The following is a 72,089-nucleotide window of genomic DNA, read 5'->3' as shown; positions in this document are numbered from 1 at the left end:
AATTAACTCCCAATGCTTATGCTTGAACTTTCCCAAACCAAATGAGACACTATTACTAATGTAAAAAATGGGAAAGTTCATGCACAAGAATGCTATGCATGAAACTAAATTTGTCATTTTGGATTTTACATGGTGGGAACAAGAAAAGACACCTCAATGGGACCGAGGTGGGAGTCCTTTGAGTGTTGTAGGACTCAAACACATGATCAAGATAAAAATTTAAAAACAAGAGAAATGAACAAAGCTAAAGGAGGTGTAGGAAACTCACAATAGATTGTGGCATCCTCCAAAAAGCTTGCTAGTCCTCAATTATCGCCCATGGCGATATCACTTCCATCGTCATCATCATCATCTACTTCCTCACTAGTATCATCATCATCTACCTCCATAGACCCGGAGCCTTCACCATCATCACTTGAACTTTGATCCTCTTCTTCCTCATTTTCCTCTTCTTCTTCAACTTCTTCAACTTCTTCACTCTCAACAACAATATCCTCACCACCCATGCTAGCATCCCTAGGAGCATTAGGAAATAACACTTCCCTATCCGCCCAACTAGGCAAAGGACATGATGGGTCAAGAAGTCCTTGCCTAGTTAGGTGTAAGAGGGGCGGATATTGATCTCTATAGGCATTGACTCGGTCTTCATAAGCTTGTTTATGCATGTGTTGCATTAATTGAGTCAAGTAATCGTTACCTACCGCAATACCTTCAGGTCGGAATTCTTGGTAGGTGAACGGGTAGGGTGGAGTCACAATAGCAGAGGAGGAGGACTTGGCATTGAATTCCCTTTGTTGTTGTATGATCATCTCGGCTTCACCAGAGAGTGGAAGAAGATAGTTTGTGCTTCGTACATTGAGTCGGCAAATCTTGTTTTGTAGAATGAAGGACTTGGCATCTTTTGTAAGCCACTCAAATTTGTTGTCAAGGTTGTCATTCTTGACCCAATGGAATTTGTGAACCATAGTGGCTAGATCAATGAGGTGGCCTCCCTTAACCGGCTTGTAAGTCCCATCTTTGTTGAAATCCCGGTTGAAATGCTTTGCCAACCATGTTACCAATCCCCCATTTACTATAAAGGCCGCACCTTCTTTGCCATGGTCGATTGTAAGCCACCTTTCGATTAAGAGTTGAAGAATATTGTATTTCTGGGTAAACTTCTTATCGACATTCAAGGTTGACTCAAGATAGATGAAATCAAGTTCGGTGAAATGATTAGTCCCCTTCCTAGCAATAAGAGTATTTCCCACAACCTTGTGCCACCCCCTTATGCCCGGATGGTGAACATAAAGGGCACGACACTCATGGTATGATTCGAATTTTCTTTCGGTGATAGCTTTCCACAAAGGTGCGGGATCATATTTTGAAGGTTTCTTCACATAAGTCGAGTCATTATCAAGACCGAACACCTTGCCAAACTCATTAAAGGACATCTTTCTATCCACATTCTCAAGGCGGAATTCAATATTCCTTCGAGTCTCCACCTTTGTGACTTTCAATGAACTTAGAAATTCCAAGGTGAGGGAGGGGTAAGTCAATTATTTCATATCAAACGTAAGAAACCCCATAGACTCAAAGAAGTTTTTGGTCCTTTCAAGGACACCCAATTTAGTCAAAGCATCTTGGCAAATAAACTTGGTGGGCAAAATCGATTTCTTAGCAAGAGACATAAATTTTTTCCTATGAGAATCGGATGTGAAAGTTACCTCCGGATATTCATGTAATTGCTCAATAACCAGGATAGAAGTAGTAGCTTCCACCATAGAAAGAGGAATTTCTTGAATTTCTACTCTTGCTTGTTGAACCACCAAAGCTTTGGAAACTTGAAGAGCTTGTTGCCTCTTTGAAAGATTTGATTTTGTAGGTGCCTTGTTTCCACCTTTAGTCCTAGCCATTGTTCTTCTCCTTGTATGTATCAACAACCAATGATTTGCTTGAATTCTTCTAGTATCCTCAAGCTTCAATGAATCCCAAATCGATTTAGGATTTTCGAATTTTGCCTTTAATCCTAGAAAATCGATTCAATTTTTGAGGATTTGGATGTTTGAATGGCTTTTTGTTGATAAAGGAGTAATTTGTTTGAGTTTTGAGGAAGTTTGGAATTGATTTAGGTGAATTTGGTTGAGGAAATTGAGTTTTATGGATGGAGGGATTGAGGGTTTTGAGGGTTTTGAATGTGTGTTTGTGTTTTGAATGAATGAAATGAAATGGGAAAGGGGGTTTAAAATCCCGTGTTTTTGAATTTCAGCAGAGGGGGATGAGCGTCTTAGGCACGAGACGCTCGGATTATAGCTCAGTCAGCCTTAGAAAATGAAACTCGTGTTGAACGAGCGTCTTCAGGAGGAGACGAGCGGATTCTGGCTTGAGACGAGCGTCTTCTTCTGGGGAAGCTCGTATCTTTAGTCAGAGTGAAATCCCAAATTTTGATGTAACCAGGATAAGCGGATTCTCACTGAGACGAGCGTCTTTAGACTCAGACTAGCGGATTCTTGAGGAGACGCTCGGATTGTAGTTCAGTAGCAATATTTTCTTTTCAGCTCTACCAGGACTAGCGTCGTTATGTCAAGACGCTCAAATTTTTATCCTGGACGAGCGGGTTCTTCTTGAGACGCTCGGATCATCCTTGTACCTCACGGGTTCAGTTCCACCCGTGGGTATTTTCATATCTCAAGTCATTTCTTATTTATTCCTTTGGTCTTCATTATGGGTGCACTACGAAGGCTCGGATAGCCTATGCAATTGCTATCCCCACACTAAGTCAAAACACTACACATCAAGAAATATTTGAGTTCCTCCCTCACTTTCTCTAAAAATGATAATCTTGATCAAAATGTACAAATGTAAATCCAAAATTCGACAAAAATGCAATACAAGAATAAAATGCAAGTTAAGGGGTTAGAATATTTACAAATGGTGGTTTAGGGAGGACTCCACCAAACTCTCACTCTTGAGATGAGATGTCAAGGGGGCATAGCCAAGGTGTTGTTGATGTTGCTCAACACCTTGTAGAAATAGTTGAAGGCTTGCTCATTATCATTATAAAGATCTTCAATAGACCTTTGCACATTGTGTTCTTCATGGTGGTGACTTGAGTCAAGATGGTCACCAAAGCCTTGGTCTATAGCATTGTCAATGTAGGGATTGACTAACCAATCGAATTCGTCATCCCATAGACAGCATACTTCACTAGCTTGCTTCCCTATAGTATCATGAGTTGATGGAAATAACTCTTGTTTCTTGTTATCATGGCCAATGAGGCCTTCTTCATTACTTGTCATGAGTGGTGGTGATCTATTCAAGATCTCATTGTTGTTGAAACTTTCTTGCTCTTTGGATGGAGCGTCTTGAAGATTATCCTCTTTCTTCTTCCATATGGGTGGTGATTCTTTACCCATAGCTTGATCTTTGCATTGAGATGCCAACTTCTTCCTATCACTTTCTCGGCTATAATGATCGATCATGAAACATGGCTCATGTAAGCGGGGAGCTCTCATTGTCTTGTCAAGGTTAAAAGTGATTGTTTCATCTCCCACTTCAAGTGTGAACTCTCCATGTTTCACATCAATCACCACTCCCGCGGTATGTAAGAATGGTCTTCCTAAAATGATAGGAATGTTGGAGTCTTCCTCCATGTCAACAATAACAAAGTCCACCGGGATGAAGAACTTGCCAATTCTTACCGGCACATCCTCCCATACCCCTAAAGGTGTCTTCTTTGATCGATCCGCCATTTAAAGTGTGATATTAGTGCACTTGAGTTCTCCCATTCCTAGTCTTTTGCACACCGAGTATGGCATGACACTCACACTTTCCCCAAGGCCACATAAAGCTTTGCTGATTGTAGTGTCGCCAATGGTGCATGGAATAGAGAAACTTCCCGGATCTTTGAGTTTTGGAGGTGAACTTCCTTGTAGGATGGCACTACTCACTTTAGTGAATGTAATAGTCTCTAGATTCCGGATGGATTTCTTCTTTGTAAGAATATCTTTTATGTATTTTGCATAGGCCAGAACATGATTGATTAGTTCCGTGAATGGAATTGAGACTTGCAAGTTTTTTACAATCTCCATGAACTTTCCAAGTTGTTCATCGAACTTAGACTTAGCTTGACGACATGGAAATGGAAGTCTAATCACAATAGGCTCTTTCTCCATAGCCTTCTCTTCATTATTCTTCTTTGAAACTTCTTGGATGGTGGTGGGTTCTTCTTCTTTCTTAGATTTTTCAACAACTCTTTCCTTGTCACTAGCATTCACAACATCTTCATCAATGGGCCTCTTCGGCCCTTCATACCTTGTACCACTCATCAAATGGATGGCACTCACCGACTCATGTCTTGGGGGATTACCTTGAGGTGGTAATTGCCCCTTTTGTCTTTGAGAGCTAGAAGATGCTAATTGAGACATTTGTGTCTCCAACATCTTTGTGTGAGCTAGTATGTTGTTGATGGTGATATCTTTTGCTTGGCTATCTTTTTGCATTTGAGTGGAAAACTCTTGTTGATTCTTTTGCATTTGGAGGACCGCTTTTTGAACATCAAAGCCTTGGTCATTGGATTGATTGTAAGAGGGTTGATTTTTTTGATAACCTTGGCTTTGGTAAAAGGGTCTTTCAGCTTGATTTCTCATTGGAGGTGGAGTGTATGTTGGTTGAGGATTTTGAACATTTTGGCTTTTGTATGAAAGGTTGGGATGGAATTTGGTATTCTCATTGTAATAGTTGGAATAAGGGGTGCCACTCTTGTATGCTTAGAAAGCATTCACTTGTTCACTTGTTCCCCTACATTCACTTTGGTCATGTCCCAAAGTTCCACAACTCTCACATACTCTACTTGGAATTGATGATGATGCCACCATAGCATTAACATGTTGCTTGGGTGATTTGGAGGCCTCTTCAAGTTTAGCCATGGCCTTCTCAAACTTCAAATTAATGGTGTCAATGTGAGCACTTAGTTGAGCACCCAATTGAGTAATGGAATCCACCTCATGCTTTCCTCTTCTAGTAGCCTTCTGAGATCTACTATATTGCGAGTTATGGACCGCCATTTCTTCAATTTTGTTCCATGTTCGATTGTCATCAACTTTGGTGAACATACCATTGGATCCTATATTGAGAATGTTTCGGGAGTCTTCATATAGACCATTCCAAAATTGTTGTACAAGGAACCACTCGCTAAGTCCATGGTGTGAACAAGAACGACAAGTGTCCTTGTATCTCTCCCATGCTTCGTACAAAGATTCCTTATCCCTTTGTTTGAACCCGGTGATTTGGGCTTTCAACATGTTAGTCTTTTCCGGAGGATAGAATTTCTTGTAGAAAGCAAGTGCCAATTTCTTCCAAGAATCAATACCAAGAGTAGCCTTGTCTAGGCTTTTCAACCATTGTTTCGCGGTACCAATTAAATAAAAAGGAAATAACACCCATCGGATTTGGTCTTGAGTAACTCCGGTTTGAGAAATCGCATCACAATAGTCACAAAAAGTCTTCATATGTGAGTGAGGGTCTTCACTAGGCATCCCTCCAAATTGACTTCTCTCAACTAATTGTATGAATGCGGATTTGGCAATGAAATTACCGGTTAAATGTTGTGGTGTAGGAGTATCATTTGGTAGGCTCTCCTCGGTTGGTACGGAATGTGATGAGAATTTATGCATTGTGGGTTGATTTTGTGGTGGGTTTTGTATTGGGTTATCCTCTCCTTCTCTTATAAAAGGGTTGGTAAACTCAATGTTATTTTGTTGAATGTTCACAATTTCTCCAATACCTCTCAAAGTACCTCTAGCAAGTCTTCTATTCTTGGTCAAAGTTTTTTCAATTGCAAGATCAATGGGTAACAAGTTATCTTGTGATCTCCTAAACATGCAAAATATCAAACAACTCGAAAATAATTAGAACAACCTTGAGGAGATTGACTTCCCCAAGGTAAAGAAAGACACAACTAAAAACAATAAATGAAAATCAAATCAAGTTAACACCGTCCCCGACAACGGCACATTTTTTGGTGTCGGGTTAAAAATCGTCGTCAAAAGCTTCCTAACCAAAACAATATTTATAACTTCACAAACTACTCTTAGTAAAGAGGTAAGTAAAGGTCGGATCCCAAGGGACAGGTATTGATGTAGGATTTTCAATTGCAAATGGTTGTGTCTTAGGGTGTCACAATTTGGGTTGAGATAGGAGTTCAACTAAACTAATTAATAATATAAAAGCAAAGTAATAAAAACAAGCAAGGTGATTAAATTGAGATGTAAACAATTGATTAAAAGCACTAGGGTGTCATGGGTTCATAAGGGATTCATGGGAGTTGATCATACAAACATATTCTCAAGTTATAAGCAAGCAATTATTGTTGTGATGGGATCGAGTTGGTGTATAAGCTTACAATCCCTAAGAAGGTTTGAGTCCCGGAGCCGAATCGATTAGATTGTACAACACCTACAAGTCAACTTAATCCTTCCTATCCAACTATATGCATGGTCTAATGAGACTCGAGTTGGTGTATAAGCTCACAAGTCTCATTGAAAAGATAGGTTATGGGTAAAAAATGCAAGGATTCATAGGCTCGCATTTCATCAAACATAACATGTGCAGAAGATGAAATCACAACAAGAAAGCAAATTAATTAAGAAAACATACTAAATTAAGCATGAATCAATCCCCATGTTGGTTTCCTCTAATTTCTCATTAACCCTAGTTAAGGAAACTACTCACTCATTATCACGTTTAACATGCTAACAAGGTTGTCAATCATACTAGCAAGGCAAAACATGATGAATAAATTATTAACAATAATTAAATAAGGTTAAGAGAGAATTATACATACGAAGATGATTCCAAATAATAATGCAAAGAATAATAGAAGTACTTGATGATTGATGGAAGGTTGTCAATCCTCCAAATAAACCCAAATAATCTTCTAATTACCCAAAATAAATGAAGAACAATAGAGAAATTAAGAAAAGATTAAGTATTAAGATTTGTATTAAGACTATATTAAAAGTTGATTACAAGATTAAGGAATGATTAGAACTTGATTAAGAAAGTATTAAGAGAGCATGCTAATCTAAGTAGTACATGGGGTATTTATACTAAAGATTAGGTACAAGGATTAGAGTTACTAAGGGCTTAAATGACTATAAAGACCCTTAAGAAAAGTTGAGGAAATGCTCCTCTCCAAGGAAATGAGCATTTCCGTTTTGCCGGTCTCGTATGGATATGCTCGTCCCGAGCGGCTTGAGTCTTGGCACGGTGGGTTCTGTCCTGTGATCCGAGCGGATCATAAAGAGACGCTCGGATCCTTTGGCTTCAAGACGAGCTTCTTGACTGGAGGACGCTCGGATGGTGGTGCTGGGAGACGCTCGGATTCTGGGTCAGACAGCTTCTTTTCTCTTCGTTCCTCAATAATCCGCGGGGATCTTGTTGAGGATGCAAGGATCCTTTCATCATTGCCCAATCTACTTTATTATCTACATAGGCCATCTAGTGATGTCTTCTCTTTGATGCTTGGTCATTAGATGCGATCAATTTAGCTCCATTTCGCCATGTAAATGCAAGGTTAGTACTCCTTTCCTACCAAGGGGACAAAACCTCAAAGAATATGCAAAATGGGAAACTAAAGATAGTAAATGACAGAATTATGCACTATAAAGCTTAGGAACGAGGTTAATTCGGAGGCTAAATGTGCTCAAATATGAGTCACATCAGTTGCTTCTCTCTCTCTCTCTCTCTCTCTCTCTCTCTCTCTCTCTCTCTCTCTCTCTCTCTCTCTCTCTCATTGCTTTCAAATCCTAAGGGCTAGATTCATCGGATCATTGTGTTCTTTACGCCGCTGAGACCGTTGTATTGTGGGTAAGATCGTAGTATAGTTTTTATATTGTTTCATTAATTTTGGTTGAAACCCTAATTGGGTAAACTGGGGGTTTTGGGAGTATTGTGTTTATTAGATGGTGATTGTATGATTGTATGTTTGATAGGAGGTGAATTCGTAGAAGAACGCTTTTGATCAACTTCTTGTGATTGTAGATCGGTGATTTCATCTCATGTAGGGTTTCCCTACTCAGTTATTGTATAAATGATTATAAGATGGTTGTTTAGTTGATTGGCATGATGATTATATCGTAATTGGTATTGGCATTGTTTTACATTGATATTGTGATTGGTTGTTGTTGATTGTCTGTGATTCTCGAGGTGCGCCCTCGGCTGAGTGGAGTCACTTGCGGGAGTGGCTTTACGCCCTTGATTCGCCCCTTATGGTTCCCGTCACAAAGGGGATGTGCACATTAAGGAACATGGGTTATTCGCTCGATGGAGATGAACGGGGCTAAGGTGGGAATGGCTGCGGTCCCTCACTGGCAGTGAGGAATATCTGTTGCGATTGATATTCTGGCAGGGCTACACACTTTAGTATGTAGTAAGATGATTGGTGATGTGACGGTGTTGGATTTTGTGATTGTGTATTTGTTGTTGTTTATCTTATATTGTTTATGCAGTAACTGACCCCGTTTAAATGTTTTTAAAACTGTGGTGATCCATTCGAGGGTGGTGAGCAGTTGTTTAGCAGGTATATCTTTGATACGCGGGATCTAGCTGGGGATGGAGTCATCACATATCAGAGTCTTTAGTCTTCCGCTGTGTTTGTTAAGGCAGTTTCACTTAGTTGGTTTACAGTTTTGAGAACAGTTGTATTTTACTTTACCGTTTTGGGTTTTGGATATGTAATCAGTTAAACTTATTTATCTAAAGTATGTTTCTTTATGGTTAATTTGATATACATTGCCTCGGGTAACCGAGATGGTAGCACTTCCATGCATTAGGTGGTCCTGGTAAGGCACCTTGGTGTATGGAGGTGTTACAAAGTGGTATCAGAGCGACGATTTTGGAACCTGTAACTAACGAACCCAATGAATTTAGGGAGTTAAAATAAAATGAACCCGGGTAGGAATTATTAGGAGTTAATGCAAAGACTTGGGAGACGTCCTAAAGTCGCGAACTCGCCCTACAACTTTAAACCGGTCACTATGGGTTGTCATGGGATCGCTATGTGTTTACTAATGTTCTATTGCATATGTTGGATGAATATGTATATATATGAATTTGTTGGATGAATGGTATGTGGTTGAATGGAGGATGTGGTGGAAAGGATGAAAGTAATCGTATATGGTAATATGATTAGTGGTTAAGCTACTTGTTTACTGCTAGTTCATATGCATATGTTGGATAAAGTGTATGATGGATGATTTGGTGGAAAAGATGAACTAATTACTGCATAAGAATATGATTTATGATTAAGAGCATGTTATGTGATAAAAGGGAGAATTTATAATGTGGCTATACTAGTAACATGTGATTAGGGGATGTGATACGATTATACATGATTTATTTGCGTAAAGTTATATAATAAAGTTATATACTTGTTTACTGTTGTTTCATATGCACATGTTGGATGACGAATGTGGTTAAAATAGATGAATTGATTGGAAAAGATGGAGTGGCAATTGCATGAGAATATGAATTTCGTGATTAAGAATATGTTTAGGTGACGAAGTGGAGTTATAATATTGTTATATTAGTAACATGGGAATAGGAGTTGTAATGTATATGTATGTTTTGTTTTACGAAAAGTTATAAAGTTAAAGCATGCGGGCATTACATGAGTGGTAAGTTGAATATCATATGATCATGATGGAAATTTTTGTTTGGCTTTTGTAGATAGTAACATATGGTTAGAGATAGTGGTTTTATGAGTATTGAGTTGTTTTTGTTTACTTTGTTGTTGTTTAAGTTGTTTGGAAGAAAGAATCAAGTAGTTATGTTGTCCGAATACAAAGAAGTTGTCTTTAAACTGTTATAACTTGAGATTTATATATGATTTTGACGTGATTCTAATTGGAGGTGATAGCTTGTTGTTTTACGATTCTAACGATAGGTCACACGCCTAAAATGACCAAGAAACGAGTAAGATATGACGTTTTACGAAATTTGGACAGTGCTGAGAAATGCGTAGGGTACTCGATCGAGTCGCCCTTACTCGATCGAGTGCACCTCTTGTAACTCGATCGAGTAGCCCTGGTAATTTGTTATACGTGCTTCTGACCTTCACCTACTCGATCGAGTAGGCTGAACTCGATCTAGTGACCCCTGTTTTGGGTCATATACTTATCTTTTGACTTCGTCGCATATCATGTTTAATTGAAAGTTGTTCTTTTGCTTCTTTATGCATTGTTTTACATATGTGTTGGCCCTGATGCGTAAGTTACCCAATCTTATGCTGAGGGGAGTGTCACCTTATAATGAGTATGAGTTTGGTGGGGAGACATGAATTATATGTGGTTGTGATGGATAGTGGAAAAAGGAAAGGGAAGATTGATGAGCTTATCGAGGCAGGGAGCATGTTTTGTGAGATGTGGTGAGTGATATAGTCGCGTGTTGAGTAATGTAAAAGTAAGTGAATATGGGTAAGAGGGTGATGTAAGTTTATGGAACGTGAGAATGAAAAGATTGAAATGAGGGATGCAAATGGTGGTAACTTGGGATGTTTAAGGATTATGAAGGGAGATAGTTATAACTGTGTTGGTTAAGAATATATGTAATGGAAAGGTCGTTGTAGATAGATGGAAACGAATGGTGTATAAAGAGCTTAGATTGAGTTATGTCGTGATGTGAATTATAAATAGAGTTTGATTTTGGGAATTTGGATTATCAAGAGGTGAAACTAATGTGTGATTTCCTTGGGAAATTAACGGTATGAAATGAGTTTTGGTTTCTAGAGGCGAAAAAAAAAAGGTGAAGAGTGAACTTTGCTTGTGTGGACGGATTGGTGACAAGTGTGAGTGATAGCATGATGAGAGAAGATCCATGGTAAGAAAGAGTGAGATGATATTGATATGAAATAAAGGGATTTGAGTTTTGGGGCAATGAGAAGGTAACTGGAGCACTAAAGAGTTAAGTAGAAGGAATAAGGAGTTGAATCGTTAATTGATTTGGTCGAGTGTAAAAAGGAAAAGAATGAGGGGAGTAAACTAGGAGAATGTTGACCGGAGTATGTGATATAGAAGTAAGGAATCGTCGAGATGTATGGCACTATTATGAGGATGTGAGTTAATGGTTATATAGGAGTTTCAGGACAACATGTTAGTCATGAGTTTCGAGGAATTAAGGGAGTAAGAAGTTGGTAGAGTATCTACACGATATGAGATTTTGGTGGAGAATTAGGTGTCGATACAATTAAGGATAGAATTGGGAAGAATGTTGAGGTAAATTTTGTTCATGGATTTGATGTTCATTATTTGGAATGCTAACCAAAGATAGGAAAGGAACTGTTATATTTAGATGCAAGTCTAAGAGATTTGTTATACGAACAGTGGTGGTGTTGTGGTGTGTCACTAGTGGTTAAGGGTGATGATTAATAGGAAAGGTAGCCATCTTAAAGAGGTTGATTTTGTAGAGGCCGGATTAATATGTACGGTTGTGACTTGTGAGGAAGTATAAGATGTGGTTATAGGAGGCGGTTACTAGTAGTGGAGTATTAGCGGTATGGTTATATTTGGCAGGAAGTGACGGTTATGCGAATTGGAGAATGTGTTATGAGGGGCATACGAGTTAAGCTCGAGCGAGAGGTAACCTTTATCAAGTGGTAACTTACGTGATTAGGTTTGACTAGTTGGATGTGATTACGGGTCTATGATGTGTATAAATGTTTGTGTGAGGTTCTCGCTCACGAGAAGTGGTATGGCGTGATAATTATAAAGTTGTTATCTGAATGTTCTGTAATATATGTTGGGTTCGGTAACCTAATGGAATGATATTCAAAAGTGATAGTTTGGGTGATCTGGCATGGCTAGTTATACTTGTATGTGTATTCATAATATATGTTTATTCCGTGAAATAGTATGGATGATATTCATGAGGTTCTTATCTGTTTATCCCGTGTAATATGTTGCGTTGTGATCTAGTAAAGCGGTTTTGAGTAAGTTTTCTTGTCCGGGAAGTTATACTGAGTCAGTGTTTATAGGATTGTATGTGTTGTGATGACTGTCGAAGTGGTTGTTGTGCCTCGGGTGGTGATCCGGGCACGGTACTTCGTGTTGTAATGCGGGTATTTTCGCGCTGCGGTGCGGCTATTGGTGGCGGTGTTGCGATGTCGTCATCGGTTGTGGTGGAGTAGGAGGGATGTTTACGATACGAGTTTTCGAAAGTACATATCAGTTATGCATAGATTGTTGTTTTGTTTACTACTGTTTCCTGCGAATTTCGGTTTGGACAGATAGACGGTTGTTTTGTTTATTGGTGTTTCTTACCAGTTTCAGCTTGGGAGTGAGGGTAGAGTATGATATGGAAGAGAGTTGTGTATGTTTCCGTTGTTGTCATGGTATAGTGATATCTTGTTGATGGGACACAGTTACGAGAGGTTGTTGAAGTACTTGTGATCTTCTTTTAGAGGAGGCATTGGTTGACATAGTAATGGCGAGTGATTTATGGAACATGTGTTGTACAGATCTGGAAGCTGCAGGTGGTTCATTATCTTTTATTGGGATAGTGAGTATAGGGTGCTGGAAATTAGTATCATGTTAAGTTATGGATGAGTTTGGCGGTAATGAAAGAAAAGAACTTGAGGATCTAGTGTGAGTGTGTGTAACAAGTGTGGATCGTGAGTTATGATTATGGAGATAAGCGCATCTATAGAGGAGTATGTCATTCTGCGGTAATGTTGAAGAGTTGGTGTGGTGATTTTGCTGAGGATTTTATGGTATTGGTTAGATGGAGTGCATAATAACTTGAGGTAGGAGAACTGTTAGAGTAAGAGAGCCTTGAAAATAGGAATGGTTATAGGTGTTGAGGTTATAGGCGGTTACCTTTGACATGCCGCGGTGATGAGGATAATGAGAAGATATAGCTCAGGATCTAGTGTTAGTGAGTTACGAGGACGTAACATTTATCTTAAGAGGAGTAGGATGCGATAAAGAGAGTTTGACGGTTGTACATGTTGTAGTATATTTGGAAGTTTAAGTATTGGTGGAGAATAAAGGATGGATTTGTATTGTGGTTAATATTGTTAAGAGGTCATGGCCGTGCTTGTAGTAGTGCGATGTTTAGGAATGGGAGAATACTTCGATAGTGTTGACACAATACTGATGATGTTTATGAGTTCGATGGTGTTGACAGTTGGATGATGATGTTTATGAGTTCGATAGCATTGACAGTTGAATGATGATGTTTATGAGTGTGATCAGTGAACTTCGAGGACGAAGTTCTTTTTAAGGGTGGTAGAATGTAACATTCCGTTCGGTGGTTGATCTTGCTTGGTGGATTGTCTTGATATTGGATTCTCTAGTGGATAATATGTTAGTGAGACGGAGCTAGCGGCGTTTGTGGATGGTATTCGGTAGTGTATGGAGTTAATGTCGAGAGGCTATAATGTGGTGGATACGATATCGTGAGCCATGTTGTGGAGGTAGGCATAGTTGGTGGAGTTGGTGTTAAGAGTTCATGTTTTATAGATTGGGGTGTGAACTTCAAGGAATAAGTTCGTTTTAAGGAGGGAAGACTGTAATACTACGGTTTTCTATGTCTTTGGGTACTCTATCGAGTGGGGCTTACTCTGTCGAGTAAGTGTGTTTGGTTTACGAAACAGTGTTCTGTTGTAGGGTACGCGATCGAGTAAGTTGGGCACTCGATCGAGTAAGGGTCACTCGATCGAGTAAGTTACTTACTCAATCGAGTAAGTTGGTTTTACAGATTGTTTTTGACGGGTTTTGATAGCAACGTGAGGAAGATATATAAACTTAATCCGTCAGTTTCTTTTCATTTTTACACTTTTCTAAACTTCACAAAGATAAAACAAAGTTACGTTGCTTCTCTCTCTCTCGTTGCTATCAAATCCAAAGGGCTAGAGTCGTCGGATCGTTGTGTTCTTTATGCCGTTGAGACCGTCGTATTGTGGGTAAGATCGTAGTATAGTTTTTATATTGTTTCATTGATTTTGGTTGAAACCCTAATCGGGTAAATTGGGGGTTTTTGGAGTATTGTGTTTATTAGATGGTGATTGTATGATTGTATGTTTGATAGGAGGTGAATTCGTAGAAGAACGCTTTTGATCCGCTTCTTGTGATTGTTGATCGGTGATTTCATCTCAGGTAGGGTTTTCCTACTCAGTTATTGATGTGACCATAATTAGCGCATATTTAGCCCCCGAATTAGCCTTGTTCCCATGCTTTTTAGTGCCTATTTGGGTCATTTCTTATCTTTAGTTCTTTGTTTTGCATATTCTTTGAGATTTTGATCCCTTGGTAGGAAAGGAGTAAGAATCTTGCATTTTCATGGCAAAACGAGGCTAAATTGATTGTATTCAATGACCAAGCATCAAGAAGAGACAAGACTAGAAGGCCTTTGTACATATCATAGTAGAAGAACAATGTTGAGAAAGGATCCTTGCGTCCCCAAGGAAATCCCCAAGGAATTTATGAAGAAAAGGGAAGAAAAGTAGAAGAATTGACGCTGACCAACAATCCGAACGGATTGCAGACAATCCGCCCGTCCAGCCAGAACAATCCGAGCGTCCCTCCTTGGAATCCGCTCGGATTCCCCCTCAACAATCCGAGCGTCCCTCTCCTGAATCCGCTCGGATTGCACCGCCCAAATCCGGCCGTCCCGACTCTAATCCGCCCGGATTCCTGCACAGCACGGATTTCATTCTTCAAGCTACGAAAAGAGAAGCCCTTCTCTCAGAAAATACCGGGTCCTCCTTGCTCAACTTAAAAAGTGTAATTACTAGTTTAGCCCTTAGTTAACCCTAATGCATCCTCCCTAATTTTCACTATAAATACCCCATTAGGCTAATTAGAGGAGCATGTTCTTCTTATCAATAATTAGTGTAGTTAATATCAATCAAATCTCTTTTCAATATTGTAATCAAGTATTAATCAAGTTTTAATCCAAGTTTTAGTTCTTTAATCTCTCTCTTGTTCTTCCTTTATTTTGGGTAATTGAAGATTATTTGGGTTATTATTGGGAGATTGACAACCTCTCAATCTAGGATTCAAGTACTTCTATTATTCTTGCTTTATTATTGGAATCATTAGTAGGTATAATCTCTTAATCCCTTTTTAATTATTGTTAATTACTTTCATTTATTCATCATGTTTCATATTGTTGGTATGATTGACAACCTTGCTAGCATGATCAACATGATAATGAGTGAGTAGTCTCTTAGCTAGGGTTAATGGGTGATTAGGGGAAACCAACATGGGGAATGATTCATGCTTAAATCAATATGCTTTCATATATTATTTGCTTGCTTGTTTTGATCTTAATACATGCACATGTTATATTTGATGAAATGCTAAGCCTATGAATCCTTGCATTTACTATCATCTTCTATCTTTTCAATGAGACTTGTAAGACATAACCCAACTCGAGTCTCATTAGACCATGCATGTGTTGAGTAGGAAAGATTAAGTCGACTTGTAGGTGTTGTACAATCTAATCGATTCGGCTCCGGGACCCAAACTTTCCTAGGATTGTAAGATATAACCCAACTCAATCCATCATAACAATAATTGCTTGCTTATAATTTGAGAACATGTTTGTATGATCATATCCCATGATTCCCCTATGATCCCATGACACCCTAGTGCTTTTAATCAATTGTTTACACCCCTTATTTTTATTCATCTTGCTTGTTTATTTTCATTGTTATTCTAGTTTAGTAACCTTCTACACCAACCCAATTTGTGACACCCCTAGACACTACTAGCTACAATAGAATTCTCATTTCAATACCCGTCCCTTGGGATCCGACCTTTACTTGCCTCTTTACTAATTGTAGAGTTGTTTGTGAAGTATAAATTGTGTTTTGTATCGACCATTGACCAACGACCACATATACTTAATTGTGAACACGAAATGGCCTCGATCAAAAATGGCGCCGTTGCCGGGGACGGTGTTTAATTGATTTAAGATTTCTTTTTATTGTTATTAGTTGTGTCTTTCTTCACCTTGGGGAAGTAAAACTCCTCAAGGTTTGTTCTAATTGTTTTTGAGTTGTTTGATATTTTGCATGTCTAGAAGGTTACAAAGTGATTTGTTACCTTTTGACCGTGAAATTGAAAGAACTTTGACGAATAATAGGAGACTTGTTAGGAGGAATTTGAGAGGTGTTGGTGAAGTTGTTCAACCTACTAGTGAGTTTGTCAATCCTTTCGCAATAGAAGGAGAAGAGAACCCATTAAACAATACCACACAAAATCCACCTACAATGCCTAAATTCTCGTCACACTCTATACCCACCGAGGAGAATCTACCAAATGGTACTCCTACACCGCAACATCTCACCGGTAATTTTATTGCCAAGTCCGCCTTCATCCAACTAGTTGAGAGGAGCCAATTCGGGGGAATGCCTAGTGAGGACCCTCATTCTCATATGGAAACCTTTTGCGATTATTGTGATGCTATCTCTCAAACGGGCGTGACTCAAGACCAAATTAGATGGGTCTTATTTCCTTTTTCCTTAATCGGCACCGCAAAGCAATGGTTGAAGGGCCTTGATAAGGCCACCCTTGGAATAGATTCTTGGAAGAAGTTGGCTCTAGCTTTCTACAAAAAATTCTACCCACCGGAAAAGACCAACATGCTAAGAGCTCAAATTACGGGTTTTAAGCAAAGGGATGAAGAATCTTTGTATGAAGCTTGGGAGCGGTTCAAAGGTATTTGTCGCTCATGTCCTCACCATGGACTTAGCGAATGGTTTTTGGTACAACAATTTTGGAACGGTTTATATGAAGATTCTAGGAACATTCTCAATATGGGATCAAATGGAATGTTCACCGAAGTTGATGACAATCAAACATGGAACAAGATTGAGGAAATGGCGGTCCATAATTCACAATATAGTAGACCTCGCAAGGCTACTAGAGGAGGAAAGCATGAAGTGGACTCCGTTACTCAATTGGGTGCTCAACTTAGTGCTCACATCGACACAATCAACTTGAAGTTTGAACAAGCTATGGCTAGACTTGAGGAAAACTCAAAATCATCAAAGCATCATGTCAATGCCATGACGGCATCCTCATCAATCCCAAGTGGGATATGTGAGAATTGTGGAACTTTGGGTCATGACCCAAGTGAGTGTAGGGGAACAACCGAACAAGTTAATGCTTTCCAAGCTTACAAAAGTGGTACCCCTTATTCAAATTTTTACAATGAAAACACCAAGTTCCATCCAAATCTCTCATACAAAAGCCAAAATGTTCAAAACCCTCAAACAACATACACTCCACCACCCATGAGAAATCAAAATCAAAGACCCTTTTACAATCAAAACCAAGGTTACCAAAATCAAAATCCATACAATCACCAAAATGACCAAGGTTTTGATGTCCAAAAAGCGGTCCTCCAAATGCAAAAGAATCAACAAGAATTTTTCACTCAAATGCAAAAAGATAGCCAAGCAAAGGACACCACCATCAACAACATTCTAGCTCACACCAAGATGTTGGAAACACAATTGACTCAACTAGCATCTTCAAGCTCACAAAGACAAAAGGGGCAATTACCACCACAAAGTAATCCCCCTAGACATGAAACGGTTAGTGCCATTCACTTGAGAAGTGGTACAAGGTATGAAGCACCGAAGAAGCAAGTTGAGGATGAAGTTGTGGAAGCTAGTGGAAAGGAAGAAATTGTGCAAAACCCCAAAGAAGGGGAATCATCAAAACAATAAAGTTCAAAGAAAAATGAAGACAAGGCCAAAGAGAAGGAGCCCATTGTGATTAGACTTCCTTTTCCAAGTCGTCAAGCCAAGCCCAAATTTGATGATCAACTTGGAAAGTTCATGGAGATTGTGAAGAACTTAGAAGTCTCAATTCCTTTCACGGAATTAATCAACCACGTTCCGGCCTATGCAAAGTACATGAAAGATATCCTCACAAAGAAGAAGTCGATCCGGAAACTTGAGACTATCGCCTTCACTAAGGTGAGTAGTGCAATACTTCAAGGGAGTTCACCTCCAAAGTTAAAGGATCCGGGAAGCTTCTCAATACCGTGTACCATTGGCGACACGACGATCAACAAAGCCTTATGTGATCTAGGGGCTAGTGTGAGTGTCATGCCGTACTCGGTTAGTAAAAGGTTGGGAATGGGAGAGCTTAAATGCACCAATATCACACTCCAAATGGCCGATAGATCGACGAAGACACCATTAGGGATATGGGAAGATGTCCCCGTGCGAATTGGGAAGTTTTTCATCCCGGTGGACTTTGTCATTGTTGATATGGAGGAAGATTCCAACATTCCAATCATCCTAGGAAGACCTTTCCTACACACCGCCGGTGCGGTGATTGATGTGAAACATGGAGAGCTCACTCTAGAAGTGGGAGATGAAAGCATAACTTTTAATCTTGACAAGACCATGAGAGCTCCTCGTTTGCATGAGCCATGTTTCATGATTGATCATTATAGCCGAAAAGATGAAAGGAAGAAATCGGAACTCCAATGGAGGAAGAAAATTGAAGATGCTCCATTCAAAGAGCAAGTGAATTGTGACAAGGAGAGCTTGCAAAGCTCATCAAAATCAACCAAGGAAGAAGAGGATGGCCTCATTGGCCAAGAGAAGAAATTGGGAGAGTTGTCTCCATCTAAGCAAGAGATTTTCAATGATCAACTCAATGAAGTTTGTGGTCTTTGGGACGACGAGTTTGAAGGGATTTTTAATCCCTACATTGGGCATGCCATCGATCATGATCAACAACAAGGGGCACGGTCTATTGAGGACCTCTACCATAATAATGAACAAGCTTTTGATTACTTTTTCAAGGTGTTGAGCAACATCAACAACACCTTGAACATGCCCCCTTGACATCTCATCAAGAATGAGAGTTTGGTGGAGTCCTCCCTAAACCACCACTTGTAAATATTTCTAACTCCCTAACTTACATTTCAATTTTTGTATTGCATTTTTGTCATTTTTGGATTTTTATTTACTTTGATCAAAATAATTGTCATGTAAGAGAGAAGTAGAGGAGGGACTAACGATTTCAATTAATGTGTAGTGTTTTACCTTAGTGTGGGGATGGCAATTGTCTAGGCTATCCATGCCTTAGTAGTGCCCCCACGATGAAGAACACAAGAAATGAAGAAGAATGGAAGAATGGTAAAGGGAAATGCATTGTGCACGAATGGAATGAATCCGGGTACAAAGGACCAGAATCCGAGCGGATTCCTGAGAATCCGCCCGTCTTCAACAATCCGAGCGTCCTACTGAGAAGACGCCCGTCCTGAGCTGAGCTGAAATTGAAAATTTCTTGACTGTTGAAGAATCCGAGCGGATTTCTGGAAAGACGCCCGTCTCATAGAATCCGTCCGTCTTGTGAAGAAGACGCCCGTCTTTGCAGCTGAAGAAAACAAAGAAATTTCTCTGGACTTAAATCCGTCCGTCCTGAAGCAAATCCGCCCGTCCCATCACAGAAGAATCCGAGCGGATTCCCCAGAATCCGCCCGTCTTTAGGCGAGCTTCTGAAAATTTTTGAGCTGCAGAATCCGCACGGATTGGGCCTAATCCGCACGGATTGCCCCTGCGTTTTCGAAAATGTCGACTTCTTTAAATACCCTCCCACCTTCATTCCTTCATTCATTCATTCATAAACACTACCCACAACATCAAAACCCTCATCCTCTCCATCACAAAAACAAAAACCCTCAACAAAATCCACCAAAATCAAATCAAACCATCCTTCAAACAACAAATCAATCACTCCATCTTCAATAAAAATCAAAACCAAGAACAAAATCTTCAACCTTTGAGTCGATTTTTGATTTCATAAAGGCAAAGCCTTTCACCTTCAAATCGATTTGGGCATTCTACAAATTGAAGATTTTTGATTCTTTTCTTGGTTAGTTCATCAAATGGCAAGGACAAAGGGAGCAACAAAGGCACCAAAGGCAAAGGCTCTCTCTCAAAGGCAAAAAGCTCTCCAAACAAAGAAAGTTTTGGCAATGGTGGTATCAACACCAAACTTGGAAGTGCAACAACAACAACAAACTTCTATGGGAGCATCACCTTCTACTCCGGTAATCGATCAACTCTTGCATTATCCGGAGGTAACTTTTATTTCCGATACTCATAGAAATACATTTGTCAAGTTTGCTATGAAATCAATTCAATCCACCAAATTCATATGTGAAGATGCCTTGGAGAAATTGGGTGTTCTTGAACAAACAAAAGCCTTTTTCAATGCCATGGGTTTGAAGAAATTGTTTGAAACAAAGGAATCGACATACCCTTCCCTTGTCTTGGAATTCTTAAGTTCTTTAAAAGTTACCAAAGTTGAGGATAGGGAAAATCTTGAGTTTCGTCTAGCTAACATTAGTAGACGCATTACCTTTAAGGAATTAGGTGAAATTTTGGGTCTTAGCGATGAATCGAGATATCTTAAGCATTATGGAAAGTATAACCCCGAGCCTCTTTGGGAGGCAATCTCCGGGAAGAAATTTGATGATTTTCATGCTTGTCGTGCTCTTTTGGTCCATCATCCGGGCATAAGAGTATGGCACAAAGTTGTGGGAAATACCATAATTGCTAGGAAAGACACCAATCATTTCACAAGACTTGATTTTATTCTCCTTGAATCGGCTTTGAATGTCGGAAGAATTCACACCAAGCCTTTCAATTCTTTGAGGCTATTGGTTGATAGATGGCTTAATGTTGATAATGGGAAGAAGGGTACGACCGTTATTGTCAATGGCGGCCTAGTCACGGTCCTAGCTAAGCACTTTGATCCTAATTTCAATAAGGATAAGAAGTACAAAGCAAAGGAAGGTGGCCATCTTATTAATATGCACATTATGATTAACAAGTTCAAGTGGGTTGCTCATAACCCCCTTGACACTAAATATGGATGGCTAACTAGTGAAGCTAGATCGTTCACCTTACCCTCGAAGATTTGTCGCCTAAGTGTCCACCGGACCAACTATCTACTTCCCCTATCCGAAGAAGCCGAGTACAACATTCAACAACAAAAGGGTGATCATGAAACCCCCTCCTCTTCCATTGTTACACCGCCTTACCCCTTTGTGTATGAAGAGTTCAAACCGGAAGGAGTTGAAATTGGGAAAGACTATGTCACTCTTCTTATGCAAGCCATGCACAAGCAAGCTTATGAAGATCGGAAGAATGCATATTTGGCTCAATATCCTCCCCTCCTACATTTAGCTAGGCAAGGACTCCTTGATCCATCTTGTCCTTTGCCTAGTTGGGCGGATAAAGAAGCCTTGTTTCCGGGTGCATCTAGGGACGTGGTGGAAGACAATGAGGTTGTTGGAAATGGTGAAGAAATTGATGATAATATTGAGGAAGAAGCAAGTGGAGATGGAGAAGGAGATGGAGAAAGAGATGGTGAAGATGATGATGAACAAGATGATGAAGAAAGTGACAAGGAAAGTGGCAATGTGACCACTTCTCATGAGGGAAGTGGTGATGATGATAGCATGATGGAGGACTAGCAAGCCTTGGAGATTCCTACTCTCCCACGGTTTGTCTATATCTCTTTGTATTTTATTTCATTTTGATCATTGTTGGTTTAGTCCTAGCAACATCAAAGGACTCACACCTCGGTTCCATTGAGGTGTTCTTCTTTTATTGTTCCCATTTGTAAAATCCAAAATGACAAGACTAGTTTCATGCATAGCATAGTGTGTGCATGAACTATACCCATCCTTGAACATTAGCAATAGTGTCTTATTTGGTTTGGGGAAGTTGATGCATACGCAACGGGAGGTAATCTAAATTATCCTCTCCGTCATAACAAAAACCATGCATCATGTAGTATAGCTTAGTGTAGAATTGCATTTAGTATAGAAATCATGCATCATCTTTGCATAATTTCCATCATTTTGGCCATTGAGGACAATGCCCATATTAGTGTGGGGATGGGAATTCTAACACTTAACTTTTATTCAAAAACCATAAAAATTGAAAAATTTCAAAAACCATAAAAATTGAAAAATTGAAAAACCAAAAACAAGTTCATTTCCTTTGTATATATTGTCTTGTATATATTGTGTTTGTTTTATCCTTGTTCACATTGATCGACTACGCCACATCCGAGACATGAGGATATTGAAGACCGCATGGTATGATCTTTCCAATCTCCTTTTTCCTCTTTATGTTAATGACTATGTGGCTTTATTTTGATTGATGCGGTAAAAACAATGTGAATTTAGGATTGCATTTAGAATACTTGGCATATTAGTTGGTAGAATCATATGCATTAGGATGTTTATATGTTAGTTGCATCATGGCATATAGTTTGCATGTTAGAAAAATTTTGCGAAACCGTCTACTTGGGAAGCTTGACAAGTGTATATAGGCCCTAGTAGATGCTTTTTCTTCTTAAGACTTTGATTGTTAGAATACTTGTAAAACACCCTAGGATGTGTCATGCTAGTATCCTTTGACCCATGGATTAAGGCCTAGTCAAGAGTACCTTGTGGTGTGATAACTCCTTGGCTACCGTTTATTCCAAGGTGACCCTTGAAACCATGCAACCATCATTCATCCATGTTCTACCATACATTTTGTCAACAAAAGGGAATGGGCACAAAAAAAAGAAATCAATTTGAGTTCAAAGAAATGAAAAGTGAAAGAAAGTTTGCAAAAAATGCATCAAATGAAAAGAGGAGCAAAAATAGACTCCTAAGCTTCAAATACAAGGCACCCTCGTTACTAATTGGGGTGACTTTGAAAATGTTCAAAAAGAAATGCAAAAAGTTGTCAAGTATTGAAATGCCAAAAATCAAAAAGAAATGGCAAGAAAGTGTTCTCAAATGTCAAATGCCACAAGAAATTGGGAGGAAAAACAAAAACAAAAGCAAACTCCCAAAGTGAAACTCAAATATCTATTGATCCCTTTATCCATCATATCAACTTTTGTGCATGGTAGAGAGGGGACGACCCTTCTTCTTGTCTAGGCAAGAGGGGGAATTCCGCGATCCTCCAGTGTTTCTAACACCATAGGGAGTCTATTCTTGACGAAAGCATTTAACGATTGAGGACAAAGGTACCCTAGCTTGACACAACTTGGAGGTGATTTATTGGTATCCTTCTAGGCTTAGTAGTTTGAACAAATTGCATCTATGAAGGATTGTGTACCCTTGAATTGCTTCCCTTGTAGATAATTTCCGCCACTTAGATGAGGAAAGTGGCTATTCCTTTTGTAGATGCATCCATTATGTGTTTTTATGTGCTTAATGTTTGGATGTGTCGCCATTTTGGCAAGACCCACCTTGCCTTGCAAGAAGGCATCCTACCTCATGGTTGTCTTGTTGTGAGTTGAAGGAGCGGAGTGAGACCCGCTAATTGTCTCATATCGGCTATTATTTTTAGGATAGGTTAGTTTTGGTCCTAGTCTTTGTCACCTCTTTACTCGGGACGAGCAAAGGTTCGGTTTGGGGATAATTGATGTGACCATAATTAGCGCATATTTAGCCCCCGAATTAGCCTTGTTCCCATGCTTTTTAGTGCCTATTTGGGTCATTTCTTATCTTTAGTTCTTTGTTTTGCATATTCTTTGAGATTTTGATCCCTTGGTAGGAAAGGAGTAAGAATCTTGCATTTTCATGGCAAAACAAGGCTAAATTGATTGTATTCAATGACCAAGCATCAAGAAGAGACAAGACTAGAAGGCCTTTGTACATATCATAGTAGAAGAACAATGTTGAGAAAGGATCCTTGCGTCCCCAAGGAAATCCCCAAAGAATTTATGAAGAAAAGGGAAGAAAAGTAGAAGAATTGACGCTGACCAACAATCCGAACGGATTGCAGACAATCCGCCCGTCCAGCCAGAACAATCCGAGCGTCCCTCCTTAGAATCCGCTCGGATTCCCCCTCAACAATCCGAGCGTCCCTCTCCTGAATCCGCTCGGATTGCACCGCCCAAATCCGGCCGTCCCGACTCTAATCCGCCCGGATTCCTGCACAACACGGATTTCATTCTTCAAGCTACGAAAAGAGAAGCCCTTCTCTCAGAAAATACCGGGTCCTCCTTGCTCAACTTAAAAAGTGTAATTACTAGTTTAGCCCTTAGTTAACCCTAATGCATCCTCCCTAATTTTCACTATAAATACCCCATTAGGCTAATTAGAGGAGCATGTTCTTCTTATCAATAATTAGTGTAGTTAATATCAATCAAATCTCTTTTCAATATTGTAATCAAGTATTAATCAAGTTTTAATCCAAGTTTTAGTTCTTTAATCTCTCTCTTGTTCTTCCTTTATTTTGGGTAATTGAAGATTATTTGGGTTATTATTGGGAGATTGACAACCTCTCAATCTAGGATTCAAGTACTTCTATTATTCTTGCTTTATTATTGGAATCATTAGTAGGTATAATCTCTTAATCCCTTTTTAATTATTGTTAATTACTTTCATTTATTCATCATGTTTCATATTGTTGGTATGATTGACAACCTTGCTAGCATGATCAACATGATAATGAGTGAGTAGTCTCTTAGCTAGGGTTAATGGGTGATTAGGGAAACCAACATGGGGAATGATTCATGCTTAAATCAATATGCTTTCATATCTTATTTGCTTGCTTGTTTTGATCTTAATACATGCACATGTTATATTTGATGAAATGCTAAGCCTATGAATCCTTGCATTTACTATCATCTTCTATCTTTTCAATGAGACTTGTAAGACATAACCCAACTCGAGTCTCATTAGACCATGCATGTGTTGAGTAGGAAAGATTAAGTCGACTTGTAGGTGTTGTACAATCTAATCGATTCGGCTCCGGGACCCAAACTTTCCTAGGATTGTAAGATATAACCCAACTCAATCCATCACAACAATAATTGCTTGCTTATAATTTGAGAACATGTTTGTATGATCATATCCCATGATTCCCCTATGATCCCATGACACCCTAGTGCTTTTAATCAATTGTTTACACCCCTTATTTTTATTCATCTTGCTTGTTTATTTTCATTGTTATTCTAGTTTAGTAACCTTCTACACCAACCCAATTTGTGACACCCCTAGACACTACTAGCTACAATAGAATTCTCATTTCAATACCCGTCCCTTGGGATCCGACCTTTACTTGCCTCTTTACTAATTGTAGAGTTGTTTGTGAAGTATAAATTGTGTTTTGTATCGACCATTGACCAACGACCACATATACTTAATTGTGAACACGAAATGGCCTCGATCAGTTATTATATAAATGATTATAAGATGGTTGTTTGGTTGATTGGCATGATGATTATATCGTAATTGGTATTGGAATTATTTTACATTGATATTGTGATTGGTTGTTATTGATTGTCTGTGATTCTCGAGGTGCGCCCTCGGCTGAGTGGAGTCACTTGCGGGAGTGGCTTTACGCCCTTAATTCGCCCCTTGTGGTTCCCGTCACAAGGGGGATGTGCACATTAAGGAACATGGGTTATTCGCTCGATAGAGATGAGCGGGGCTTAGGTGGGAACGGCTGCGGTCCCCCACTGGTGGTGAGGAATATTTGTTGCGATGGATATTCTGGCAGGGCTACACACTTTAGTGTGTAGTAAGATGATTGGTGATGTGACGGTGTTGGATTTTGTGATTGTGTATTTGTTGTTGTTTATCTTATATTATTTATGCAGTAACTGACCTCGTTTAAATGTTTTAAAAACTGTGGTGATCTATTCGGGGGTGATGAGTAGTTGTTTAGCAGGTATATCTTCGATAAGCGCGGGATCTAGCTGGGGATGGAGTCATCACATATCAGAGTCTTTTGTCTTCCGATGTGTTTGTTAAGGCAGTTTCACTTAGTTGGTTTACAGTTTTGAGAACAGTTGTATTTTACTTTACCGTTTTGGGTTTTGGATATGTAATCAGTTAAACTTATTTATCTAAAGTATGTTTTTTTATGGTCAATTTGATATACATTGCCTCGGGTAACCGAGATGGTAGCACTTCCATGCATTAGGTGGTCCGGGTAAGGCACCTTTGTGTATGAGGGTGTTACATCAAAATCCTTCAAAACAGTCTGGCAATCTTCCTCCTCAAGGTAAACAACCACATGAGCAAGTTAATGCCATTTCTTTGTGGGGCGGTACCACTTATCAAAGTCCGGACGTTCCCATTGTTGAAGATGAAGTCTCTTATATGCATCCTAAGGGATTGGGTAATCTCGAGCTACGCGATGACGAGAAAGAATTCAGCAAAGATCAAACACGGGATAAGCAAGAAGACGAAAAAAAAAGGAATAGCTTGGTCCCTCGATCAAGTAAGAGCAGGCTTGATCGAGGAACCACGGTGCTGGATCGAGCACATCACGGGCTCGATCGAGGCACCCCCCCCCCCCAGTTGACAAATTTTCGCGTGTTTCAGCTACGGCGTTGGAAGAATATAGGATCTTCAATCGAGTGACTACTGGACTCGATCGAGTACACCCTGTAACTGACGATGATGCTTCCAAAAGTACTTCTAAAGCAAAAGAAGCCGAGCCAATTAAAATTCAACTACCTTTTTCTCAAAGATTGCAAAAGTCTAAGCTTGAACAACAGTTTGGGAGGTTCATGGAGGTAGTGAAGAATTTTGAAGTGAGTGTGCCATTTACTGAATTGGTCACTCAAGTGTCGGCGTATGCTAAGTTTTTGAGAGATATTTTATCCAAGAAGTTTTCGATCGAGCCTGGAAGTTGTTTTTTTATATTGAATTATTGTTGTTTAGTTTATTCCTGTGATGAACCGTAACTGGGGAGCAGACTGAACAGGTACTTGAGTTAGCTGACTTGGGAGTTCATGGGGATGCGTGAGGATTTCGGCCAGTTTACTTAGAAGTCTTGATCGCCTAGTCTTAATATTTCAGTTTATATAATTTCCGCTGCCAGTTGTAATTAATTTCATATTAAGTTATTTAGTTTTCTTAAGTTTTAATAAACCTTTATTCGCTAAATTTTAAATCTAAAGTACTTTGGTTTGTTGTACTTTGTTAATCACTACCTCCGGGTAACCGAGATGGTAACAATCCTATTTACTTGGGAGGCGTAGCTAAAGGCTCCTGAATAAATGGAGGTGTTACAATGCATGGATGCAAAATGTATGGAACTAACTATATGAGATATCTATATATATATATATATATATATATATATATATATATATATATATATATATATATATATATATATATATATACACACCATTATGATGCATGATATCGATTTAAATGAGAGCTAATTTGAATTAACTCGAAGTACTTGTAATCACACTTCCCCAAACCAAACAAAACATTGTTTCCAATGCAAAAAGAGAGAAGGTTTGGTTACAAGAACTAAAATGATTCTAGATTCAATTATACTAAATGTAATGCAAAGTCAAGGGAGAGGATATCTTAAAAATAGTGGTTTGAGGGAGGACTCCACCAAACTCATTTCAAATTGCCATTTTCATTGATGTTGTCCATGTTTCTCAACAATAACCGGTCAAAAGCTTGAGCACAATCTTCAAAAAAGCATGAATACAGTTTGTTCCAATTCAATATGAAGCTTGGCCAAGGGAGCTTGCCACTTGCTCTCTCATTCACCTTGCCCTTAGCACTTGAGCTTTTGCAATTCTTCAAACCAAAAAGCTCATGATTCTTGTCAACACAAGGTATGAAGTATAGCCCATATTCGTCCGGAGGCTTCCACTCACAACCATATCTTTAAAATTATATGATGATAGAGCATTGATTCATCAATCCTTCAATAGTAGAAGGAGAGTTCACATTTCTTTGATGAGGGGATAGTTGAAGGATGAGATGTGGAGGAGTCAACTTCTCACCATTGAGGTCATTCATGCTTTCATTTTCTTCACTTTATTCTTGACCCTCCTTAGAACTTGAACCATTTCCAAAGAAGAGAGCTTCAATTTATTCCAAACTATGATCAAAGCTGCCAACATCATAGTTTTCCTCTTGGCCTCTCAATTCTCCAAAGATAGCAAGTTCAAATTCATCAACCTTCTATTTCCAAGTTTTACCTCTACTCCCACAAGTGTCAAGGCAACACACTTATTCTACATGGATTATAGAAGGAAATTTTGGTGTAAGGTCTTCCTCATCATCATCATAGGTATCCCAAATTGGAGAAGCAAGGCTAGTGGGTGAGCTAGATACATGAGGAAATTTAGACAAAGTGCTTGTCTCATAATTGGCCTCCAACTCACATTCATCATTGCTCTCCTTCCCAACTACATCATCTTCCAATTAATCATCCACTCTTGGTTCATAATCAATCAAGCACTCCCTATCCTCAAAGGTTACACCTTCATATGCACATTCATCAACAATGTTTGTAAAGTGGGGTACAAGTTGGAATATGAGGTGATCAATGCTTATGAATTTGGGAGGTGGTAGGGGATTCACAAGAGTAGCTTCATAATGCCATCCAAATTCTTCTTCATTTGCACCCTCCTATTCTACTTCATTGAGTTTTTGGGTGGCCTCCATTTGGGAAATTTGATTTGCCAACTCCTCACCATGGGTAGTAATGCTTTTGAGAACATTGTCCCTATCTTGGTTCTCTTCTAGCACTTGTGTGAATAAATTTTGTTGGTCTCTTAGCATTTGGAGAACCACATCTTGTATATCAAACTTATGCTCATCTTCTTGTTTTGGGTACATGGGAGATTGGTCATATGGGTGTTGATTGTAGGATGACATTTGACATTGATAGTAAAGTCGGTGTTGTGGATATTGGATGTGGGGGCTTTGGTGTGGGAAGTTTGTAGGATAATTTAGGTTTCCATTGTAGAAGTTGTAGGGTAGTTGTGTGTCTTCTTGCTCAACAAACCCTCTCCATTCATACATGTCATACCCATATGCTCCACTTTGTCCATAACCTTCTTGTTGGAAGCTTTGTGCCATCATCATTGCTAAGACAAGGAAACAACTACAAACACGAAAATTACACAAAAATGGTAAGAACGACCTTGAGGAACAAGTTCCTCAAGGTTAGAGCACAATTAAAATAGATAAACAAACAAGAACTTAATCACAAAACACCATCCCCGGCAACAACGCCATTTTGATGGTGAGCGAGTCGTTGTTCGCTTAATCAAACACATTTATATTCTCAACAAAAAAACTAGTAAGTTGTTAAGTCGAGGTCGATCCACGGGACGGTGTGTTTTGGGTCCTAAGTCTATCTATTCTAAGTTTGTGCAAGTGTCACGATTATATGGATTTGAGGTTGTGTTCTAAACTACGACAAGGAAATGTACACAAATGATTAAAGACACTAGGGTGTCATGGGATCATAGCGGAATCATGGTAAGATAACATAAATGAGTCACATAGATGCAAGCAATTATTATTGTTTGAACCGAGTTAGCTTATGTCTTACAATTCCTAGGGAGACTTAGGTCTCGGAGCCGAGTTGATCAAAACTTTACAACACCTACATCGACTTGCTTCTCCCTATTCAACTATATGCATGGTCTAACAAGCCTTGAGTTAGCTTATATCTTACAAGTCTTGTTGAAAAGATAAGATAATCATGATAGGTTGTCAATCAAGCATTTCATCAAACATAACATGTGCATAAGTTGAAAGTACAATAAGCAAGCATTCATATAACTCATTAAGCATAGATTTATCCCATAATTACTCCCCTAATCCCCCACTAGCCTTAGCTAGAAGACTACTCACTACACATCATGATTAATATGCTAGCAATGGTGTCAAACATCACAACACAAGTGAACATGATGATTAAGCAAGATAATAAGCAAAGGATTAACAAGTAAATAAAGAGAGGTTAAGAAAGTTACCAACTTGGAAAGTAAAGATGAACATAACTAAAGGAGAATCCTCGAATAAAGATGGAGACTTGTCACTTAGTCTTCAAATACATACCCAAGAGATTAATGGTGGAGAGTTGCAAATTCCCCAATACAAACCCAAGAATTCTTCAAGTACAATGCCAGATCTAAGATTATTTGAGAAATAATTGAGGAAAGATTAAAGTGCAATTATGGAAAGATTAAAGGCTAATTATACTCTAATCTACTCCTAAGAGGGCTTAATCTAATCTTAGGGAACTTAATCTCCTCTAAATACAAGAGGGGTGCATATAGTAAGTAAGCTTTTGGGTTAATTATGGGCTTAAATGAAGGTTAGGCCCACCAAACATGACTAACTCCTTGAAAGTCCTCTGCTCAGGTCGAGCGTCCTGAAGCTGTGAAGAAACAATTCTTGGTCTTAGGTCGGGCGTCCTCTGCTCAGGTCGGGCGTCCTGGGTCTCGGCTTGTCTATTTGAGCTCTGATTGTAAAATGGACGTCATTTCCTCATCCAGACTCGTATTGGAGTGATTAAAAAGCCTAGGCCACTTGATTTTTTGACGCCGTTTTATCTATCATAGTTTCAGAGCCAAAAAAGCAACTCTTGGTTTGGTTCCAAGCAATTTCCTCTTGTAATGGCTCCCTTCTCGTCATCCTAGCCCAACAACTTGTTGGGATTGATTCTTGGGTCGTGGAGATTGTCCTTCATTGCCTTAAAACTTTCTTTATGAGCTACGGCCTTTAGCCTTGGTCTCCTCTTCGATGCTTGGTCGTTGGATGAAATCAATTTAGCTCTGATTTACTCCGTTTAGGCAAGGTTAATGCTCCTCTCCTACCAAGGACACCAATTCTCATAGAATATGCATAATAGGAAGCTAAAGACAAGAAACGACCCTAATACACACTAAAAAGCATAGGAAAGAGGCTAGTTAGGGGACTAAATGTGCGTAAATACGAGTCACATCAACTTCTCAAAAATAGCTAAGCCTTTGACTACTTTGATGAAGAAGGAGAATAAGTTCCAGTGGGATGCGTGTTGTGAGACGGCATTCCTAACCTTGAAGAAGCGCATGACTACAGCTCCTATTCTAGCTTTACCTGAAGGGAGTGAGAATTTTGAAGTTTATATAGATGCTTCGAAGAATGGTTTGGGATGTGTGCATATGCAAAATGGGAAGGTGATAGCTTATGCCTCGAGACAGCTGAAGCCGTATGAAGCAAATTATCCAACTCATGATTTGGAATTGGGAGCAGTGGTATTTGCCTTGAAATTGTGGCGCCATTACCTTTATGGAGCTACTTTTAAGGTATTTTCTTATCACACGAGTTTGAAGTACATTTATACTCAGAAGGAGCTAAATATGAAACAGAGGAGGTGGATAGAGTTTATTGGAGATTATGACATGGAGATCATTTATCATGAAAGGAAGGCGAATGTGGTGGCAGATGCACTAAGTAGGAAATTTGTCCATGCTTTGTGTACTGCTATATCTAGGGTGAGATTGCATGAGGAGGTGGAGAAGATGGGCATTTCTTTGATTAAGAAGGGAGATACAGTTGGAGATTTGACAATTGAACCGGAGTTGTATGCTGAGATCAAGGAGAAGCAAGCGGGAGATGCACGTGTAGCAAGGTGGAGAGAGGCCATGAGTGATGCCGTGGAAGATGGCGTGGGGAAGCGGTTTTCTATAGGCAGTGATGGTAGTTTGAGATTTGATGGGAGATGGTGTGTACCTGATGATGAAGAATTAAAAAGAAAGATTTTAACTGAAGCTCATTCTACTCCATATTTTGTTCATCCTAGAGGAGATAAGCTATATAAAGATTTGAAGAAGACATTTTGGTGGCCTAAGATGAAGAAAGAGGTTGCTGAGTTCGTTGCAAGATGTTTGGTTTGTCAAAGAGTAAAGGGAGAGCACAAGAGACCACAAGGTAAAGTTCAATCTCTGGATGTACCTGAGTGGAAGTGGGAGAGCATTTCGATGGATTTCATTGTGGGGTTGCCTAAGACTCAGAAGGGGAATAATATAATATGGGTTATTATGGATCGTTTGACTAAGTCAACTCACTTCATTCCTATGAAAGATACTTGGAGTAAAGCTGAGTTAGCTAAAGCTTATGTCAAGAATGTGGTGAAGCTTCATGGTGTGCCTAAGGTATTGTTTCTGATCGTGATTCAAGGTTTATATCTAAGTTCTGGCAGGAATTGCAATATTTGATGGGGACTCAGTTGAAGATGAGCACAGCATTTCATCCAGCTACAGATGGGTAGACAGAGAGAACTATTCAAACATTGGAGGATATGCTAAGGGCTTGTGTATTGGAGTTTGGTGGATCATGGGAGGAGAGGTTGGATTTGATTGAGTTTTCTTATAATAACAGTTATCATGCTAGTATTGGCATGGCACCTTTTGAGGCATTGTATGGAAGGAAGTGAAGGAGTCCAGTGTGTGGGGATGACAGAGCATATGCGGTTGTGTTAGGACCTGAAATGATACAGGAAATGGTGGAGCAAGTGTACATTATTCGTCAGAAGATGCGTGCGGCGCAGGATGGACATAAAAGCTATGCAGATTTGAAGAGAAGTGATATAGAATTTCATGTGGGAGACAAAGTGTTGTTGAAAGTATCTTCTATGAGAGGAGTGATGAGATTTCGGAAGAAAGGGAAGCTGAGTCAGAAGTATATTGGGCCATATGAGATCTTAGACAGAGTCCATAATGTATTTCATGTTTCACAGTTGAGGAAGTATATGAGTGATCCTACTCATATACTAGAGCCTGAGCATATTAAGATTGATGAGCAGTTGTCTTATGTTGAGGAGCCTAAGGAGAACTTGGATAGAAAAGTGAGGAAGACTCGTAATGGTGAGACAACATTAGTGAAGGTTTTATGGTCTAATCATAAGGTGGAAGAAGCTATGTGGGAAGCTGAAGCTACAATGCGAGACAAGTATCCTAGTCTTTTTGTTTAAGTTAGATGGTAACGGGGACGTAACCCTTTTTTTAGAGAGGGATAGGATGTACCATCTCGAATTTTATGATATTTTTATAATAGTTTGGTAATAAAAGTACCTTGTGAGGAATTTAATTTGAATTAATTTGAGTTATTACTTCAGTTATTTGAGTGTTTTTTTGTAAACTTCGGGGACGAAGTTCTTTTTAAGGAAGGAAGATTCTAATACCCCATATTTAAGATGGTAAAATTATATTAAAATATGTTTAAATGGTATTTGATAATTAATTAAATTGGATAATTAAGTTGTAAGACAGAAATAAAATAATTAAATAATAGTGAGTCGAGAAGTAAATAATACTCGTGTACGGTACACGTGTGTGAGGCATGTGGTAGTATATTGGTGACGGAAGTATAATTGTATGCAACTACTAATAATATGAAATAATAATAAAAGGAAAACAATAAATAAGAGAATTGGAATTGGGAAACTTCCTCCCTCTTTCCTTCCTACATCTATATATAGCTCATCTACTTACCTCATAATCATATACAACATAAAAACACCAATAATTGACCTAAGGCATGGGAGAAAGATCAAAAGGGAGAAAAGTAAAGGGATTTTTATAAAGAATTATCGTCTCAAGGTAAGTTCGTCGTAATTTATATTTATATAGCGCTATTCAATTAATTTATCGTATATGCACCATATAGACCACCGTGTATAACGCCGTTGACCTTAGTAGCTCCCTTAGACCGTCGTGACTCTAGTAAGACATGTATTGACCGTCGTTGACCACCGTGGGTGGCGTATGGGGCGTCTAAAAGGCGGTTGTCATGGGTATTTAAGACGGAATTTAAACCTTGTATGTACATCGATATGACGTGGGAGCTGGGTGGTTGGCTTTGTCGACAGTGGGCGACTCAAGTGGTGGTGTCGGGGTGTTGGTACGGTGGTTGTCAGGTAGTGGTTTTTGTGAGGTGTTTGTGTTGTAAACGAGCCGTGGGTTATCTTGGGTGGACCGTGGACTGACCTGGGTTGTCGTGGCAGGTGGTGGAACCACCGTGGATCAAGGGAGACCACAGTGGTGGCCACTGGTTGTCGTGGGATGGTTATGGGTGGTGTGTGTTTGTTTGTGTTGTTGTTGGTGTCGGTTTTAGGGAGGATTAGGGCGCGTTTGTGTGGGCTGTAGGGGATGGTTTGGCTGGTGGTTAGAGGTTGTCGGGGTGCGTCATGGTGTAGGCTAGTGGTGGCTAGGTTGAGTGGTGTCGGTGGTGGCTGGTGGTGTTGGATATAGGCAGGTTTAGGAGGGGTGTTGAACACGGGTGTAAACCGTGTATATGGGTGTTAAGGGTTGGTGTTTTAACGGGTTAATGGGTGTTTGGGATTAATTATAGAAGCGGGTTTTACATAATAATTTACACGGGAAAAATATTAATATAATTAAATTATAATTGATTAAATTATAATAATGAATTGATAATTAATAATTAAATTATAAATATTGTATTTAGGTGACGGATTTGAAGTGGAGTACTTTTGATTATTTTCTTGGACTACTTTATTGGATTATTGCTGCTGAGGTAGGTTATCTACTCAACTTGAATGTGTATTAGTGTAATTTATCAGTGGAATATTGATTAGAATTGGATGTTGGTTGGGTGATTATTATTATTGTTTAACCGTTGATTTATTATTATCCATGTTGCATATTTGTGTTGTTGTTGTTTGAAGACCAGGACCAGGGATAGCGGGTGATATTTGAAGAACCGGACCAGGGGTGGCGGTATATAAAAGGGTGTCTCGGAGTTTGTTATTGTTTATATGGGTGTCTCGGAGTGTATATATGAGGTGTCTCGGAGGATGTGTAAATTTTTGAATTGTGAATGGTATTGAGCATTTGCATATATGATTTGTCTTATTTTATATTATTCTGGTTGTTTAGATATTCCTACTCAACCGTTGGGTTGACCGTGTATTCGTTAAACACCTCTGATGAACCAATAATTGGGGAGCAGATTGATTTTAGGTAATAAAGCTGGCTTAGAAGGGGACCTGAAGGGCGAGAGGTTATGGCATTTACTTAGCTGTCTAGATCACCTAGAATTCACACACACTATTTAATAATCGTATTATTTAGTTTCCGCTGCAGTTGTATTTTAATTTATTACAGTTATTTATTTTGGATTATGTAATAAGGTCATTTAAACGTTATATTTATTTAAAATACTGCGGTTTCGTTTATCTTTGTAATCACTACCTCAGGCAACTGATATGGTAACAATTTCATTTATCTAGGAATGCCTAGTAAAGGCTCTTAAATAAATGGGAGTGTTAAAAACACCTGCTAGACTCACTGCTCAATATTTACCGGAAATATTAAATGGATCACCACAGTTTTGAAAACATTGAAGGGTCAGTACAATTACACAATTAATCACAACACAGACAAGAATAAGCAATTTAAGATAACACAATCAATACTCCAATAATCCTCCAAACTCCATAGTCACAAATGGCTCTCATCGCAACAAGTAGCCGGGTTTCCATCGCAACAGGTAACCCACCCCTGTGGATGCCAAAACGCAGTGTGGCCATCAAATCCCCGCTCATCGCAACGAGCGAACCCAAGCTTATTAATGTGCACATCCCCCTTGTGACGGTAGTCACGAGATGTAATACTTCAGATTTATGAGTTGTTGGGTACTCTATCGAGTAGGACTTACTCTGTCGAGTAAGTTAGTTTTGCATTCTGTAGTACGTTCTGCCTGATGGGTACTCGATCGAGTAGGCGGTACTCGATGGAGTACCTTAGTTACTCGATCGAGTAAGTCAGGTTTTACGAGTTTTTGGCCGGGTTTTGTTAGCAACGCGTTAAGAGTATATAAAGAGTTTTCGTCAGTTCCTTTTCACTTTTACCTTATTCTAAACCTTTTTACAAAAGAAAAACAATACAACGTCGAATTCTCTTCTCTTATTGCTATCAAATCAAAGGGCTAGGATTATCGGATTTCGGAGTTCTTTATACCGTTGAGATCGTCGTATTGTGGGTAAGGTCCTTGTACCACTTTTATGTCAATTCATTAGTTTTGTTTAAACCCTAATTGGGTGAATTGGGGATTATTAGGAGTATTGTTGATGATAGATTGTAATTGTTTGGTTATGTGCTTATAGGAGGTGATTTCGTAGAGGAACGCCTTTGATCCGCTGCTTGTGTTGATATTGGTGATTGCATTCCAGGTAGGGTTTCCCTACTCAGTTATTATGTAATTGATTATAAGATGGTTATTGATTGAGTGGCATGTGATTATATCGTAATTGGTTTTGGTATTGTTGATATTGTAATTGGTTGTTGTTGATTGTCTGTGGTTCTCGAGGTGCACCCTCGGCTGAGTAAAGTCACTTGCGGGAGTGCCTTCACGCCCTTGATTCACCCCTTGTGGTTCCCGTCACAAGAGGGATGTGCACATTAAGGAATATGGGTTATTCGCTCGATGGAGATGAGCGGGGCTTAGGTGGGTAAGGCTGCGATCCCCCACTGGCGGTGTGGATTACCGGTTGCGGTTGGTAATCTGGCCGGGTTAGACCTTCAGGCTAGTCAGATGATTGGTGATGTGACGGTGTTGGAGATTGTGATTGTGTAATTGTTGTTGTTTTATCTTATATTGTTTATGCAGTAAATGACCCCGTTTAAAGGTTTTGAAAGCTGTGGTGATCCATCCGGGGATGGTGAGCAGTTGTTTAGCAGGTATGGTTTGGATGCGCGCGGGTTAGCTGGGGATGAGTCACCGCGAGTCAGCTAATAGTCTTCCGCTGTTGTGTCATGACATTATAATTATTTTAGTTGGTTTTGGTTTTGAACAGTTGTATCGTACCTTTCAGTTTTGGTTTTGGATGTAATCACTTTAAACTATTTACTTAAAGTATGTTTATTGATGGTCACTTTTGATTACTATGCCTCAGGTAACCGAGATGGTAGCATTCTCATGCATTAGGTGGTCTTGGTAAGGCACCTTGGTGTATGGAGGTGTTACAAAGTGGTATCAAAGCGACGATTTTGGAACCTGTAACTAATGAACCCAATGAATGTAGAGAGTCAAATTAAAATGAACCCGGGTAGGAGTTGTTAAGAGCTAATGTAAAGACTTAGGAGACGTCCTAAAGTCGCAAACGCGCCCTACAACTTTGAACTGGTCACTATGGGGTGTCATGGGATCGCTACTTGTTTACTGTTGTTTCATATGCATCTGTTGGATGAAGTGTGTGGTTGAATGGATGAATTGGTTGGAAAAGATGGAAGTAGTAATTGCATGAGGATATAGAATTTATGTTTGGAGCATGTCCATGTGACGAAGTGAATTTATGTTGTGGTTATTTTAGTAACATGTGATTAGGGGATGTGATGTTATATATTTATGATTTTGTTTACGTAAAGTTATAAAAACATGCGGGTAGTACATGATTGATAAGTTGAATATTGTATGAGCATGATGGATGTTATTGTTTGGCTTTTGTAGATAGTAACATGTGGTTAGGGATACTGGTTTTACGAGTATCGAGTCGCTTTTGTTTGCTTTGTTGTTGTTTAAGTTGCTAGAAAGGAAAAATCAAGTAGTTACATTGTCCGATTACAGAGAAGTTATCTTTAAACTGCTATAACTTGAGATGAATATATGATATTGATGTGATTCTGCTTGGAGGTGATAGATTGTCCTCTTACGATTTTAACGATAGGTCACACGCCCAAAATGACCAAGAAACGAGTGAGATATGACCATTTTACGAAAATTGGGCAGTGCTGAGAACTGCGTAGGGTACTCGATCGAGTACACCTCTTGGTACTCGATCGAGTACGCTTTACTTAATCGAGTAGCCTTGGTAATTTATTGTACGTGCTTCTGATCTTCACCTACTCGATCGAGTAGACCGTACTCGATCTAGTAACCCCTGTATTGGTCTTATGCTTATCTTTTTTATCTCCCTGCATGATATAATTATTTCAAAGATGTTCTTTTGCTTCTTTATGCATTGTTTCACATATGTGTTGGTCCTGATGCGTAAGTTACCCAATCTTATGATGTAAGGAGTAGCACCTTATGGTGGGTATGAGTTTGGCGGGGAGGACATGAGTTATATGTGGTTGTGAGGGATAGTGGAAAAGGAAAGAGAAGATTGGTGAGTTTATTGAGGCAAGGAGCATGTTTTGAGAGATGTGGCAAGTGATATAATCGCGAGTTTGAGTAATGTAAAGGTAAGTGAATATGGCCAAGGGATGATGTAAGTCTAAGGAATGTGAGAATGAAAAGATTGAAATGAGGGATGCGAATGGTGGTAACTTGGGATGTTTAAGGATTTATGGAGGGAGATAGTTATAAATGGGTTGGTTAAGAATATATATAATGGTAGATCGTTGTAAAGGGATGGAGAAGAATGGTATATAGTGAACTTAGCTTGAGTTATGCCGTGACGTGGATTTGTAGTTAGTGACTGAGTTTGGGAATTTGAATTATTAAGAGGTGAGCCTAGTGTGTAATTCTTTGTGCAATTAACGGTATGAGGTGAATTTTTGGTTTTCTAGGGATACGAAAGGAAGATACAACTAATTAAAGAGTAACCGTTGGTTGTGTGGACTTAATGGTGACAAGTGTGAGTGGGTAGCATGATGAGCGAGGATCACTGATAAGAAAGAATGAGAAGATATTTATATAAATTAATGGAATTTGAGTTGTGGAGGAACGAGAAGGTAACCGGATTACTAAAGAGTTAGGTAGAAGGAGGAAGGAGATGAATTATTCATTGGTATTATTGAGTAAAAAGGGGAAAGAAGGATGGAAGTAAGCTGAGAGAACGTTGACGGGAGTTAAGGAGCATGAAAGTAAGGAATCATGGAGCTATACGATAGCATCATGAGAGGGTGTGAGTTAATGGTTATATAAGAGTTTCAGGACAACATGTTAGCCATGAGTTTCGAGGAATTAAGGAAAGTAAGAAGTTGGTAGAGTATTTGAAGATATGAGATTTTGGTGGAGAGTTAGGTGACGATACAATAAAGGATAGAATTGGAATGAATGTTGAGGTAAATTTTGTTGATGGATGTGATGCTCGCTACTTAGGATGTTAAACAAAGATAGGAAATGAATTGTTACATTTAGAGGTGAGTGTAAGAGATTTGTTATACGAACAGTGGTGGTGTTGTGGTGTTGTCACTAGTGGTTAAGGGTGATGATAAATAGGAAAGATAGCCATTTAAAAGAGGTTGATTTTGTAGAGGCCGAATTAGTATGTATGGTTGTGAGGGAGTATAAGATGTGGTTATAGGAGACGGTTGCTAGTAGTTGGGTATTAATGATATGAGTACTTTTGTCAGGAGGTGATAGTTATGCGAATGGGAGAATGTGCTATAAAGGGCATACGAGTAAGCTCGGGCGAGAGATAACCTTTATCAAGTGGTAACTTACGTGATCAGGATTGGCTAGTTAGATTCGATTATGGGTTTATGGTGTGTGTAAGTGTTTGTGTGAGGTTCTGACCTCACGAGTAGTGGTATAATCTGATAGTCATAAAGTTGTTATCTGAGTGTTCCGTAATAATATATGTTGGGTACGGTAACCTAATAGGATGATATTCAAAAAGTGATAATTTGGGTGATCTGGAATGGCTAGTTATACTTGTATGTGTATTCATGATAAATATAAGTGATGGTGTGAGGTTCCGACCTCATGAGTAATAGTATGGTTAAGATTCATAAGGTTATTATCTATTTATTCCGAATGATATGTTGCGTTGTGATCCAGTAAAGCGGTTTTAAGGAAGTTTTCTTGTCAAGGAAGTTATACTGAGTCAGTTTTTATGGGAGTGTATAAGTTGTGATGACTATCGATGTGGTTGTTGTGCATTGGGTGGCGATCCGCGCATGGCACTTCGTGCTGTGATGCGGGTACTTTCGCGCTGCGGTGCGGCTGTTGGTGGCGGTGTTGCGATGTCGTCAACGGTTGTGGTGGAGTAGGCGGGATACTTATGTGACGAGCTTTCGAAAGTGTATACCAGTTATATAGATTGTAGTTTTGTTTACTGTTGTTTCCTGTGAGTTTCGGTTTGGACATATAGACTGTTGTTTTGTTTATTGATGTTCTTACCAGTTTTGGCTTGGAAGTTAGGGTAGAGTATGATATGGAAGAGAGATGCGCATGTGGTCGTTGTTGTCATGGTATAGTGATATCCTGTGATGGGACACATTTGTGAGAGGTTGTTAGAGTACTTTTGATCTTGTTTTAGGTGAGGCATTGGTCGACATAGTTGTGGCAAGAGAATTGTGGAACGTGTGTGTGCTGAGCTGAAAGCGGCAAGTAGTTCGTAATATTTATTGGGATAGTGAGTATAGGCTGTTGGTAATTAGTATCATGTTAAGTTATGGATGAGTTTTGCGGCAATAAAATGGAGAACTTGAGGATCTAGTGAGAGTGTGTGTAACATTTGTGGATCGTGAGTTATGATTATGGAGATAAGCGCATGTATAGAGGAGTATGTCGCCTTGCGGTACTGTGGAAGAGTTGGAGTATTAGTTATGCTAAGGATTTTGTGGTATAGGTTAGGTGGGGTGCCGAATGATTTGAGGTATGAGAACTGTTAGAGAAAGAGAGCCCTAGATATAGGAATGAGTGTAGGTGTTGAGGTTATAGTGCGTTATCGTTGACATGCGGTGGTGATGAGGATTATGAGAAGATATAGCTAAGGATCTAGTATTAGTGGGTTACGAGGACGTAACATTTATCTTAAGAGGAGTAGGATGCGACAAAGAGAGTTTGATGGTTGTACATGTTGCAGTATATTTAGAAGTTTGATATATTTGGAAGTTTGAGTCTTGGTGGAGAATAAAGGATGGATTTGTATTGTGGTTGATATTATTAAAGGTCATGGCAGTGCTGGTAGTAGTATAATGTTTATGGGTGTGAGTAAACTTCGATAGTGTTGATAGTTTAGGTGATGATGTTTATAAGTATGAGTAAACTTTGAGGACGAAGTTTATTTTAAGGGTGGTAGAATGTAACATTCCGTTTGGTGGCTGATCTTGCTTGGTGGATTGTCTTGACGTTGGATTTGCTAGTGGGTAATAGGTTAGTGAGACGGAGGTAGCGACATTTGTGGTTGGTATTATGGAGTTTGTATCGAGAGGCTATGCTATAGTTGAGATGATATCATGAGCCGTGTTGTGGGAGTAGGCATGGTTGGTGGAGTTAGTGTTAGGTGTTTATGTCTTATAGGTTGGGTTTGAACTTAGGGGACGAAGTTCATTTTTAAGGAGGGAAGACTGTAATACTTCAGATTTATGAGCTGTTGGGTACTCTGTCATATAGGACTTACTCTGTCGAGTAAGTTAGTTTTGCATTCTCTAGTACGTTCTGCTTGATGGGTACTCGATCGAATAAGTCGAGTTTTACGAGTTTTTGGCCAGGTTTTGTTAGCAACACGTGAAGAGTATATAAAGAGTTTTCGTCAGTTACTTTTCACTTTTACCTTATTCTAAACCTTTTTACAGAAGAAAAACAATACAATATCAAATTCTCTTCTCTCATTGCTATCAAATCAAGGGGCTAGGATTGTCGGATTTCGGAGTTCTTTATACCGTTGAGATCGTCGTATTGTGGGTAAGGTCCTTATACCGTTTTTATGTCAATTCATTAGTTTTGTTTAAACCCTAATTGGGTGAAATGGGGATTATTGGGAGTATTGTTGATGATAGATTGTAATTGTATGATTATGTGTTTATAGGAGGTGCTTTCGTAGAGGAACGCTTTTGATCCGCTGCTTGTGTTGTTATTGGTGATTGCATTCCAGGTAGGGTTTCCCTACTCAGTTATTGTGTATTATAAGATGGTTATTGATTGAGTGGCATGTGATTATATCGTAATTGATTTTGGTATTGTTGATATTGTAATTGATTGTTGTTGATTGTCTGTGGTTCGCGAGGTGCGCCCTCGGCTGAGTGGAGTCACTTGCAGGAGTGGCTTCATGCCCTTGATTCGCCCCTTGTGGTTCCCGTCACAAGGGAGATGTGCACATTAAGGAACATAGGTTATTCACTCGATGGAGATGAGCGGGGCTTGGGTGGGAAAGGCTGCGGTCCCCCACTGGCGGTGTGGATTACCGGTTGCGGTTGGTAATCTGGCAGGGCTAAACCTTCGGGCTAGTCAGATGATTGGTGATATGCCGGTGTTAGTGACTGTGATTGTATAATTGTTGTTGTTTTATCCTACATTGTTTGTGCAGTAACTCAACCCGTTTAAATGTTTTGAAAACTGTGGTGATCTGTTCGGGGGTGGTGAGCAGTTGTTTAGCAGGTATAACTTGGAAGCGTGCGGGTTAGCTGGGGATAAGTCACCGCGAGTCAGCTAGTAGTCTTCCGCTCTTGTGTCATGACATTATAATTATTTTAGTTGGTTTTGGTTTTGAACAGTTGTATCGTACCTTTCAGTTTTGGTTTTGGATTTAATCACTTTAAACTATTTACTTCAAGTGCGTTTCTTGATGGTCACTTTTGATTACTATGCCTCGGGTAACCGAGATGGTAGCATTATCATGCATTAGGTGGTCTTGGTAAGACATCTTGGTGTATAGGTGTAATACCCATCCTTTTAGGGACCCGTTGACCGTTGTTGACTGACCTTAGACACATGTCTAGACCTTTGATAGCCTTACGAGTTTACCCTTATGTCATAGCAACCCTTTGAGTTTAGAAGGCTCGATCTAGCGGAGGCTACTCGATCGAGTAGCTCAGTCACTCGATCGAGTAGAGGCCACTCGATCGAGTAAGTTAAATACTCGATCGAGTAACTGGAGTTCAACGGTAAAATATAAATCGTGGAATCGGGAAACCAAAATCATTTCATTTCATTTCCTCCTAAACCTAACTGCCGTCATATCTCTCTTCTTCACCCATATTCATCCTTTTGGAGCCCTTTGTGAGTTGAGACACCATGGGGATGGGAAGCATGAGTTGAGTAGCAGTCTTGTCGCCGGAACGCTGTGCATAGGTAATATGTGATTACTTTACGCCATTTCACTTTTCGTTTCTCCATGCATTTTGCCTTCTTTAGCACGTTTTTAGCTCACTCACGCTCGTGTTTTGCCCTTTATTCCATGTACCTCGATATTATGACTCCCCGTACTCCTTTGTAGAGGATTAGCCTTGGAAAAGGCAAGACGGAATGAAGATCGAGTGAAGGAGCTAGCTCGTGTTAGCTTGAGAAGAAAAGGAGTTGAAAAAGCTGAGAAGTGTGTTCTGCCGGCACACCGGCAACCGGTCCTTCCACCGGCAGAACACCCCCACCTGACATTACCAAGAGAAAGGAATAAAAGCTGAAGAGTATGCTCTGCCGACAGCCAGTTCACCGGCAGAGCACGACATCCCACATTGAATTATAGTTGAAGAGAATTAATTAATTGGTCTCGCTACCGGTAGGCTGACCGGTAGCCGGCCAGCCGGTAGAAGACACACCAACAAAGACTTTGGAGTATAGAAGAGTGTGTTCTGCTGGCAGGCCGGCAGCCGCTCCACCGGCAGAACACGCATGCCAGTTATTTTCCAAAATTCCAAGTCTAAATTGCAAAGGTCTCGCTACCGGTAGGCTGACCGGTAGCCGGTCCATCGGCAGAACGCAGCTGCTGCGGATATTGGGCTTTATTTCCTCTTCTTCTCTAATCCAATGAAAGACTATAAATACCCCCTCCCTTAACCAATTGTAAACACAAACCTAGATCTAATTTATTTTCATTCTCCAAGTTTGAAACTTTACTAATTACTTTGCTAATCTTTCCCTAATTAGAACAAATTCTTCAATAATTATATCATTATTAGTGTTAGTAATTGGGTTGTAAGAAGATTGAAGGTTTCTCCTTTCTTATTTCATTCCAAGTTCCTTTCTTTGCTATTGAGTTGGTATAATTTCTGTCGTTAATTTCATTTGTTTACATTTTGCTTTTCTCTTAAGTTCTGTTTAGTTGTTTATGTTAGAATTCCACTCTTTGTTGTTTGATTGTTGTTTTTCTCTCTCTTGTTCGTCTTTTCCTTCTTCACCATTGTTGTTTACAACCAAAGATTGAGTCTTTGAGTTTATTGTGTTAAAGTTTGTGTCTTTTGGTTCAATCTTTATCCATCTTAGATTAATTTGTCTTTCCTCATAATCTTTGTTGGTTTATTGCATGATTATTAGTAGAATTTATCCTTCCACCATGTTTATGCTTAAAGAATCCATCTTTACTAATTATTTTGTCTTAAGAACCATGATTAGTGAGTTGTCTTTTACTAGGACTCGGTTTGACCAAACATGAGTAATTTCCCCAATTGATTCACATAAAGGCTAATTGTTGGGGAAGATTGATAAGGATAGTCTAGAGGATCGATTTGACTTATGGGCCGATTTTGGGTAATGTCGATTTGTGACCCTTGTCCACCAACGAGAGTTGGTTAGGTTGGGAATCGGGTACCCGGAATTTGGACCTTTTGCTAACCTAGGTTGAGACCGAAAGGGAGAACCGAGGGAGGGTACCTCTAGGCTAGTGTTTGAATTCGACCTTCGAGAAAAGGAGTTGGATGACCCGGAAAACGATGAGGGCTTAATGACCTTAGCCATTACTAAGCCACCTTGGGAAAATGCATGGTCTTAGGGTAGCCGGGTGTTAGGTTAGAGATTCCGACCTTCGAACCCAAGAAGGGGGTTGGTGGGTAGTGCTCGTGTCCTATTGCGAACCCGAGAGGGGGGTTTTAGGCGAATTAGAGTCATCTCCTCCTTGCTTGTCTACCCGAATTATTAGTCTAGGGAATCATGACGTGGAATTATGAATCATTGTGGGAGAACCGAGTTCTAGGCCTTTTTAATCATTTGAATTACACCTTAATCTTATCTTGCTCATTTTCATCTCTCTTGTTAAATTGCATTTTGTTTTGTTTTGTTTAGTTGTTAGAATAATACCCTACCCTTTTTATTGTCGACTTAGCTAAGCTTAAGGATTAGAACGATTAATACTTTTCCTAACTCCTTGTGGGATCGACCCTTAATAGTGTACAACGACAACCATGCACTTGCGAGGTTTAATTTGAAACCATCAAGTTTTTGGCGCCGTTGCCGGGGAGTACGGCTAGATTTAAATTGTTTTTGTTATAGTTTAAACTAAGTCCCTTGTTACTAATCCTTTATTTCAAGTGCTTAGGTTTTTTACATGAGTAGGCGACAAAGACGAGGTCAACCAACATATCCTGTTGATCTTGAAATTGAGGCTATGGCAAGAAGATTTAATTCTCTAAGAAGAAGGGGTTTTCTAGACACACCACCGGTAGAAGAAAGTGATCAACAAGTAACTTTTGAAGTGTTTGAGAATCCTTTTGGAGTAGTAGAAGAATCTAACATCATGGGTGATCCGGTTCCTATGAGGGATAATTTGGCTCCGAAAAAGGTGGTGAACCCAAGTATTGTCAAGCCATCTATTCAAGCCAACAACTTTGATGTGAAGGCTACTTTGTTGCAACAAGTCCAAGGAAACCAATTCGGAGGGGGAGCCACCGAAAACCCCAATGAACATCTTAATGAATTCTTGGATAGTTGTGACATGTTTAAGGCAAATGGAGTGTCTGATGTGACCATAATTAGAGCATATTTAGTCCCCGAATTAGCCTTGTTCCCATGCTTTTTAGTGCATATTTGGGTCATTTATTGTCTTTAGTTCTTTGTTTTGCATATTCTTTGAGGTTTTGATCCCTTGGTAGGAAAGGAGTGCAAACCTTGCATTTTCATGGCAAAAAGAGACTAAATTGATTGAATTCAATGACCAAGCATTAAGGAGAGACAAGATTAGAAGGCCTTTGTACATACTATAGCAGATGGGCAATGATGAGAAAAGATCCTTGCATCCCCGAGGAAATCCCCAAGGATTTTATGAAGAAAAAGGAAGAAAAGAAGAAGAAACAAGACTGCACAGCAATCCGTGCATCTTCCCCAGAAGACGCCCGTCCTCCATCACCACAATCCGAGCGTCTTCTCCCCAAGACACCCGGGCAGCAACTCCAGAAGACGCCCGTCTTCACCCCAAGACGCCCGGGCAGAGACCACAGAATCCGCCCGTCCCGTGCTAAAGACGCCCGGATTCCAAGGCAGACTAATTTCGTTTCTTCTTTCTCCATGAAAGATGCTCATCCTTCCAAAAAGACTAGCGTTTCCCTGCTTAAAACTCAAAAGTGTAATTACTAATTTAGCCTTAGTTAACCTAATGAATCCCTACTATAAATACCTCATTTGTAATAATCAAACCAGGAAGTTTTTTTAGATTAGAAGGGATCTCTCTTAGCTAGAACAAATCCTTCTTTAGATTAGATTAGGAGTGGATTAGCTTAGATTAATCTCAATCTTTCCACAAAATCTCACATTAATCTCTCCTTAATTATTGTTCAAGTTTATTATTCAAGTTCATCACTTTTGGGTAATTGAAGATTATTGGGTTATTATTGAAGGATTGACAACCCTTCATCAATCAATCAAGTTTCTTCTATTATTCTTTGCTTTATTATTTGGATCATCTTAAGTTGGTATAATTCCTTTACTTTTTACTCTTTATTGTTTATTTCTTCATTCCATTATCATGTTTATACTTGTTGTGATGATTGACACCATTAATGACATGTTCTCCATGATAATGAGTGAGTAGTTCCTTAGCTAGGATTAATGGGTAATTAGGGAAGATAAACATGGGAAATAATCATGCTTAATCCAATATGTTTTCATAATTAAATTGCTTGCTTGTTGTGATGTCAACTTTATGCACATGTTATGTTTGATGAAATGCTAAGCCTATGAATCCTTGCATTTTTTACCATCTCTCATCTACTCAACTTGACTTGTAAGATATAAACCAACTCGAGTCTTGTTAGACCATGCATAGAAGTTGAATAGGAGGAAAGTAAGTCGATTTGTAGGTGTTGTACAATCTAATCGATTCGGCTCCGGGACCCAACTCTTCCTATGAACCGTAAGACATAAACCAACTCGGTTCTCCCACAACATTAATTGCTTGCCTATAATTGTAAACATGTTTGTATGATCAATACCATGAATCCCCTATGACCCCATGACATCCTAGTGCTTTTAAGTCATTTGTTTACATTTCTTAGTTCATTGTTTGTTTTACTTTATTGCTTTTATTAGTCTAGAACACAACTACAAACCCAAACAAATTGTGGCACTAGCATAAATTGAGATAGATAGACTTAGAACCCAAAGCACACCGTCCCATGGATACTTACCGCTAACTAGTAGTTTGTTGAGTATTATAAATGTGTTTTGATTGGGTGTACAACGCACGCCCACATCAAAAATGTAGTTGTTGCTCCTTAAGTTCTTACTTGTTTGTCTATTTTGATTTTGCTTTCACCTTGAGGAACTTGTTCCTCAAGGATTGTTCTTACCATTTTTGTGTAGTTTCCATGCTTGTAGTTGTTTCCTTGTCTTAGCTATGATGGCTCAAGACTTGACATATGGAGTATGTGGTGGATCTTTTGAGTATGACTATGGGTATGGGGAGTTTGAGGAGCAACTCAACACAAACCTACCTTACTATTTGTACAATGAAAATCCTAACTACTACCCCAAATTTTCCCACCAAAATCACCACATCCAATATCCACAACAACCACCCACCCAATACCCACTTCACAATGAGTTTCAATTGCCACAATACAACCACTTTCACACTTACCCACAACAAGAAAATGAACCCATTCAAAATGTGATTCTCCAAATGATGGGAGATCAACAAAACTTCTTCAAACAAATGCTAGAGGAGAGCCAAAAGAGGAACAATGTTCTTCAAGGCATTGTTGCCCAAGGTGAGGAATTGGAGATTCAAATTGCCCAATTGAAAGAATCCCAAGCAATCACTCCCCACCGTTCTTTGGACATTGAGCATGAATGCGAATTTGAAGTAGTAACTTTTGACATGAAAAGTGAAGAATGGGAAGAGCCAATCTCCTTGAGCTCTTGTGACTACGGAAGTGTTGTGTTCGATGAGGAAGACATGAAGTTGAGTAAGTCAAGTACTCTTAGCCTTTGTGAGTATGAGAGTGTGTCCTTTGAAGTGAATGTTGAGACATTGGAGAAAGAGTTAAATGAAGCCCCCATTTATGATTCGTATGAGGATAGCAACAATGATGATGAGCCTAAAGGATGGACTCGTAATATCACCTTGCTTGAGGAGCCTATCCTTGAGACATTTAAGATACCCTATCATGAAGAAGAATGTCCTTCCCCTATTCCTCATGAAGACCACTTGACACCTATCATGGAGCCAATGATCATTGAAGAGGACATGGTGGACCTTCTTCAAAAGGCCAAGGTATCGTACAAAAGCTACTTGGTGAAAAAGCTCAAAGAGAAGCTTGCTCGTGAAGCTACTTGTGGAAGTTTGGCACCCACAATGACAACTTCTAAGGAACTCGATCATCAATGCCATGAAAATTCTCCTTCTACTATTGATGGATTGACAAATTCAAATGTTATCATCATTACCGGAATTGAAGAAGAAATTGGTGAGTGGAAGTCTACGGATGAAAATGAACCATACTTCATGCCTAGTATTGACAAGAATCATGGGCTTGTTTATTGGAAACATTGGGAAAGCTCTAATGCCGAGGACAAAGCAAAAGAAAGAACATTTTACAAGCTTCCTTGGCCAAATTTCATGTTCAAATAGAGCAACCCATACTTGTGTCTATTTGGAGCTTGTTCGCAAGCTTTTGATCTCTTATTAAGAGCCTTGAGCTCTATGGACAAGAATTTCTATAATTTGAACTAGTTTGGTGGAGTCCTATCTTAAACCACCATTTGTATGATATTTCTTGGACCCCTTACTTTGTATAATATTGTACATTCTTGCATTTGTATTTGATTTCTTGCATGAGAGTAGTGAGAGAGAGAGAGAGAGAGAGTCTTCTTACATTGTTATTGAGCAAATTTCAGAAAAAGATAAGGAGGAATAGCAAATCGGTGAAAGGGTATGATTGTGCAAGGAAAAGAAAGAAAGAAGAAGAAAAGAAGCTGAAGACGCCCGTCCCGAGGCCTGGACGCCCGTCCAGGGCCCTCGTCAAAAAACTGGCTGGCACTGTCTCAGAATCCGGGCGGATTCAGCACAAGACGCCCGTCCTGAAAGAAGACGCTCGTATTCTCCACGGGACGCCCGTCCTGAATGTCATCTGAAACAAGATTTTGAACTGCCAGGAAATCCGAGCGAATTTTTGAGAAGTCGCCCGTCCCGAGCAAGACACCCGTCTCAACGCAGAAGACGCCCGTCTTCTCCCTGCTCCTAAAATTGCTGAGCCCCTGTCTTAAAATCCGCACGGATTTGAAGGAAGACGCCCGTCTTCTACAAGCTAAAGACGCCCGTCCCGCATGAAAGACGCCCGGATTGTGGCCTTTTTCTCGAACAATCCGGCCAGGTCCCACTCTTATCCGCTCGGATTCCCCCTTCTTCTATAAAATCACCCCCTTTCTCCCTCATTCCTTCACCTTATCAAACCCTAAAACACTCATCTCCATCCTCAAAAACACTCCCCTCACATCAAAAGCCTAGGGATCAAAAGGTACCCTACCGAGATGTTCTTTGATGGCCTAGGGATTGGAAAACTTTTCCATGCCCATGAGGAAACGTACCTTAGTCTCACCCTTGAATTTTTGAGTAGCCTTCGCATTGTAACGAATACCCGTACAACTGTGGGCATGGAGTTTAGGTTGTGCAACCTAGACCATAGTCTTTCCCTTGATCAATTTGCCTACATTTTCGGTCTTGAAGTGCCCACCAACTATACCGATAAACCCGATAATTTCGATGTGGACCATCTTTGGAGGGCTATTTCCGGGAGGAATTTTACCGGTTTAAAGCAATGCTACACCTTCGCCATCCAACATCCGGTGATTCGAATCAGCGAGCGCTTTATGGCCGGTACCATCAATGGGAGGTACGAACAAGATAGGTGTACTCTCATTGATTTAACTTTTCTTGAGTCCTATTTGAATGTTCGGGGAACGAGGCGCTATAACTTCAACACACCCCTTGAGATACTTACTAGGTTTCATGATTTTGCTCAAGGGACCACCCAACTCAAGACCTTCGTAATGGGAGGTCTAATTACTATTCTGGCCAACTACCTTTGCCCCGGGTTCAACGCCCGTGGGATCTATACTCCTCTTGAGGGGAGGACTTTGATTGATGAGCACACTGTCTTCAACCATCACCGGTGGTGTAACTACACTCAAGACGGGAGTGTAGAATGGTACACCAAAGGATGCACCTCAATCATCCTTGAGGGTTGGAAGATACCGGGCATTGACCCAAGATTGAGCCCATACTCGCCTCCACCAAGCTACCTCCTTGATATCCAAATTCTCGACAATCCCCCTCAAAGGGAAGAGCCGCCCCGCCAACAACAGGTACCTCGTGGGGTACCGGGAAGGCCTACTCGCCCACCTTCCTATGTGCCTATCCCACCATACCCTACTCCTTATACCGAATTCCGACCGGAAATCCCCAATACCCCGGGTATTAATGATTTGATGAAACTCATGAATAGAGTGGACCTCGGGGTACATGAAGGGAGGGTCGACAACTACTTGGCCCTTTATCCCCAATACTATATCATGGCTCAACAAGGGTATATTGACCCCAATGGTCCTAAGCCCTCTTGGGCACAACCACAACACTTGTTCCCTAATCAAGGGAACCAAGCTTGGGATCGCGACGGCGGAGGGCATTCTAGCCAAGGTGGAGGGTACTCGGATCAAGGAGGAGAGTTTGACCAAGGAGGGTATTGGGGCCAAGCAAGAGGGTATGACCAAGCCGGGAGCTCTCACCAATATGGTTACCAAGATGAGGACGATGACGAGTGAAAGAGGCCTCTACCTCACCACCTCCATTTGTATGATACCCCTCTCTCCCTCTCTCTTTTGTATATACATTCCATTTAGTGTAGTCTTCGCATGCATTTGTATCATATTGCATTTGCATTAGCTAGCTCATATAGTATAGTTGCATTGTTTATATATATATCTCACATGATTCATATAGATAGTTGCATATAGATTAGAATTCATGCATAGTTACTAATGGCCAAACCTATTCATTTCTACACTAGAAATAGTGTTTAAATCGGTTTGGGGAGGTTTGATCATAGGTGACCATAGCTTACTAGAAAACATGCATCATATAGTATAGTTTAGATTGCATTCATTTGTTATATATGTCATATAGAATTGCATTTAGTTAGAGCATGCATTCATTCATATCATATCATTGCATTTGTACTTTATTTCAAAAAAATCAAAAATTCAAAAACATGTATTTCTTTTTCATTCCTACTCCTACATGTATTGAGGACAATGTCCAAAATAAAGTGGGGGATGGAAATTTATATTCCAAAAATGCATAAAAATTGAAAAATTTCGAAAAATCACAAAAATATGTCTTTTAATTTCATAAAACAAAATCCTTAAAAATTTGAAAATTTCAAAAACCAAAAATATGTTCATTTCCTTTGTAGTGTAGTCTTGTATATATTATTTTGTATATATTGGGTTTGTTTTATCCTTGTTCACATTGATCGACCACGCCACATCCGAGACATGAGGATATTGAAGACCGCATGGTATGATCTTTCCAATCTCCTTTTTCCTCTTTATGTTAATGACTATGTGGCTTTATTTTGATTGATGCGGTATAACAATGTGAATTTAGGACTTGCATTTAGTTTATATGTCATATTAGTTGGTAGAATCATATGCATTAGGTTGTATATATGTTAGTTGCATCATGGCATGTAGTTTGCATGTTAGAAAAATTTTGTGAAACCGTCTATTTGGGAAGCTTGACAAGTGTATATAGGCCCTAGTAGATGCTTTTTCTTCTTAAGACTTTGCTTGTTAGAATACTTGTAAAACACCCTAGGATGTGTCATGCTAGTATCCTTTGACCCATGGATTAAGGCCTAGTCAAGAGTACCTTGTGGTGTGATAACTCCTTGGCTACCGTTTATTCCAAGGTGACCCTTGAAACCATGCATCCATCCATCATTCATCCATATTCTACCACATCTTTGTCATCAAAGGGAATGGGCACAAAAATAAATCAATTTGAGTTCAATGAAATGAAAAGTAAAAGAAAGTTTGCAAAAATGCATCAAATGAAAAGAGGAGCAAAAATTGACTCCTATGCTTCACATATAAGGCACCCTCACTACATATGGGGTGGCTTTGAAAATGTTCAAAAGAAAAATGCAAAAAGTTGAAAAGTTGTCAAGTTTAGAAAAGCCAAAAATCAAAAGAAATGGCAAAAGAAAGTGTTCTCAAATGTTATATGCCACAAGAAATTGGGGGGAGAAACAAACAACAAAGCAAACTCCCAAAATGAAACTCAAATATCTATCGATCCCTTTATCCAGGGTATCCATTTTTGTGCATGGTAGAGAGGGGACGACCCTTCTTCTTGTCTAGGCAAGAGGGGGAATTCCGCGATCCTCCAGTGTTTCTAACGCCATAGGGAGTGTACTCTTGACAAAAGCATTTAACGATTGAGGACAAAGGTACCCTAGCTTGACACAATTTGGAGGTGATTTATTGGTATCCTTCTAGGCTTAGTAGTTTGAAGAAATTGCATCTATGAAGAAGTGTGTACCCTTGAATTGCTTCCCTTGTAGATAATTTCCGCCACTTATATGAGGAAAGTGGCTATTCTTTTGTAGATGCATCCATTATTTGATTTTGAGTGCTTAATGTTTGGATGTGTCGCCATTTTGGCAAGACCCACCTTGCCTTGCAAGAAGGCATCATACCTCATGGTTGTCTTGTTGTGAGTTGAAGGGGCGGAGTGAGACCCGCTAATTGTCTCATATCGGCTATGTTATTAGGTTAGTTTAAATAATGGTCCTAGTCTTTGTCAGCTCTTTACTCGGGACGAGCAAAGGTTCGGTTTGGGGATATTTGATGTGACCATAATTAGAGCATATTTAGTCCCCGAATTAGCCTTGTTCCCATGCTTTTTAGTGCATATTTGGGTCATTTATTGTCTTTAGTTCATTGTTTTGCATATTCTTTGAGGTTTTGATCCCTTGGTAGGAAAGGAGTGCAAACCTTGCATTTTCATGGCAAAACGAGACTAAATTGATTGAATTCAATGACCAAGCATTAAGGAGAGACAAGATTAGAAGGCCTTTGTACATACTATAGCAGATGGGCAATGATGAGAAAAGATCCTTGCATCCCCGAGGAAATCCCCAAGGATTTTATGAAGAAAAAGGAAGAAAAGAAGAAGAAACAAGACTACACAGCAATCCGTGCGTCTTCCCCAGAAGACGCCCGTCCTCCATCACCACAATCCGAGCGTCTTCTCCCCAAGACGCCCGGGCAGCAACTCCAGAAGACGCCCGTCTTCACCCCAAGACGCCCGGGCAGAGACCACAGAATCCGCCCGTCCCGTGCTTAAGACGCCCGGATTCTAAGGCAGACCAATTTCGTTTCTTCTTTCTCCATGAAAGATGCTCATCCTTCCAAAAAGACTAGCGTTTCCCTGCTTAAAACTCAAAAGTGTAATTACTAATTTAGCCTTAGTTAACCTAATGAATCCCTACTATAAATACCCCATTTGTAATAATCAAACCAGGAAGTTTTTTTAGATTAGAAGGGATCTCTCTTAGCTAGAACAAATCCTTCTTTAGATTAGATTAGGAGTAGATTAGCATAGATTAATCTCAATCTTTCCACAAAATCTCACATTAATCTCTCCTTAATTATTGTTCAAGTTTATTATTCAAGTTCATCACTTTTGGGTAATTGAAGATTATTGGGTTATTATTGGAGGATTGACAACCCTTCATCAACCAATCAAGTTTCTTCTATTATTCTTTGCTTTATTATTTGGATCATCTTAAGTTGGTATAATTCCTTTACTTTTTACTCTTTATTGTTCATTTCTTCATTCCATTATCATGTTTATACTTGTTGTGATGATTGACACCATTAATGACATGTTCTCCGGAATAATGAGTGAGTAGTTCCTTAGCTAGGATTAATGGGTAATTAGGGAAGATAAACATGGGAAATAATCATGCTTAATCCAATATGTTTTCATAATTAAATTGCTTGCTTGTTGTGATGTCAACTTTATGCACATGTTATGTTTGATGAAATGCTAAGCCTATGAATCCTTGCATTTTTTATCATCTCTCATCTACTCAACTTGACTTGTAAGATATAAACCAACTCGAGTCTTGTTAGACCATGCATAGAAGTTAAATAGGAGGAAAGTAAGTCGATTTGTAGGTGTTGTACAATCTAATCGATTCGGCTCCGGGACCCAACTCTTCCTATGAACCGTAAGACATAAACCAACTCGGTTCCCCCACAACATTAATTGCTTGCCTATAATTGTAAACATGTTTGTATGATCAATACCATGAATCCCCTATGACCCCATGACATCCTAGTGCTTTTAAGTCATTTGTTTACATTTCTTAGTTCATTGTTTGTTTTACTTTATTGCTTTTATTAGTCTAGAACACAACTACAAACCCAAACAAATTGTGACACTAGCATAAATTGAGATAGATAGACTTAGAACCCAAAGCACACCGTCCCATGGATCGACCTCGACTTACCGCTAACTAGTAGTTTGTTGAGTATTATAAATGTGTTTTGATTGGGTGTACAACAACACGCCCACATCAGTGTCGGAGGATGCCATCCGCCTTAGGCTCTTTCCTTATTCCTTGAGGGGGAGTGCTAAGGAATGGTTGAAGAGTTGTGAGCCCGATTCTCTTAGGACTTGGGATGATGTCTCCAAGGCCTTCTTAAACAAGTACTTACCACCACAAAGGACCGCAAGAATCAAGAGTGAGCTTCAAGGCTTCACCCAACATGATGATGAGACCCTTTTCGAAGCATGGGAAAGGTATAATGGACTCCAAAGGTTGTGTCCTCACCACGGGATCGGAGATGATGAGTTGATCAACAACTTTTATGAGGGTTGAGCAATGAGTTAAAAATGAACCTAGATTCCGGCTCGGGAAAGGGGGCATTAGACAAAATTGATCACAAGACGGCCAAGAAACTTATTGAGGAAATGGCTTCCCGTACTTTTCATTGGAATAATGATAGGCATAAAAGGAAGGGAAAGTCAACCGTTGAGTCGGCCAATAATGTTGAGGTCAAGGGGTTAATAGAATAGCTCAAACAACAAGTTGCCTTAATGAGTTCAAGCAACACTTCTAGCAACTCTTCTTCTATTAGGAACCAAGTGTATTGTTGTGAAATTTGTGGAGATCAAGGACATCCACCAAATGAATGTCCTTTGATGATGGGAGAGGGTAATTGTATGGAGCAAGTGAATGGAGTGTGGGAATCAAGTCCGGCAAAGCAAGCATTCAACAACAACCAATACCACCCCGGAATGAGAGCCCACCCAAATTTTTCATATGGCTCACAAAATGTCCAAAACCCCACTTTCCAACAAAAATCACAATTTACACCAAACTTCCAAGCCCAAAAGCAAAATACAACATTTAACCAAGGACCACCGGGTTTCCAAGGAAGATCCTTCCAACCAAGACAACAATTCCAACCACTCAATCAACCAAACAACCCCCATTTCAACAAAATTCTCAACCATTCCAACAAAACTCTCAACCATTTCAACAACCCACCCAACCTAAATCAAACTTGGAGCTCATGATGGAGCAATTAATGAGTACTCAAACCCAATTCATTGCTCATTCTAACCAAAAACAAGAGGAGACAACATCTTCTATTAACCAATTGAGAACTCAAGTGCAAGCCTCCCAAAGAATGACGGATAATCAAATCTCCCAATTGGCTTCTCAAGTGAGTCAATTGCAAGCCTCAAATGGGAAATTTCCGGGTAAAACCGAGGAGAATCCAAAAACCATAAATGCTATACATTTGAGGAGTGGTAGGGAGTTGGAGGACCGGGTTGAACCACCAAGGGTGGTTTAAGAAAAAGAGGTTGAAGATGATCTAGTAGAGGTTGTTGTGGAAATTCCATAGGTAGTTGATGAACCCACAAAAATTGTTGAAGAGCCCAAGCCCAAGCAACAACTTGTGAGACCATATGTGCCACCAATTCCTTTTCCACAAAGGTTGGCAAGGGCAAAGCTTGAGCAAAAATATGGGAAATTCATGGACATGATGAAGGGGATTAACATTACCATGCCCTTCATTGATGCCATCAAGGAGATACCAACCTATGGTAAATTCTTAAAGGAGTTGATTTCCAACAAGAATGCCATGCAACCATCTACGGTGAATTTATTCAAGGAATGTAGTGCCATTCTAATGAATGAGGTACCCCAAAAGCTTGAAGATCCGGGGAATTTTTCCATACCTTGCAAAATTGGGATCGTGCATATTGAGAGAGCCTTGTGTGATTTGGCGGCAAGCATTAGTCTTATGCCTCTCAATATTTTCAAGAAATTGAAAGATTATGAGCTTTCACCAATAAGGGTCTCTTTACAACTTGCGGACAGGTCAGTAAGATACCCAATTGGTCTTGTGGAAGACATCCCACTCAAAGTGGGTAAACTTGAATTTTCTTGTGATTTCTATGTGATGGATATTCCCGAAGACTCAAACATTCCCATCATATTAGGGCGCCCTTGCCTTGCCACGGGGGGTGCATGATTGGTGTGAAAAATGGGAAGCTTTCTCTTCAAGTTGGTGAAGAAAAGGTGGAGTTCTCTTTGAATAGAAGAAAAGTCTTGTTACATTATTGATATGGTAGAAGAATGGGTTGAAATGAAAATATTTGAAGAAGACAAGGGTTTGCAAGGATTTCTTGAGGGCAAGGTAAAGGATTGCAAGGAACACCGGGAATATGCTTTGGCTATGGAAGCAACAATTGAAGAAGACCCGAACAAGGAATTTGAGAGCTTAAGAAGGGATGGTAAAAAAGAGGAGAGATCTACGCCTCCTCAAGTGGAGTTGAAACCTCTTCCCTCTACTCTTAAACATGCTTTTCTTGGCCCTAATGACACATACCCTATTATTGTCAATAGTGCACTCAATGACACCGAACTTCAAAAATTACTTGATGTTGTGCGAAAATTTAAGGATGTCATTGGGTACTCAATTGATGATATCAAGGGAATTAGCCCTTCCTTTTGCACTCACCGCATTTACTTGGAGGATAAGGGTGCATCTTCTATTGAGCCTCAACGCCGCCTTAACCCCGCAATGAAAGAAGTGGTAAGGAAGGAGGTGTTGAAGTTCTATGATGCAAGTATCATTTACCCTATCTCCGATAGTGCATGGGTGAGCCCGGTGCATATTGTACCAAAGAAGAGCGGGGTTACGGTTGTTACCAATGACAAGAATGAGTTAATACCAACAAGAATCACTGATGTGAACATTATTTGCGCACATTTAGTCCCTTAATTGAGCCTATTTTGCATACTATTATAACATTCTTTGGCCATTTTATCCGTCAAAACCTTCCTATTTTCTTTTCTATCGCATTTCATATGTTTTGTAGAAAAGGAGATAATAAGGCGGAAATTCCCGTCTTTCATGCATATTTGGAAGCTTATTGATGATATTAGATGGACTAGTATGAAGAAGAGGCAAGAATGATGACCAATGATGTGGGAATAAAGAGTATATAGAAGGGTCATAAGGTTTAAAGCAAGGAGGAAAAGCAAGGAAGCCATTCATGAAGAAAATTGCTCGGAACGCAAACCAAGAGTTGCTCCTTTGGCTCTGAAAATATGCTATATGGAACAGCGTCGAAAAAACAAGCGATCTAGGCTTTTGAATCACTCCAATAGGAGTCCGGATGAGAAAATGACGTCCGTTTTACAATCCGAGGTCAAACAAAGAAGCTGTTTAGGAATCCGCGCGTCCCGAGCTGAAGACGCTCGTCTTCCCTACAATCCGCTCGGATTGCTAGAAATCCGCTCGGATTCCCTCTCTTTTTGCCCGAGCGTCTTGCTCCAAATCCGCTCGGATTCCCTTGCTACAATCCGCCCGTCCCGACACTAATCCGCTCGGATTCCTTTACAGCAATTTTCGTGTTGTTCAAGCTCCGTGAAAGACGCCGTTCCTTCGAAAAATACCGGCTTCTCCCTGCTCAAATCTCAAAAGTGTAATTACTAGTTTAGCCCTTAGTTAACCCTAATGCATCCACCTAATTTTCACTATAAATACCCCATTTGTAATAATCAAACCATCAAGTTTTATTAGATTAGAATCAAGTTTTCATTAGGTTAATTCAATCCTTCTTTAGATTAGACTAGGAGTAGATTAGAATAGATTACTCTTCAATCTTTCCACAAATCACACATTGATCTCTCCTTAATTATTGTTCAAGTTTATTACTTTTGGGTAATTGAAGATTATTGGGTTATTATTGGAGGATTGACAACCTTCCATCAATCAATCAAGTTTCTTCTATTATTCTTTGCTTTATTATTTGGAATCATCTCAAGTTTGGTATAATTCATTTACTCTTTAATCTTTATTGTTCATTTCTTCATTCTATTATCATGTTTATACTTGTGATGATTGATACCATTAATGACATATTTTCCATGATAATGAGTGAGTAGTCTCTTAGCTAGGATTAATGGGTAATTAGGGGAAACCAACATGGGATTGATTCATACTTAATCTAATATGTTCACATGATTAAATTGCTTGCTTGTTGTGATGTCAACTTTATGCACATGTTATGTTTGATGAAATGCTAAGCCTATGAATCCTTGCATTTTTACCATCTCTTATCTACTCAACTTGACTTGTAAGATATAAACCAACTCGAGTCTTGTTAGACCATGCATAGAAGTTGAATAGGAGGAAAGTAAGTCGACTTGTAGGTGTTGTACAATCTAATCGATTCGGCTCCGGGACCCAACTCTTCCTATGAACCGTAAGACATAACCCAACTCGGTTCCTCCACAACATTAATTGCTTGCAACTTTGTAAACATGTTTGTATGATCAATACCATGAATTCCCTATGACCCCATGATATCCTAGCACTTTTAATCAATTGTTTACATCTTTCCTTTTATTGCTTGTTTTACTATATTATTTGCATTAGTCTAGACACAACTACAAACCTAAACAAATTGTGACACTAGCATAAATTGAGATAGATAGACTTAGAACCCAAAGCACACCGTCCCATGGATCGACCTCGACTTACCGCTAACTAGTAGTTTGTTGAGTATTATAAATGTGTTTGATGGATGTGTGACGACCAACTCTTGTCCCATCAAAATGGCGCCGTTGCCGGGGATGGTGCTATGTGATTAAGTTCTTACTTGTTTGTCTATTTTAATTGTGCTTTCACCTTGAGGAACTTGTTCCTCAAGGATCGTTTTTACCGTTTTCTTGTAGTTTCCATGTTTGTAGTTGTATCTCTATCTTGACCAATGATGATGACCCAAGACTTGACATATGGAGTATGTGGTGAATCTTTGGAGTATGACTATGGGTATGGGGTGTTTGAGGAGCAAGTCAACACAAACCTACCTTATTATTTGTACAACGAAAATCCTAACCACCAGCCCAATTTTTCCCACTAAAATCACCACACCCAATATCAACAACAACCACCCACCCAATACCCATTTCACAATGAACTTCAATTGCCACAATACAACCACTTTCACACCTACCCACAACAAGAAGATGAACCCATTGAAAATGTGATTCTCCAAATGATGGGAGATCAACAAAACTTCTTCAAACAAATGCTAGAGGAGAGCCAAAAGAGGGACAATGTTCTTCAAGGCATTGTTGCCCAAGGTGAGGAGTTGGAGATTCAAATTGCCCAAATGAGAGAATCCCAAGAAACCACCCCCCACCACTCCTTGGACATTGACCATGAATGTGAGTTTGAAGGAGTTACCTTTGATGAGAAGTGGGAAGAGCCAACCTTTTTGGGCTCTTGTGAGTATGAAAGTGTGGTATTTGATGATGAAGACATGAGGTTGAGTAAGCCAAATACTCTTAGCCTTTGTGAGTATGAGGGTGTGTCATTTGAAGTAGATGTTGATGTGTTGGAGAATGAGTTGGTGAAGAAGAGTGAAGCCCCTATTTATGATTCATATGGAGAAAGCGATGATGATGCATCTATGGAAGAAGATGATGAGGGAAATATGGACTCAAATGATGAAGGGAGTTATGGGATTAGCTTTCTTGAGGAACCCATCCTTGAGAAGTTTGAAGATTGCTTCGATGAAGAGGAGGAATGCCTTCATGAGAACCTTTTTGCACCCACTATGGAGCCCATGATAGTTGGAGATGACATTATGGACCTTCTCACGAAAGTCAAATCGTCATACAAGAATTACTTAATGGGGAAGCTCAAAGAAAAGGTTAAGAAGGAGTCTATATGTGGAAATTTGGCATCCACTATCCCAAATCCTAAGACATCCCATCATCAATGCCATGAAAGTTCGCCTTCTATCCTTGGAGAATTGACTAGTCCAAGCATTCGCATCTTCAACTTTGGAAGAAATAGGAGCAACCGGAAAAGCCCCCATGACAAGAATCTCAAGTTTGCTAGTTTTAAGAGCCGGGAAGACCACCATCACAAAGCAAAAGAGAAGGGGAAGGAGTTCAAAGGGAGGTCCCTCATGGATTGGCCCTACTCTATTTGGCAATGGTTCAAGACTTATTCATGCTTACTTGAGGACCATTCACAAACCTTTGATCAACTATTGAGAGCATTGAGCTCCATGGATAATGGAATATGAATGAGTTTGGTGGAGTCCTCCCTCAAACCACCATTTGTAAGATACCCTTTCCTTTCACTTTGCATTACATTTCCACTTGCATTTAGTTATATACATATACATTTAGCTTGCATTTGTATTATATTTCATATTGCATTTACATTAGTTAGTTCATAGTATAGTTGCATTGTAATATAATTCATATAGATAATTGCATGTAGACTAGAATTCATGCATTGTCACTAATGGCCAAACCTATTCATTTCTACACTAGAAATAGTGTTTAAATCGGTTTGGGGAGGTTTGATCATAGGTGACCATAATTTACTAGAAATCATGCATCATATAGTATAGTTTAGATTGCATTCATTTGTTATATATGTCATATAGAATTGCATTTAGTTAGAGCATGCATTCATTCATACCATATCATTTCATTTGAAATACTTTATTTCAAAAAAATCAAAAATCCAAAAACATGTATTTCTTTTTCATTCCTACTCCTACATGTACATTGAGGACAATGTCCAAAATAAAGTGGGGGATGGGAATTTATATTCCAAAAATGCATAAAAATTGAAAAATTTCGAAGAATCACAAAACTATGTCTTTTAATTTCATAAAAACAAAAACCATAAAAATTTGAAAAATTGAAAAATCCAAAAACAAGTTCATTTCCTTTGTAGTGTAGACTTGTATATATTGTTTTGTATATATTGTGTTTGTTCATCCTTTTTCACATTGATTGACTACGCCACATCCGAGACATGAGGATATTGAAGACCGCATGGTATGATCTTTCCAATCTCCTTTTTCCTCTTTATGTTAATGACTATGTGGCTTTATTTTGATTGATGCGGTAAAAACAATGTGAACTTAGGACTTGCATTTAGTTTATATGGCATATTAGTTGGTAGAATCATTCGCATTAGGATGTATATATGTTAGTTGCATCATGGCATGTAGTTTGCATGTTAGAAAAAATTTTGCGAAACCGTCTACTTGGGAAGCTTGACTAGTCTATATAGGCCCTAGTAGATGCTTTTTCTTCTTAAGACTTTGCTTGTTAGAATACTTGTAAAACACTCTAGGATGTGTCATGCTAGTATCCCTTGACCCATGGATTAAGGCCTAGTCAAGAGTACCTTGTGGTGTGATAACTCCTTGGCTACCGTTTATTCCAAGGTGACCCTTAAAACCATGCAACTATCATTCATCCATGTTCTACCACATTTTTGTCAACAAAAGGGAATGGGCACAAAAAGAAATCAATTTGAGTTCAATGAAATGAAAAGAGAAAGAAAGTTTGCAAAAATGCATCTAATGAAAAAGGGAGCAAAAATAGAACTCCTATGCTTCAAATATAAGGCACCCTCGTTACTAATTGGGGTGACTTTGAAAATGTTCAAAAGAAAATGCAAAAAGTTGAAAAATTGTCAAGTGTTGAAAAGCCAAAAAATCAAAAGAAATGGCAAAGAAAGTGTTCTCAAATGTCAAATGCCACAAGTAATTTGGGGGGAAAAACAAAAACAAAGCAAACTCCCAAAGTGAAACTCAAATACTATCGATCCCTTTTCCATCTTATCCATTTTTGTGCATGGTAGAGAGGGGACGACCCTTCTTCTTGTCTAGGCAAGAGGGGGAATTCCGCGATCCTCCAGTGTTTCTAACGCCATAGGGAGTCTACTCTTGACAAAAGCATTTAACGATTGAGGACAAAGGTACCCTAGCTTAACACAACTTGGAGGTGATTTATTGGTATCCTTCTAGGCTTAGTAGTTTGAAGAAATTGCATCTATGAAGGAGTGTGTACCCTTGAATTGCTTCCCTTGTAGATAATTTCCGCCACTTAGATGAGGAAAGTGGCTATTCTTTTGTAGATGCATCCATTACTTGATTTTGTGTGCTTAATGATTGGATGTGTCGCCATTTTGGCAAGACCCACCTTGCCTTGCAAGAAGGCATCCTACCTCATGGTTGTCTTGTTGTGAGTTGAAGGGGCGGAGTGAGACCCGCTAATTGTCTCATATCGGTTATATTATTAGGATAGTTTAAATAAAGGTCTAGTTTTTGTCACCTCTTTACTCGGGACGAGTAAAGGTTCGGTTTGGGGATATTTGATGTGAACATTATTTGCGCACATTTAGTCCCCTAATTGAGCCTATTTTGCATACTATTATAACATTCTTTGGCCATTTTATCCGTCAAAACCTTCCTATTTGCTTTTCTATCGCATTTCATATGTTTTGTAGAAAAGGAGATAATAAGACGGAAATTCCCGTCTTTCGTGCATATTTGGAAGCTTATTGATGATATTAGATGGACTAGTATGAAGAAGAGGCAAGAATAATGACCAATGATGTGGGAATAAAGAGTATATAGAAGGGTCATAAGGTTTAAAGCAAGGAGGAAAAGCAAGGAAGCCATTCATGAAGAAAATTGCTCGGAACGCAAATCAAGAGTTGCTCCTTTGGCTCTGAAAATATGCTAGATGGAACGGCGTCAAAAAAACAAGCGATCTAGGCTTTTGAATCACTCCAATAGGTGTCCGGATGAGAAAATGACGTCCGTTTTACAATCCGAGGTCAAACAAAGAAGTTGTTCAGGAATCCGCGCGTCCCGAGCTGAAGACGCTCGTCTTCCCTACAATCCGCTCGGATTGCTCCAAATCCGCTCGGATTCCCTCTCTTTTTGCTCGAGCGTCTTGCTCCAAATCCGCTCGGATTCCCTTGCTACAATCCGCCCGTCCCGACACTAATCCGCTCGGATTCCTTTACAGCAATTTTCGTGTTGTTCAAGCTCCGTGAAAGACGCCCTTCCTTCGAAAAATACCGGTTTCTCCCTGCTCAAATCTCAAAAGTGTAATTACTAGTTTATCCCTTAGTTAACCCTAATGCATCCACCTAATTTCCACTATAAATACCCCATTTGTAATAATCAAACCATCAAGTTTTATTAGATTAGAATCAAGTTTTCATTAGGTTAATTCAATCCTTCTTTAGATTAGACAAGGAGTAGATTAGAATAGATTACTCTTCAATCTTTCCACAAATCACACATTGATCTCTCCTTAATTATTGTTCAAGTTTATTACTTTTGGGTAATTGAAGATTATTGGGTTATTATTGGAGGATTGACAACCTTCCATCAATCAATCAAGTTTCTTCTATTATTCTTTGCTTTATTATTTGGAATCATCTCAAGTTTGGTATAATTCCTTTACTCTTTAATCTTTATTGTTCATTTCTTCATTCTATTATCATGTTTATACTTGTTGTGATGATTGACACCATTAATGACATATTTTCCATTATAATGAGTGAGTAGTCTCTTAGCTAGGATTAATGGGTAATTAGGGGAAACCAACATGGGATTGATTCATGCTTAATCTAATATGTTCACATGATTAAATTGCTTGCTTGTTGTGATGTCAACTTTATGCACATGTTATGTTTGATGAAATGCTAAGCCTATGAATCCTTGCATTTTTACCATCTCTTATCTACTCAACTTGACTTGTAAGATATAAACCAACTCGAGTCTTGTTAGACCATGCATAGAAGTTGAATAGGAGGAAAGTAAGTCGACTTGTAGGTGTTGTACAATCTAATCGATTCGGCTCCGGGACCCAACTCTTCCTATGAACCGTAAGACATAACCCAACTCGGTTCCTCCACAACATTAATTGCTTGCAACGTTGTAAACATGTTTGTATGATAAATACCATGAATCCCCTATGACCCCATGATATCCTAGCACTTTTAATCAATTGTTTACATCTTTCCTTTTATTGCTTGTTTTACTATATTATTTGCATTAGTCTAGACACAACTACAAACCTAAACAAATTGTGACACTAGCATAAATTGAGATAGATAGACTTAGAACCCAAAGCACACCATCCCATGGATCGACCTCGACTTACCGCTAACTAGTTGTTTGTTGAGTATTATAAATGTGTTTGATTGGATGTGACCCGACGACATCACCCATCAATCACAACGGGTTGGAGAATGTGTATAGACTATAGACGCCTCAACAAGGCGACTAGGAAAGACCATTTCCCCCTTCCTTTCCTTGACCAAATGTTGGAAAGACTTGCCCAACACTCTCACTTTTGCTACCTAGATGGGTTTTCGGGGTTTTTCAAAAAAACAAATCCCGATTCACCCCAATGATCAAGAAAAGACCACTTTCACGTGCCCGTTTGGCACCTTTGCTTATAGGCACATGCCCTTTGGGCTATGCAATGCGCCGGCCATATTTCAAAGATGTATGCTAGCTATATTTTCCGAATATGTTGAGGGTATAATGGAGGTGTTTATGGACGATTTTTCCGTCGTAGGCACTTCATTTGATGGATGTTTAGCTAATTTGAGTAAGGTCTTGAAAAGGTGTCAAGAAACCGGTTTAGTCTTGAGTTGGGAGAAATGTCACTTTATGGTGACATCCGGGGTTGTTTTGGGTCATGTTGTGTCAAGTAAAGGCTTAGAGGTGGATCAAGCCAAGATTGAAGTGATTAAAACCCTACCCCCTCCTACAAATGTCAAAGGAGTTAGAAGTTTTCTAGGGCATGCCGGTTTCTACCGGAGATTTATCAAGGATTTTTCTTTGATTGCCCGACCCTTAACATTGTTACTTGGCAAGGATGTGCCCTTTGAATTTACTAATGAATGTTTGAATGCTTTTAATAGGTTGAAAGTAGCTCTTATCACCGCTCCAATTATGCAACCTCCCACTTGGGGAGAACCTTTTGAGTTGATGTGCGATGCTAGTGATATAGCGGTGGGAGCGGTGCTTGAATAAAGAAAGAATGGCAAACTTCATGCCATATATTATGCAAGCAAAACCTTGGATGAAGCTCAAGCAAACTACACCACCACCGAAAAGGAGCTTTTAGCGGTCATCTATGCTATGAACAATTTTGTTCTTACTTGGTGGGCTCTAAAGTAATAGTACACACCGATCATACGGCATTGAGGCATTTGCTAATCAAGAAGGAATCGAAACCCCTCTTGATCTGGTGGATACTTTTGCTTCAAGAGTTTGATATTGAAATAAGAGACAAGAAGGGTGTGGAGAATGTAGTAGCTGACCATCTCTCTCGGCTATTCAATGAAAATGTGAAAGATGGGCTACCGATTGATGACTCCTTGCCGGATGATCAATTTTTCATGCTTGCTTTGATAGATGTCCCTTGGTACGCGGATTATGTCAACTACTTGGTATCCGGGGTCATCCCACATGACTATGACTCCCATAAGAGGAAGAAGTTCTTTCATGATCTTAAGCAATATTTTTGGGAGGAACCATGCCTTTACAAGACTTGTGCGGATAGGATAATTAGAAGGTGCATTCCAAATGAAGAGGTAAAGCCCATAATCTCTCATTGCCATGACATGCCAAGTGGAGGTCACGGTAGTTCAAGAAAAACCGCTGCAAGGGTGCTCCAATGCGGTTTCTATTGGCCTACCTTATTTCATGATGTGGCAAGCTATGTCAAGGGATGTGACAAATGCCAACGAAGTAGAAACATTTCAAGGAGGCATGAGATGCCTGCAAACTACATTCTTGAAGTAGAGTTATTTGATGTATGGGGAATTGACTATCAAGGTCCTTTTTCCCTCATCCCATGGGAATGAGTATATCCTTGTTGCGGTTGATTACGTGAGCCAATGGGTTGAGGCTATTCCAACGAAAACTTGTGATGCAAAATCGGTGACAAAACTCATGGAGACAATCATATTTCCAAGATTTGGGGTTCCAAGAATTGTGATTAGTGATCGTGGAACGCATTTTCGGAAAAGGACATTGGATGCTCTTCTAAAGAAACATGGGGTGCAACATAGGCGTAGTCTTGCCTACCACCCACAAGCTAACGGACAAGCCGAGATCTCAAATTGAGAGATTAAGATGATTCTTGAGAAGACCGTGAGTCGGTCAAGGAAGGATTGGTCAATCAAGCTCAACGATGCATTATGGGCTTACCGGACCGCTTTCAAAACACCGATAGGAACATCACCATTCCGGTTGGTGTATGGAAAGCCTTGCCACTTACCGGTAGAATTGGAGCACAAAGCTCATTGGGCAATCCGACTTATCAACTTTTACTTGAAGAGTGCGGGGGAAAGGCGACTACTTGACCTCAATGAATTGGAGGAGTTTAGGCTAGAGGCTTATGAGAGCTCTAGGTTGTATAAGGAAAAGACAAAGCGATTCCATGACAAGGCTATTATAAGGAGGGAGTTCAAGATAGGAGATTTGGTTCTCCTCTTTAATTCAAGATTCAAGCTATTTTCGGGGAAGCTAAAATCAAAGTGGTCGGGGCCTTTCACCGTGGTCCGACTTTTTCCCTATGGGTAGGTAGAAGTAACCGATGGAGATCAAGTTTTCAAGGTAAGTGGACAACGGTTGAAGCACTACATTGCCGGCACACCCATCTTGAAAAATATAAGCTCCATTGATACTTATCTTCTCCATCCTTGATTTTAATTCATGACTTGGTCGAGCCTACGACATAAAACAAGGGCGCTACATGGGAGGCAACCCATGCAATTTGTAAATAGCATGCATTATTAGGTAGATAATGAGAGATTTGGGAAACACATTTTGTCGACTTTGGATTGGTGACGGAGGTCACTTTTGAGGAAAACAAGTCTTAATTTCGTTTGGCCCGAAAACCCGACATGATGCGTCGGCTTAATAGTGGAAAACACGAGTCCCGAGGTCAAACGAAAGGTTCGATTTTCAAGTTAGTGAAAACTTGAAGAAAATTCATGAAAATGAGCTGAACTGTGTGCTCTATCGGTGGACCGGCATCCGGTCCGTCCACCGATACCGAGCACGAATTAATTTTGGAGAAATTTGAAAAATTTAGACTGGGGGTGTGTTCTGCCGGTAGGCCGGCAGCCGGCTCACCGGCAGGGAGAACAAAGTACTTGGGAAATTGAAGAACGCAGAACAAGGAGTGTGTTCTGCCGGCAGGCCAGCAGCCGGCCCACCGGCAGGACACCAGGTCAAGGGTCAAAATGAATAGAAATGAGATTGGGGGAGTGTTCTACCGGTAGACCGGCAGCCGGTTCGTCCACCGGTAGCGAGAATAATTGGAATTGAGGAAAAAAAATTCGAGAAATTAAGGGGGCGTGTGCTCAGCCGGCAGACCGGCACAACACATCTTCAGACCCACATTAAAACACGCGACACCCCATTTTTTCCCCTCATTTTGACACTTCTCCTTCCTCTTTCTTCTTCATTTCTCCTTCAATAACATATCAAATCTCACCCTTTTTTCACCCAAACCCAACCAAACTTCACCCAATCAACCCACCTCCTCAAATCTTTACTAATGGCGGGAAGGAGAACTCGAAGTGATGTTGCAAGGGCACAAGCGGAACTCATTGCACGTGCCGCCAACGACACTAACCCGGATCCGGATTTCCCCTCGGTGGAATTTGCCACCCAAAGCCAGAAAGGTAAGTTTATCCTTTTCAAGAATCGTCCCCTTACCCCTACCAAATTTTTGCATCATCCGTCTTTATCGTCACTCGGATTAGCTAGGGAGACGGAGGCTCTATTCATCGGGGTCGGGATGAGGGGGATGTACCATATGCATGAGTATACTTACCCTAGAATTACATGGGAGTTTCTTAGTAGCTTGAGAATTAGTAAACACCGTCAGACGAATATGGTGGCTACCCTCAGTTTTCGCCTTATGAACCAGGACCACAGCATTTCTTTGAACCGGTTAGCTAATATTTTTGGGTTAGAAAATGCCATATCCCACAACCCTCCTTCTACAATTCACTACTCCCGGGTTTGGAAGCCCATATCCGGTCTTGATGATGTCGTTGGGGTCACACGGGCCGCAATTTCTTTCCACAACCCCGTCATTCGGGTTTGGCATAGGTTTATGGGGTGCACTCTTCTTGCGGTGGATGAGCCGTGGGTCTTTAGGACTAATGAACTCGAAATTTTGGGGTCCTATTTGTTTACCAAACCCACCGCCTACAAGATAAATGTGGCTCACCACCTTGCGATTCACTTGTCCAAAATTGCCAATTCTCCGGGATAAAAAGACCCAATCCATGTGGGTGGCATCATCACCCGAATTGCTCGATCTTTGGACCGTCCGGTGGACCTTTCCACCATGAATTGGGTGCACGGGGATACTTATTTGACCAAGCAATACATGACCACCAAACTTGATTGGCTTAAGTTTAACCCCCTTGACGGGCGTGAGTATTGGCAAATCAATCACCGCAATTCAATTCCGCTCCCCAATGCCTCTGAAATAAAAATTGAGCAAGACAAGGATGATTACCTCCTCCCGCTTGAAGCGGAGGTATCCACCGACCAACCTCCCCCTAACCCTCCTCGTGTGTATTCGAGGGATAGCCGAGCAGCGACCGCTTCCACTCTCCAATACACTATGCCGCAGACCCACCAACCCCCACCATGGCAATTCCAACCCGGTGAGGGGTCTTCCTCGGGTCAACCCTCCCTTACCACCTACCCTTACCGAGTGGATGGAGAGGATGGACATTTCCACGGCCAAGGCCGCGAGTGAGAGAGATGTGTTGGGGCGGAAGTTGGACCGCATTTACTACGACCAGTCCACCGGCACCTACCCCATCTACGATGATTTTCGGTAGGCGGGAGTACGTCACTTACGATGCCCCGCACCCCTCTTACTTTTCATGGCCCGATGGCAATTACTAGTGCGCAGACGGGAGGATGGCTCACGGGGGTCTTAACCTCCAACCGGACTACTTCTCCGCCCCTATTTTTCCTCCTGGGCCCGAGCAACGACCGGAGGGGCATGACGCCCCTTGGGTGGGGGGCATCCACCCTTACTTTGCTAGTGACGTAGGAGCTTTGGGGTCCGGTGGTACTTTTATGGGGGATCCTTCGACGGGAGGTGGCGGTGGAGTGATGATGATGAGTGGAGACTTCACGGGAGGTCTCTTGGGTACCGGTGGTAGTGGAGGTGACCACACCTTCAACCCCGATGATTTGATTCAAGGCTCTGAGTATGGAACCGGGGAGAATGATGATGATGACATGGACTCTGAATCTTGAGGGCCGAGTTGGTGGCCCACCTTACTCCCGATTCAATCCAAATGACAAGTATGCTCTCATATCCAAACTCTCATTCATATTTCAATTCCACATGCATTTAGTATACTTGTATCATATGTAGGGTAGTCATCTCATATTACATGCATTCATATACTTTGCATTAGATTTCATTTCTTGTACAAATCGTCACATGTAGCTTGCATTCATATAATTTAGTTGCATTGTTATTCATTTCTTGCATTTAGATTAGCTCATGCATTGCATTCCCATTTAAAACACAAAAAAATCAAAAAATTGAAAAATTCATAAAAAAAACACGCATTTTAATTTCCAAATCTCCTCCACACATTATGTACATAGATAAGTGTGGGGAGGAGATTCCAAAAAAATCAAAAAATCAACAAAATACAAAAATATGTTCTTTTTCATACTCTTTGCCTCCCACCCACACTTTCCCCGTCACCGGGTATTTTAAATAGCAAGTGTGGGGAGGAGGCCCAAAAAAACCCAAAAACATGTTATTTTATTTTGTGAAAAATTTGCCAAAATACAAAAAGTATGTCTTTCCTTTTTCCTATTTCCTCCCTATACTTCGTTCCATCGAGGACGATGAAAGTCTTAAGTGTGGGGAGGGAAATATCCACTTTGTGAATATTGTTTATATTTGTGCATATACTTATATACTTGTAAATTTAAGAAAATTCAAGAAAATGCCTAAAAATCGAAAAATTTCAAAAAAAAAAATCACAAAAACATTGCATTGTATATATATGTTGTTTGTTGGCTAACTTTTGGGCCCATTGACCGTTTGAGGCAAAAAGGAGACTAGAAGACCGCTTGGTATACACGTTCTTACCTCTTTCTCCTTTTCCATTCTCTCTCTTTTTATATTGTTTTATAATATGGAGGAGGATGGGTTTTTTGTGCCTTGGATGTTCCTTTGGGGAACTATTGGATTGTTGGTGTTGATGTGCTGCTAGGTCTAGTCAACTTGTTGCATGTTTCTATTCTTGTTATGTTCAATTTTCGCATGCATGTGTTCTTGTATATACATGTTTTCAATTTCAAGCTTTGCATCAGTTTGTAAATAAAGGTTTTAAAGAAAGAACATGGTCTAGGAAGGGAGTAAAATGCCCCTAGGATGATTATGCTCCGATTGTGCCTTCTCCCTCCCCGTGGCTCGTGCCCGTGACCGTTTGGTTAGCTATAGGGAATGGAGTCCGTTTGTTGAGTCTTGACTATCTTGTGACATCAAAGGTCGTAGACTAGGCCTAAGTCTCGACTTAGCTACTCAAAGGTGAGGATTAAAGCCTCCATGGGGTCGGTACATTCATACCCGGCCCCATTTTAGGATTGTGAGTAGGTCTCCTCGCGAGACGTGTTTTGTCTAGACGCATAAGTGTGTCATCCCGTCCTTAGATCATGGGTTTCTTTCTTTTTCATGCACGTTTTATGAAATGAATTTGTTCAAATTATTGAGCCTCACATTGCTTAAATAAGCCTTATTTTGACCCTTTAAGTTGGTTCCCTTTTTGCATGCACCCCTTCGAGCCTTAGCCTATTTTCACTTGGCGTAACCACAAAATGAACTACATCCCATAAACAACCTTTCTTAATCAAGAACGAGGCGTTGTTGGTAGTTGGTGAGCTAGGCGGTGTCTTGGGTTCATTTTTGTTGGGTCGGAGTATTTGTGTTTCGGCAAGTGTAAATAAATAAGAGGTTTTGGGAAAAGAAATGAAGAAAGGAAATGAAAAACAAAAGAGAAAATTGAAAAAGTTTTGAAAAATACTAAAAAGAGAAGTTGTGATTGTAAATACTTGTTTTAAAAAAAAAAAAAAAAAAAAAAAAAAAAAGGCTTGCAACCCCTTACTCATCATTCTGGGGAAGAAAAAGCCGTTGCAAAATAATTGGCCTTGCGATGTTTTTACAAGTGGATCGGGTTTACATAATTTTTGCATGAGTTTGAGTTTCAAATTCCTTGTTAGGGTGTAGACGTTATCCATTGTGTTCAAATAAGGGCCGAATGTAAGGTTTGTTAAAGGGTTCTAACACTTTTCCAATTTGAGTCGGGTTTATGCAATTTTTGCATGGTTTTGGTAATCAAGGCTATGTTACGGTATAGACGTGTCTCATGTGTTACAATAAGAGGAGGAAAGATGGTTATTGGACCGTTCTTGATTTGAGCCTCTCATGTCCAAATGTTGCTTGCAACAACCCCGTTTTGTCCTTCTCCTTAGCCCCGATGCATCCCTTATTTCATACTACGTGAATTTCTCATCTTTTGCAACCCGTTCGATCATAGGATTGTTTTACACACTAGAGTGCGGACACGTTCTCACGAGTCGTAGTAGGAGAGTGTTTGGCTACTTTTTGTACAAAAACACCCGGTCTTCAAATGAGTGACAAGTGAAATCGTGAGGATGTCGTTGACCTAGGTCCCCTTAGTCATGGGCCTTGAATTGAATCTTGTGTTAGTCC

General features: G+C 39.8%; 1 protein-coding gene and 2 non-coding genes across 3 annotated transcripts; 1 reads left to right on the top strand and 2 right to left on the bottom strand.

The window, feature by feature from the left end:
* Window positions 1-16,624: 16,624 nt before the first annotated feature.
* Window positions 16,625-16,731, bottom strand: LOC141626052 (small nucleolar RNA R71). Its single transcript, XR_012535782.1, has one exon. It is a non-coding gene; the product is annotated as a small nucleolar RNA R71 (small nucleolar RNA).
* Window positions 16,732-30,962: 14,231 nt separating this feature from the next.
* Window positions 30,963-32,773, top strand: LOC141620328 (uncharacterized). Its single transcript, XM_074437231.1, has 5 exons — window positions 30,963-31,500; window positions 31,885-31,944; window positions 32,003-32,148; window positions 32,300-32,425; window positions 32,540-32,773. Exons 1-5 carry the CDS (start codon window positions 30,963-30,965, stop codon window positions 32,771-32,773), a joined length of 1,104 nt encoding a protein of 367 aa, XP_074293332.1.
* Window positions 32,774-54,662: 21,889 nt separating this feature from the next.
* On the bottom strand, window positions 54,663-54,769 carry LOC141625285 (small nucleolar RNA R71). Its single transcript, XR_012535074.1, has one exon. It is a non-coding gene; the product is annotated as a small nucleolar RNA R71 (small nucleolar RNA).
* Between the last annotated feature and the right edge of the window lie 17,320 nt (window positions 54,770-72,089).

Source organism: Silene latifolia, chromosome X (genome assembly GCF_048544455.1).
Source record: "Silene latifolia isolate original U9 population chromosome X, ASM4854445v1, whole genome shotgun sequence".
Taxonomy (NCBI): domain Eukaryota; kingdom Viridiplantae; phylum Streptophyta; class Magnoliopsida; order Caryophyllales; family Caryophyllaceae; genus Silene; species Silene latifolia.
Note: the sequence above shows the minus strand (reverse complement) of the source record. Positions and strands in the feature narration are given on the sequence as shown.

What these genes read in the sequence shown, in the direction of transcription:
- LOC141620328 (XM_074437231.1), top strand. Translation starts at nt 30,963, where the DNA reads ATGCAAAATGGGAAGGTGATAGCTTATGCCTCGAGACAGCTGAAGCCG. An exon ending in GGTGGATCATGGGAGGAGAG is followed by an intron (nt 32,149 to 32,299) that starts GTTGGATTTGAT and finishes GAAATGATACAG; the next exon opens with GAAATGGTGGAGCAAGTGTA. An exon ending in GAGACAAAGTGTTGTTGAAA is followed by an intron (nt 32,426 to 32,539) that starts GTATCTTCTATG and finishes CATGTTTCACAG; the next exon opens with TTGAGGAAGTATATGAGTGA.